The sequence below is a fragment of the Triturus cristatus genome, chromosome 1_2 (genome assembly GCF_964204655.1).
Source record: "Triturus cristatus chromosome 1_2, aTriCri1.1, whole genome shotgun sequence".
NCBI lineage: Eukaryota > Metazoa > Chordata > Amphibia > Caudata > Salamandridae > Triturus > Triturus cristatus.
The window spans coordinates 666,642,903-666,714,991 of NC_140580.1; the positions used below are offsets into that span (position 1 = coordinate 666,642,903).

At 46.3% G+C, this 72,089-nt stretch overlaps 1 protein-coding gene across 1 annotated transcript; it reads left to right on the plus strand.

Moving 5' to 3' along the window:
- The first annotated feature begins 26,780 nt into the window (after positions 1–26,780).
- Positions 26,781–54,398, plus strand: LRIT2 (leucine rich repeat, Ig-like and transmembrane domains 2). The gene is made up of 3 exons (XM_085608489.1): positions 26,781–26,899; positions 27,451–28,232; positions 48,032–54,398. Exons 1-3 carry the CDS (start codon positions 26,781–26,783, stop codon positions 48,850–48,852), a joined length of 1,722 nt encoding a protein of 573 aa, XP_085464615.1. The 3' UTR covers positions 48,853–54,398.
- The last annotated feature ends 17,691 nt before the right edge of the window (positions 54,399–72,089 follow it).

A 72,089-nucleotide genomic window follows, 5' to 3' on the forward strand; every position in this document is an offset into this window, starting at 1 on the left:
TGTGATAGAATCCACCTGGGGGTGAGAACAGCGGGGGAATGAAGCATCGGGTCGGAGCCCTGCGCGGTGGAGACGCAATGGCGTGAGATAAGCAGTGTGAAGATAATATATTTGGACTAAGCGGAGCCACGCAGAGCCTGTAATTGTTTTGGGGGCCATCAATGCGTCTCTCCAGTCAGCGTCCTCTAAAGCCCCAATACAACCCTCCTATGTAGCCCAGAGGTGAGATAGGGAATTGAGGGTATTGTTGGTATTCCTCTTCATTCCTCTGATATTCCTCTTCTCACCAGATTACCTGTCATGACCTGGGCCTCCTGTGGGCAGCATTCGGGTAAGGAGGTAGCCTCAGAAACATGGGAGCCAAGGGCATGGCATAGTTGGAGATAGCGAAAGAACTGGGATGAGTGAAGGGAGTATGGAGTCTGTAAGTCCTGGAAGGACCGTAAGTGAGTCCCACTCCAGACGTCATCCAGCAGAGAGATTCCGATGAGATCCCACGGTCGGAATCCTGAAAGACTGGCCACCTCTTCGAGACTGGTCCCGCACCACAGAGGAGTATATTGGGTCAGCTTACCTGATCAATGTGTGTGGTACAGAGAGTCCCTCCAGGTCAAGAACACCCCGTGTGTGACCTCCGGAAGAGCTTGGGGAACGATGTTCCCGTATAACATCCCTTGAATATGAGAGAGACCCAGGGCGTGTAACTCCAGACGATATGCCGGGTCAGACCAGCCGCCATTAAACCAATCATGTACGGTTAGGAGTCGAGTAGTTAGGTAATAAAGATACAGACTTGTCATTCCAAGGCCACCGTCAAAGGGTGGGATCCGGCATTGGACCAGGGCCAGCCTGGGCCTCTGCCCTCCCACAAAAACGTAATGGCCAGGCTGTCCATCTCCCAAAACAGGGTCTGGGGAAGGAGAGGGGCATATTCTGGAGCAGGTAGAGGAATATGGGTAAAATCATCATTTTAAACAAGGCTATCCTGCCAAGAGGGTTTAACGGTAGCTTTTGCCAATTGTGGAGGTCGGCTCGGACCCACCTGACCAACAGGGTGACGTTAAGTGACCAAGCAAGGTCAGGTAGAAGGGCCACCCAGATCCCCAAGGACTTGAATGACTACCGCCGGAGAGGTATCGTCGACTGCCAGTCGAAGCATTCCCACGAGAGGTGGAGGGGGACCAGAATGGACTTGGTCAGGTTCAATCGAGGGCCAGAGGTATGCTCGATGGGAGTCAAGACCCTGAGGCATCAGAGTCCCGATTGGGCAGGGTCTGCTAAAAATAACAACACGTCATCCGCGTAGATTGCGATCTTGTCTTTCGCAAAACCGGGCCAACATGACCCCGTAAGAGACCAGTCGGAGCGGACAAGGCAAGCAAAGGGTTCCATGATCAGCGCAAAGAGAAGCGGCGAGAGGGGGCACCCTTGTCTCGTGCCCCTTCTGATAGGAAAGGGACGGGACAGAGCTCCGTTTACTAGAACCTGAGCCCGAGGGCGGCAGTACAACGTCTTAACCAGGGTGCGGAAGGGGAGCCCAAAACCCATTTTCTCCAACACTGCCTCCAAGTAACCCCAGTCCACCGAATTGAATGCCTTCTCGAAGTCCACTAGAAGGAGAGATAAGTAGGGGCGTCAGGAGGTGCTGATTCGCTAAGGCAAGGTGGAGGCGTCGGAGGCAGTGCCTGGTCCCTCTGGAGGGCATAAAACCGCACTGGTCTGGGTGGACCAGCTTGGTCAGGTGTGGTCGTATACGGGTTGCCAAGACGGAGGCGAAGATTTTACGCTCTGATTTGATTGGGGCGGTGGTTGGAGCAACGATTCGAGGGGGGCTGAGACTTAGGGATCACCACGATGGTGGCCAGGTCCGTCTCTGGACGGAAGGAGCCTCAGTCCACTGCCTCTTCGTACATTTCCTGGAGAGGTGGGACTAGGGTGTCCCGGTAGGATGCATAAAACTCTTGAGGGAGCCCGTCCGGTCTGGGTGTCTTACCTGCCACCATGCATGATATGGCGACATGAATCTCCTCAGGGGAGATCAGAAGGTCAAGCGCCTCGGCCTCTGAGTCGCTAAGGCGTGGGAGGGGTACAGTTTGCTCCAGAGGAGCACCGGGAGAGTGAGACTAGGAGCCCGAGGCGAGTAGAGAGAGGTGTAGTAGGTGGCAAAGCATTGGGCCACCACCATCAGGGCGTGATGGGCTTCCCCGCTCATATCAATCACCTCTGGGATGATATGGTTGGCCATAGGGTAGGTGGCCAGGCGATGGAGTAGTTTCCCATTTTTATCTCCCCATCCGTATATTCGGGCCACAGAAGATCTCCAGAGCAGCTTGGCTGCCTCTAGGGAGGTCTGTCTGATCTCTTCCCTCAGAAATGTGAGTCTCCTGTCTTGAGACTCGGTTCTACCTTCTGGGGGCAAGGTCTCAAGCTGGATAGCCTGGGCCTCCAGGAGTGTGAGTTGGGAGTCGTGCACCATTCGGGTAAGTTTAAGTTGGCCTTTGGCAAAGGCTCGAATGGTGGCCTCGCCTGGAAATCTCCCGCCCTGTTTGAACGCCACAAAACATCTTCCATCGGCCGGTCGATAAAAACTACTGAATTGCAGACGCCCTCATCTTGGATATCGAGTGTCGCAATTCCGACTTTAAATCTGTTTTGTTGGATGTCTTCAATGGCTTACATGCCCTTTGGACATTGCCCAGTTTTGATCCTCTTACCCCGTTGTGGATATCGGAATTGTAGATATTAGCTTCGGCCACATCGAGCGATTCTCCTTCTGCCTCATCCCTCATTTAGGCATCGGAAACCTTATTTGGCCCTCGGACCTGATATAGTACCTTCAATCAATCAATCAATCAATCGCATTTATAAAGCGCGCTACTCACCCATCAAGGGTCTCAAGGCGCTGGGAGGGGGGTCAGTGCTCGAAGAGCCAGGTCTTGAGCTGCCTTCTGAAGGAGAGGTGGTCAGGTATGGCGCGAAGGTGGCTGGGCAGAGAGTTCCAGGTCTTCGCTGCTAGAAAAGAGAAGGATCTTCCTCCGGCGGTGGCTTTGTGGATGCGGGGTATGGCTGCCAGGGCCTGTCCGGTGGAGCGCAGAGTGCGCGGGGGAGTGTAGAAGGAGACGCGGTTGTTGATGAGTTTGGGTCCGAGGTTGTGAAGGGCTTTGTGTGCGTGGGTGAGTAGTCGGAAGGTGATCCGCTTGTTGACGGGTAGCCAATGGAGTTTTTTCAGGTGTCCGGAGATGTGGTGGTGGCGAGGGATGTCCAGGATGAGTCTTGCGGCAGCGTTCTGGATCCGTTGGAGTTTCCTCTGCAGCTTGGTGGTGATGCCGGCGTACAGGGTGTTCCCGTAGTCCAAGCGGCTGGTGACGAGGGCGTGGGTGACGGTCTTCCTGGTGTCGGTGGGGATCCAGCAGAAGATCTTGCGGAGCATGCGGAGGGTGTTGAAACATGCCGAGGTCACCGAGTTCACCTGTCTGGTCATGGTGAGGGAAGAGTCCAGGATGAAGCCGAGGTTGCGCGCGTGGTCGGTGGGTTGGGGAGTGCTGCCTAGGGCGGGGAGCCACCAGGAGTCATCCCATGCGGTGGGAGTGGGGCCGAGGATCAGGACCTCCGTTTTGTCTGTGTTCAGTTTCAGACGGCTGTCTGTCATCCAGTTCGCCACTTCCTTCATTCCTTCATGTAGTCTGGTCCTAGCTGATGTGGGGTTGTTAGTGAGGTATAAGATGAGCTGGGTGTCGTCGGCGTATGATATAAGGTCGAGTCCGTGTTTGCGTGCGATGTTCGCCAGGGGGGTCATGTAGACGTTGAAGAGAGTGGGGCTGAGGGAGGATCCTTGAGGTACGCCACAGATGATCTCCGTGGCTGTGGATCTGAAGGGGGGAAGGCGGACTCTCTGAGTCCTTCCGGAGAGGAAGGAGACGATCCATTCCAGGGCCTTGCTTCTGATACCGGCGTTGCTGAGGCGGCGTATCAGGGTGTGGTGGCAGACCGTGTCGAAGGCTGCAGAGAGGTCCAGGAGTATGAGGGCCACGGTCTCTCCCTTGTTGGTCAGGGATCTGATGTCGTCCGTTGCTGCGATCAGGGCGGTTTCGGTGCTGTGGTTGGCCCTGAAACCGAACTGTGTGGGGTCGAGGGAGTCGTTGGTTTCCAGGGCGTTGGTGAGTTGAGCGTTGACGATTTTCTCAATCACTTTGGCGGGGAACGGCAGGAGAGAGATGGGCCGGAAGTTTTTGAGTTCGGTGGGGTCTGCTGTAGGTTTCTTTAAGAGGGCGTTGAGCTCTGCGTGTTTCCAGCTCTCCGGGAAGGTGGAAGCGGTGAGGGAGGCGTTGATGACGTCTCGGAGGTGCGGTGCGATGATGTCGTCGGCCTTGTTGTAGATGTGGTGCGGGCAGGGGTCCGATGGGGATCCGGAGTGTATCGAGTTCATTATGCGGGTGGTCTCCTCGGTGGTGGTAGGGTTCCAGGTGAGGATGGTGGTGGTGTCGGTGGCGGGTTCCGGAGGGGGGCTTGTGTCGGCGGTCGGGAAGCTGTTGTATATGTCGGTGATCTTGTGGTGGAAGAAGGTTGCGAGGGAGTCGCAGAGGTCCTCTGAGGGAGGGATGGAGTTGTTTTCTGCTTCCGGGTTGCAGAGCTCTTTGACGATGCCAAATAGTTCCTTGCTGTTGTGGGCGTTGTTGTCAAGTCTGTTCCGGTAGGCTGTTTTTCGTGCGGCGCGGAGGTGTTGGTGGTGTTGGCGGGTGGCGTCCTTGAGAGCTGACATGTTCTCTTCGGTCTGGTTAAGGCACCACGTCTTCTCGCGGGCGCGGCATTCTTTCTTGGAGTTCTTGAGGTCGGGGGTGAACCAGGAGTTTTTCTTGTGGTTGTTGGTGCTGGCTTGAGTCTTCAGGGGGCCAGGAGGTTGGCGCAGTCGGAGATCCAGTTTGTGAGGTTGTTGGCGGCTACGTTGGGGTCGGTGGTGCTGGTGGGTTGGTTCTGGGAGAGGGTTGATGCGATCTGTTCCGTGGTGATACGATTCCAGTGTCTTCTTGGTGGTTGCTGGGTGTGGTGGGGCACGGTGGTCTTCTTGAAGATGAAGTGGACGCAGCTGTAGTCCGACCAGGTGAGTTCGGTGGTGTGGCTGAAGGTGATGTGTTTGCTGGAGGAGAAGATGGGGTCGAGCGTGTGTCTGGCGTCGTGGGTGGGGGTGTTGACTAGCTGATTCAGTCCCAGGTTGGCGAGGTTGTCCAGTAAGGCGGTGGTGTTGTTGTCGGTGAGGTTCTCCAGGTGAAAGTTGAGGTCTCCTAGGAGAATGTAGTCGGTGAATGAGAGTGCGTGAGGGTTGACGAAGTCTGCGATGTCTTCGCTGAACTTGGTGCGAGGTCCTGGTGGTCTGTACATGAGGGTGCCTCTGAGGGTGGTTTTGGGGTCGCTGTGGATCATGAAGTGGAGGTGTTCGGCGTCGGGGAGTGAGTTGTCGGTCGAGATGCGGATGGAGTTTTTGTGTGCGATGGCGATGCATCCTCCGATGCGGTTGGTGCGGTCTTTCCGGATGATTTTGTAGCCGTCGGGGATGGCTATGGCGATGTCGGGTGCCGAGGAGGGGTTCATCCAGGTCTCGGTGAGGAAGGCGATGTCCGGGTTCGTAGAGTTGATGAGGTTCCACAGTTCGATGGCGTGCCTGTGGATGGATCGGGTGTTGACCAGGATGCAGTGGAGGTTGTTTCCGGGGGAGTAGTTCTTGGCGGGAGTGGAGTGGGTTCGGAGGCAGGTGAAGCGGCAGTTGCTGCAGGTGAAGGGTCCGTGGGTGCGTTTCGGGGTGGCGCAATAGCAGCCCGGCGTGCGGCCGGGGTTGAGGTTGGCAAGGAAGGCGGAGTCGTAGGTCAGGCGGGGGGCGCGGGGGCCAGAGGTTCGGGTGCTGGGTGCGGTCCAGGCGCGGACGGGCGCAGACGGGCTTGCCTTAGGCGCGCCTTTGGCGCGCCAGCGGCGCGCCCGCTGCGCGCGTCTGCTGCGCGGCCTCGCAGCGGCTGCCATATAAGGGGTAGCCGGGGAGGCGGGGACAGCAGGGAGGCGGGAGGAGGGCGGGTAGGGGGGAAAAAGAGTGGGAAAAGCGGCGAAGGGCCTCAGGGAGGCGAGGAGGCCCGAAAAAGCGGAAAAGTACCTAGAAGGGGTACAAAAGCCGGAAAAGCGAGAAAAAACGACAAAAAGCGGCAGAAGGACAGGGGGGGACGGCGGGGGCACGAGGGGCAGCAGGCACTCAGGGATACAAAAAGCAAGGGGAGCGCGATCACAATGGGGAAAGCAGGCACTCAGGGATACAGAAGGCAAGGGGAGCGCGATCACACGGGGAAAGCAGGCACTCTGGGATACAAAAAAGCAAAAGGGGACGCGATCATACACAGGGGAAAAAGGCAGACACTCTGGGGGACAGTCGGCACAACAACAGAGCAGAAGGCAGGCACAGAGGATCTGGTGGCGCCGCGAGGGCAGGGGAGCGACCTACCCTGGGGTCAAAGGTCGCTACCACTGCCTCGCAGCGGCCGCCATATAAAGGGTAGCCGGGGAGGCGGGGACAGCAGGGAGGCGGGAGAAGGGTGGGTAGGGGGGAAAAAGAGCAGGAAAAGCGGCGAAGGGCCTCGGGGAGGCGAGGAGGCCCGAAAAAGCGGAAAAGTACCTAGAAGGGGTACAAAAGCCGGAAAAGCGAGAAAAAACGACAAAAAGCGGCGGAAGGACGGGGGGGACGGCGGGGGCACGAGGGGCAGCAGGCACTCAGGGATACAAAAAGCAAGGGGAGCGCGATCACAACGGGGAAAGCAGGCACTCAGGGATACAGAAGGCAAGGGGAGCGCGATCACACGGGGAAAGCAGGCACTCTGGGATACTAAAAAGCAAAAGGGGACGCGATCATACACAGGGGAAAAAGGCAGACACTCTGGGGGACAGTCGGCACAACAACAGAGCAGAAGGCAGGCACAGAGGATCTGGTGGCGCCGCGAGGGCAGGGGAGCGACCTACCCTGGGGTCAAAGGTAAAACTGAGGACTTTGGATCTTGCAATTGCGAGGATGCATTCCTGACTTAACCTAGAGAACCCCAGTGAATATTTTTATCTATCAGGTGTGTCAGTGTCCCCCACATTATCTACCTAGCTTCGCCCTGATGAAGGTGTGGCCCTGTTCTGGGCCCTACACCGAAACGCACGTAGGCGTTTGAACCTATTTCGTGTTCCCTTGATGTTACTCCTATATACCACCAGGATGACCCACGAGAAAGCCTCCATCTTAACATCAGTTGGCAGTTTCACCACCTTGATTAATGTGTGATATTTTGTTTTTGTTGAATGAATGTATGTTAGTATAAATGAATGATAGTATGAATGAAGTTATGTGTGGGACACTAAAGAGTATTATTGATGTTCTTTATTTATGTAATGATGCATTTCCCAAACCTGCAAAGTTTGTTGTGATCTTATGTTAATAAAAAGAAATATATTTTTTGCTAATCAAATTCGTGGTTATATGGCCTGAATATTTGTATGGGTCAGCTCCAGTTAGTGATACATAATTAAAGGACCCTTGTTTTGGGCCGTTAATATTTCTTAATATAGGCAGGTGCTTCCTTTCTATTGGTTGCTCGATTTACTTTCCCCTGCCATACCTGCCTTTTATAGTTTTCAGGGGTCCCCCTTTCTCATTGGTCGAATGGTGGCCTTCCCAGCTTCCCATAGGGTACGAAAGGAGGACACCGATCCGTGGTTGTTGGTGAAATAGAGAAGAAGTTCAGCTCCCATCTGCTCCCTGAATCCCTCGTCTTGGAAGAACCAGGCGTTGAGGCGCCAGATCGGACACGAGGACGGAGGGAGCATGCCTAATTGGAGCTCCACCGGGGAGTGGTCCGATAAGCCCCTGGGGAGAATGGTGATGGCCTGGATCGCCCAACAGTTTTGGGCCGGCAAGAAGGCATAGTCTATTCATGCATGAGTGTGATGGAAGGCCGAGGTATGGGTGTAATGGCAGGTCGCTGGGTGCCAGAGTCTCCAGGCATCCCCGAGACCTAAGTTGGTAGCCCAGGTCGATAGGAGGCCCGATTGGGCAATCCTACTAGCAGAAGGAGGCGAGGCAGTGTCGAGGCTGGGGTCCATGACTGCGTTAAAGTACTCCCCAATAACAGTCGTACCCAGGGGCAGGGGAGCAACGAGGGAGTTGAGTTGTGTAAGTGTAGAGGCCAGCAGGGAGGGGGGAGAATAAACAGCAAGCAGGTTCAAAGGCTGATCTCCGAGAGTCCCCTACAAGAAAACGAAGCAGCCCTGAGAGTCATGCGTCACTTTACGTGTCACCAGTGGAAGACTGCGGCACACCAGGATGGCCACCTCCCCGTGACCCCCTATCGAAGCCAAAGTGCCAGACTCCTCCATAGTCGTGACGCGCCAGGAAGGGGCAGTGGTTGCCCATCAAGTGGGTCTCTTGAAGCAGAAGTATGTCTGTGGTGTGACACTGGGCATATCGCAGGACCGCTGTGCATTTGACATTACTTAAGAGGCCGTTAACATTCCAGGACATTATATGGAGCGGGACTGCGCCGGAATGGCCGTCAGGCAGGGGGAAGGTGGACAAGGGACCGAGCAGCCGGCAGGGGTGGAAGAGGCGGCCAAAGGAAGGCCATGACAGTAGACAATGGACATGTTGCTGTTGTGTTGGGTGATGTGTGGTTGACTCGATGTGGAAGAAAAATGGTGGCGCCATAAACAATAAAAATAAACAATACAAACCGGCCGCAGCCCCTACCCCACCAACCTCCCCTCCCTCCTCCCCATACTTCAGGAACGGAAGCATCTGTCACCCAAACAGTATATAGCTAAGAAAGAACCAAACTAAAACGCTTGGGAACAGGGAATCGTTGAGGACCCCTCCAATGGTAGGATGTTCATAGTTGTGTCCATCGGGATATAACAGTGATAACTAGTCAAAGTATACGCTCTGGAATGGATTCAGTAGCCATCCTGGGGATCTGGGGGCCTCAAGCAAGGCCTGGCAGAAGCGTCAGGCTGCGGGAAAGGTCCATGTCGGGGAGATTCAGCAGCAATGGAGGAGGCGATGCAGTTCCTGGACCAGAGCGGCTTGGAGAGCCAGAACGCCGCCGAGCGGAGGAGGCCCCGGTGTGCGATCCGGAGGTAAGCTGCCGAGAAGGGCCCAACGGAGACTCTGAACGGGCACGTCTCTGGCCCCTGCGCCTGTTTGAGCTTGTCCGTTTTGGTCGGAGAGCTGGCATGTCACGCCGGGCGCCTCCGGCGTTGTTTGAGGTGGACGGAGGCAGAGCGCTGAGTCGCTGGGGACGTTCCTCCATCGCCCATGCCTAGGCCGCAGCTGGGTCGTCGAAGAAGAGAGGTTTGTCCTGAAACACCACTCTCAGACGGGCGGGAGAGAGGAGTCTGTATTGTATGTGAAGGGAACGCAGCTTCTGTTTATCTTCTCCGAATGAACGGCGCTGGCCCGGGACCTCGCAGGTATAGTCAGGAAAAATCATAATTGTACAATTCTCATACTGAAGATGCTGTTGCTTACGGGCTTCGGCCAGTATAGAGTCCCGTTGTTTGAAATTGAGGATGCGCATGATGATTGGCCTGGAGGGCGCTCCTGGTTAGGGTGTAGGCGCAAGCGAGCGATGAGCCTGCTCGATCGTGATCCATGGGGAGAGGGAGCCCTCAGGCATCCACGAGCACAGCCAGCGCACCACGAAGTCCACTGTCCGGCCCTGCTCCACGCCCTCTGCAAATCCAACCAGATGAAGGTTGTTACGATGGGACCTGTTTACGGCATCTTCAGCCTGCTGGTGCAGCCCCCGGGTGTGAGACTGGAGTCGGGTGACCTGTGCCTTGAGCTGCTGAACATCGTCCTCTACAGTAGAGATGCGAGATTCAGTTTCTTTAATCCGGGTGGTGGCGTTTGCGGAGATCCTGCTGGATAAGGGTCACATCTACCGTGACTTCCACAATCTTGCTTTTGACCGAGGACTGCGATGCATGAATGGCTTGGAGAATCGTGGATAGGTCTGCCGCAATGCGGGCCTCTTTATCAACAGTTCCTTCAGTCGCCCCGGTGTCCATGGTGGTAAACCAATCAATTTTTGTTTGGGTGGCGAGAGTCTTGGGTGCCTTTTCCCGACCCATGGTCACTCTCCAGCAGAGAGAAGGGGCGTAGCGCAGCCCCCGGGTGTCCAGCGGGAAAATGGGGGAATGAAGAGGCGGGGTCGGCCACACCACACCACACCACCCGATCCACCACTGGCATCCCCGGGCAGCGGCCCACAGGTGTCCGTGGGAGGGGGTCGTAAGCGCGCAGGGCAGCAGCGGAATTCTGGATCAGCGGTGGGCTAGGGGCCAAAGGGCCGGCGTGGGTAGAGGAGGTCAACGTATCCCCAGGGCTCAGGACCAAGGGAGGTGGGCCAGGGAAGACTAGAGGACCACTCCAAGTTGTGGTCAAAACCTCAGGGGTCATCAGTTGTGACATTGTCCTTTAGAGGGTCACCTCCGCCCGAAATGGTGGCCAAGGCATTCCTGGCACTCCACTAGGTCTCGGGGAGGGAAGTAAAGCAGGCCGGACCATCGCACCCCACCCACCAGGACCAGCTGAGTGGAGCATGAGAAATGAGGCCTCCCCAGCTGCAGGGTCTCACTAGAAGCCTGGGGAGTGGGGAAGGGGGAGGAGGGGGGAAAGAGGAGCTGTGCCAGCCGGCGGCCCCCCTTGCCGCCTGATCGACGGTCGAATCCTCACCCCAGACCCAGGCCCAGCAGCACCCCCACTCCTCACCATCAAGCAGGCCTTCCGTGCATCCTTAGGTGTCACTGCTCACAGCAGGGCTCTCGCTGGATGGCGGGCCATGGTGTCTGCAGCATCAGTCCAGACCTCGGGCAGCAGGAAGGTCCAGTCACCTCCAGGCCTCACTCTCGAGCCCCTCAGGATCACCGCTTGCAGCACCATCCCAGCAGGGCAGGAGAGCAGGCCCAGCCACCCCTCAGAACAGCAGGTGAGCCCTGGGGAAGGGCGCAATGGAGCACTAGGGGGAGAGGTATCGCTGCACCCCTGTTCCGCCGCCCGTCCGATGGTCGACGCTGTCGCAGGCACTCCGGAGCACACGATCCCCAGGGGAGCGCGTTGGCAGGCAGCTCCTCCAGCCGCCCAAGACGCAGGAGACCAGAGCAGTCGGTGTCACCAGAGGGAACCGGCACCCACAAGCAGCTGGTAGTGTGGCAGTCGTACCAGGAGCTTACACTCCGCAGCCAAGGCCAGTCAGGGTTACAGGGCCGGTGAGGGTTCGGGGATCTCTCTGGCGGTGGCCACCATCTTAAGGATATCGCGAGGTGGGCTTGGAGGACCAGAGCAGCCCGGACCACCCGGAGCCGCATCACGTCATCGCAGAAGAAGCCCCAGGGGCCCCAGGGAGCAAGGTACCAGATGTGGGGTTCAAAGGGGTCCCGATGGCGGCGGATAGCAGAGCGGATGACGGAAGGCTCCGGAGCACACCTAAGGTGCGACCGCCATCTTGGCGCTCCTGGTCGGATCCACCCAGTTTTATTTATTAAAGAAGTTTCTATTCTTATAACTTGGTACGGGATTCTTTTTGTGAGGTGTTTTGACTTTATTACTGTTTGAAATGTTGCACAAATACTTTACACAAGGCCTCTAACTTAAGCCTTACTGCTCTGTGCCAAGCTACCAGATGGTTTGGCACAGGATAATTTGAGGTTGGCTTGTGTTATTGACTTATTGTGTCTTGCCTTGACAAGGATTGCGGTGGCTGCTTGGCCAGGGTTCTCACCTCAGTTAACCAGCAGCAACATACTGTTTAATGAACAATTCATACCATTAACAAGCTGTTCAAGTAAAAAAGTTGGGTTTTTCAGAACGATGCTGGTGTTATCTTTGAAAAGAATATATTATTTTTAATCCTATGTCGCATAATGCAATGGACAAGCCTACAGCTAAATGAGAAAGATCGCCAACACTTACAAACAGCTGCTAAATCCTGAAGAAAAAAAATAAAATGTTGGTCAGTACATTTAAAACTTAATTTCATAATTTTAGACTTCGAGATTTTATGGTCCTTCTCTTCAAGGTGACCACCTCACATTTGAGATGGAACTCTTAACTGGACTAAATTCTCAGAGAGACCAGAAATACCTCCACTCTTTCTTCTGTTCTACAAAAGATGATGAAAACCTTTGTAAATTGATGTGAGTTTCTCTAAAGATTAAGAAAACTCAAGTTATTCAAATATTACTTGATTATATCACGGTCCGTTCCTTTTGGACTGAAGTGTGATATAGAATTAAAATTAGTTGTTATTCATATTTTCAAACACTTTTGAGATGGTTTTATTAGTCTATTCATCTTTATTAAATATTTTTTTTTAAACAACAGGCTGTGCATTCTAGTAAAATACAAAGTTAAACACAGTTAAAAACAATCTTCATAATTCATTTATTAGGAAACACAGGGAGGCATTTATTTACACTAGATAAAACAAGCAACAAAACCAACAAAAAAATAACTACTGAGGATCGCATAAAATATATAAAGTCTTAGCTACACATAGCCTACACTAAAGCGAGCGAAAGGGCGGTATATCAGCTCTCCATCGATTTCCTACATCTGCCCGCCACTTCTATGTAACACATATCATGACTACCTAAAAGCCTAAGATAAAATAATACATCTCTGCACCCCCGAATTTCGAGATGCTTTAAAACTGGTTTCAGAGAAGGTAGGAAGAAAGATCTGTAAACTGTACAAAAAAACATAAAGTGCAGCAAGGATTTAGCAGACTTTCCGTCACAAGGAGAGGCTGAGAAACAAATTCTCAGATAGTTAGAGCTTTCCAAACAAGCATTAGCATAGACAATAGGTCTCGCTTTTGGGAACGTATAAGTATTTAGTTATGCAGCACAATATCCTTGGTGCAACAACATTAACTGTTGCATGGTTAAACACTTATAAGGCCCCAAAGGGGAGACCTATTGGCTAAGCCAATGCTTTATTCTTTTTTTTTTTTTAAAAGACAAGCAGTGCTATTAGGCTCCAACTGCTACTTAGAGGTAGAGAGAGAGAGAGAGAGAGGTGTGTAGAGAGAGAGAGAGAGAGGTGTGTCTTGCATAAAAAAAACAAAAAAACGGGCAACCATTGGATGTCAATCAAACCCTCATGGTGGAAACATCCATTATTCACGGTGAACCGTCTTTAATTCTAAGTACCATGTGTTTTTCCTTTTGTGATGTGGACACTGGCTAGCCAAACATTCACCCCTCTAGGGATACTCACGAGCTATGTCCAATAAAGAACAGCTTTCAACTCATGATAGGTGCAATGCTTACACTGTTAGAGTGCTGCTGCTTTCTCAGATTTGGAGCAAATCAGTGCTCTTCCAGCTCAGTGACAAATACTTGTGAACAGCCTGCCAATGGTGCAGGCAGAGTTCATGGAGTTAGGAAGTGGGCGGGGCTTCGTGATGAAATACAGTGATATTAGATAGAGTGACCAATGACAGGTCAGTGACAAGTGCTTCTGTGGCGCAGTAGGTGGGGGCGTCTACATGCTGCCAGTGACACTGCGTCCAGCACTGCTGTAGTAGTGTTTAGTGAAGCGTAGTATTGGAGCAGGCACAGCACAACAGGGAGAGGTGAAGGTGCTATGTGACGTCCAGTGGTACAAACACGTGATTAGAGACTCAGTGGCATGGCGAGAAGTAAGTACTGTGTGATGAGGAGAGAGAGATGTGCAGTGTGAAGGAAAGTCGATTTTGGAGGTGAGGTGAAGTCACATTGAGGTGGCACGGGCAGAGTAATAAATAGATACTGTCAGTGGCACAGGAAGAGGAACGCTGTGATGGTTGATAGGTGTATTGGCATTGGGGAGGTAAAGTGGAAAGATGAGCGGTAGTGTAAGAGACAAGTGTTACAGTGTGAAAGGGAGGGGTACAGTGTGAAAGGAAGGGGCACAGTGTGAAGCTGAGCAGTGCAGAGTTAAAGCGAGGCTTTCTATGATAAGGAAAGTAGACTGTGCAGGTGATGTGTAGTGACAGAGGTAGCATGGGGACAGGAATGGCGTGAAGGAGAGAACTATAGGTACATGAAGGAGGCACAGAGGCTGATCATATAAGGAAAAGACATGAGAAGCACAGGTGAGTGAAATTACGCTTGCATGAGAGTAGAGGGAAAGGCACTGGCTAAGAGGAGAAGCAGACGGGCAAGAGAAGAAGATTGTCCAGGGGAGAGGTGCAGTGAAATTCAGGAGGTAGAAGTGCAGAGTCTGAAATGAAGCGGCACATGTCAAGGGAGCTGTAGTGACAGGAGGGCAGTGTAGAGGTGCAGTGACAATCAGGAGGTAGAATAGCAGTAAGTGCAGTGCATGGACCGTTAGAAGGGCACCTTGTTCAAGTACAAACAGTGCTTTGAAGAAACGCTAAAGGCATGCATCGCTTTATAAAAACGTTAAATACCCTGCAAAGTCCCGTGATGCACTGCAGTTCTCGCAAGCCTTTGGGTTAGCATTCCCCACCCATTCAAGCGTGTTATGTAGGATGTGAGGGAACTGCAGAAACTATCTTTCTGTGTCACAAGTGGTCTGGACAAGGAGGCCTCAAAAGAGATGAACAAACTTTCCCTTCCCAAACTGAATAAACACACAGATTTACTAACAAGACAGGTGGACAGAAGACACGGAGAAAGAAAAACACACAATGCGACTTAGGTCCGATCAATTTTAGTGGAAGGCTTGGTTTTTCAATTAAGTGAAAATTAAACCCAGCCAGTGTCGCGGGAGAATCTTGCACCAAATCTCTTAACAGTCCTGTGCTGGATCTAAGCAACTCCAAAGCTCCCTTGTTCGGCTGAGTCAATCGTGTCGCCTCCCCGACGGAGCACCTCTAGAATATTTGAAGGTGCCAACAGCCAAATTTCACACTGAATATAGTCCGCAATTATAACACTGGCCCAATGCGCTGCTGATTATTACTTGAACATGGACATTTATCACAGACATCAGGGGTACATGTGCCCTAATCTCACAAGAGGGCAGTGTTATCACACGAATGAGGTCGCTTTGTCGAGCGGTCAGTGCGGCTCCAAATAGCAGGTTTGTGCAACAGTTTAAAAGCAACATATTGTACCCCTATGCAACATTCTACTCGGACACTTAATTGGTTTCCCGGATTTTCACACGGATTCGCCAGTGCGGGTCATCTACATAAATTATATTCTTCTAGAGATTCTCCGAGTTTAAAGACAGGCTAAAACGGTGGATGCAGTTGAGGCCCACCGGGCTCCGGCAAATATTTTTCCTCACCAGGCTTTCACTGAAAGCAATAGAGAGAAGAACAAAACAAGCATTGACCGCCCGGCTCACTGCGAACATCAAAGTGGCCGAAAGTGGGCAAAAGGGGAGAAAGGAGGGGTGAGTGCAAGCCGAGGTGACAAGAAGGGCTGGGCGGGAAGGGGGGGAGGAATGCCAGCAGCAGAGGAGCCTGATTAAAGCTGACGAAAAGGGAGGGGGAGAAGGGGGGAGGGAGTGCGAGCAGCAGCTGTGCACGTGCATGCCATTGTGCACTCAAGCTTTAGGTCTGCCAAGTCATGTGGGTAGCACTTTCACAAAACCCATATACTAAATGCTCTCCGTGCAGCGCATGCACGCTGGCTCAGCGAGACCTAAAATGTAAAAAGAACTATTGATGGACAGAATGCAGAACAATGTCATACATTCACCCCAGTACAGAGATCAGGGCCTAAATCCATCGTTTTTTTGCTCACCATGCCATTCAAGTTTTGACCGAGCCATATGCAAATCAGTCTTGACCCTGTGCCCAATGGGAACAGTCCAGCCTGAACTGCCAGGCCAAGTCCTCCCTGGACTGGAAACAAGCATCCTAGGACCGGTTTCGGGGTTTCACCCCTCTTCAGCCAGGATAGCTTGATTCCAGTGGCATGGAGAGCACGGGACTCACGTCTGAGCATACCCGTCCCACTCGGGGTGACAAATGTAAAAAGAACTATTGATGGACAGAATGCAGAACAATGTCATACATTCACCCCAGTACAGAGATCTGGGCCTAAATCCATTGTTTTTTTGCTCACCATGTGTTAGACCTGTCAGCCCTAGGGTGGTCTCCCCCTCTATTTTTGATCGTGCCTCATTTTTTCCACCCTCATTTTTATGTTGGACTTAGGTCTCCGGGCGCCTTGTCATTGCCAATCAATGTTAAGGTGCAGGTGCTCCCTTCTCCCAAGATGGCTGCCACAGGCCCCTGCTACTGCAGAGTGGCCTTTCTAGTAGCACCCTAGCTTCCAGGAGCTGGCTGGAACCCCACAACAATGTTGCGACACCAGCCCGCCTTTTTTGTCCCAGAGGTAGAATGGGGAAGCTCCTGGAATGTGCTGGAACCTTCTAGAAGGGAGGTGTGGTTTACTTTTTGCCGCCTTGGATAGTGGTCACCTGACCTAGGGCTACTTAACAGAGGGAGGGAACATTTTCTAGTCAGTTGGCCAGGTGGGGTAAAGCAGACCTGGGGAATCCACGCAGGAGTTTTAGGCGGTAGGGCCTAGCCAGGGACTTATGCCTCTGAAAGTGACAGGGCTTAGGTACTGCCTTTTAAGTGAGTGAGGGACCCTGTACAGCCCACTGATCTAGCCCGGCGGTAGGAGAAGCCAGGGGCCATCTGCCAAACCTGACTAGGAGGGAACTAGTCACCAACTCAATCCCTACCCCCAAGAAACAGAACCCCGAAGGGCGCCAGAGACATCTGCACCATTAAGACCGCGGAAACTGAGTGCGGAAACTGAATGCTGGAACTTCATGCTGAAACTGAATGCTGAAACTGACTGCTGGAACTTCATGCTGAAACTGAATGCTGAAATCTAATGCTGAAGCTCCCTACTGAAACCCAAGCTGAACTCACTGCTGGACTGCTGGAGGATCAACCAGGTACTAGCGCCGTGACCCCTGCGCTCCCCGACCTTGCCTGGGATCCCCCGAGTCAGTCCCACACCGGGCGCTGAGCGCTGAGCTCACCGTCGCCCCCGCTTAACTTGTACCCCCCCCTGGTGCGGAGACCCGAGGTGCACTCACTGCGCGGCCCAGGGCCCAGAAGCCTGCCCCCGTCGAGCCGGTGCCTGCAGAGAAGCCCGGGGCCCCGCCGCTGCCATCGCAGCGTATACAGGAGTCGTGGAAGGCCTGGGAAGGCCGTGAAGCCGTCTTCTGCACCCACGTGATGGAGGCGGACTGCGCGTCGCCGCCCCCGCCGCTGAGCGCTCTGACTGCGGGGCCGCAACAGTGAAGACCCCCAGAGGGTCTGCCCGCAACCGAGGACGCCGAGATCAAGGTAACCCCCAGGGGCTGGGAGGTAGCATGGCCGTGCTGAGGCCTGGGACTCACCCCCCTGCTCCCCGGGAGGCTGGTGGAGGACCCGGTGCGCCCCCTGTCGATCGGGAGCGGCACCGCACTCCGAGACTCTGGTTCCCCTCCGTGGGATTCCCCCCTTGCCTCGGAGACTCTGATTCCCCTCCGTGGGATTGTCCCCCCCTTGCCTTGAGACTGCCGCATATAAGGGGACCGCTTGCTGAGGGCCTGTTGATTACGAGTAGCGCTGTATTCTCAAGTCCTGCTCTACAGTGCTTAATGCCTGTTGATTACGAGTAGCGCTGTATTCTCAAGTCCTGCTCTAACGTGCTTAATGCCTGTTGATTACGAGTAGCGCTGTATTCTCAAGGCCTGCTCTAAAGTGCTCAATGCCTGTTTATTACAAGTAGCGCTGTGTTCTCAAGTCCTGCTCTGAAGTGCTTAATGCCTGTTTATTACGAATAGCGCTGTGATCTCAAGTTCTGCTCTGAAGCGCTAGTGGTGTCATGAGTAGCGGTATGCCCGCAAGTCCTGCCCTGAAACGCTAATAGTTTCCCAGGTGCGGCGCTACATTTTCCAGTCCTAATTCGAAGCGCGAATAATTGCTAGATACCGCGCAAGGTGCCCACAGCAGATTGTGAAACGCTAGTGGTGGGAGGGGCGCAGCGCTCTGGTTAACCGCTGTGTTTACCGCTCCCCCAGGTTCGCCAGGTATTGCCAATAGAGCTATGATGAAGTGCTCTTGAAACTGACGCTAAGGTATTCAGGTATTGCCTATGCCATCCTAATGAATTGCTGGTGAATCTGACGCTAATGTATTCAAGTACTGCCTATGGCATCATAATGATTTGCTGGTAAATCTGACGCTAATGTACTCAAGTAATGCCCATTGCAATCTAATGACCTGCATTTGCATCTAACTTGCTTAGATAAACTTGATTGATTTTCAGTGAACCTACTGTGTGGTGTCCCTTATTGTGTACGTTTCCTGCTTCAGGGGATGTGTGTGTTGTATGGTCGCTTTACACTTAAGCCTTCGGGTGCCCACCCGCTCGAGTCACGTTACCCCCTTAGGGCCCGGTGACCCCAGGTCTTACACCATGCCATTCCAGTTTGGACCCAGCCATATGCAAATCAGTCTTGACTCTGTGCCCAATGGGAACAGTCCAGCCGAACTACCAGGCCAAGTCCTCCCTGGACTGGAAACAAGCATCCTAGGACTGGTTTCGGGGTTTCACCCCTCTTCAGCCAGGATAGCTTGATTCCAGTGGCATGGAGAGCACGGGACTCACGTCTGAGCATGCCCGTCCCACTCGGGGTGACAAATGTAAAAAGAACTATTGATTGACAGAATGCAGAACAATGTCATACATTCACCCCAGTACAGAGATCTGGGCCTAAATCCATCGTTTTTTTGCTCACCATGCCATTCCAGTTTAGACCCAGCCATATGCAAATCAGTCTTGGCTCTGTGCCCAATGGGAACAGTCCAGCCGAACTACCAGGCCAAGTCCTCCCTGGACTGGAAACAAGCATCCTAGGACTGGTTTCGGGGTTTCACCCCTCTTCAGCCAGGATAGCTTGATTCCAGTGGCATGGAGAGCACGGGACTCACGTCTGAGCATACCTGTCCCACTCGGGGTGACAAATGTAAAAAGAACTATTGATGGACAGACTATTGTGTCTTTTGCTTTCGAGGCCTAAAAATCAAGAACTCGCCAAACCGCACCAGCCCTGAAACGGAAAAAGAGCGATCACTCCCACCACGAGAGGGATAGGAATAGATAAATCGCCGGCATACTAAGCATGATATACCTCTTAACTGAACTTTTGTTGGACTCAGAACACAATCCATTCAAATGGTAAAATCTGTTAAAACAAGACTTAACAACTAACTTATCGTACTTGAGTAAAGTGCCTGGTGCATAAAAAATGTGGGATAAACCTAGGCTACAAAACTTTTCCGAGACATATCTCAACCAGGGCATGTAACAGCCTCTATATAATTTGAGACAGTCCAAAATACCGTCCCTGCATAGGATAGCAATATCTGTACCCCAAACAGTGACCTAGAGTAAAAGTGGGCCCAGCTTAATTATATCTGATATCAATGATAAATATAGTTCTGAGTGGATAATGAAAAAAGGGAACTAATGGGGTAAAGATGGAGGAGACGCCTACAGGTGGGATTCTTCTCTAACTGTAGCGAGGAAGAATTAAAATAGCCCCAGACCCTTGCCCTGTACAAAGTAACAGAAACACACTGCACAGTATATATTTTTAAATATGGTGAAATTGTTATCTTACCTACATCCTGTGAAAGATTTAAAAGAGCCCCAGCTGACCTACTCAGTTTCAAACACCAGTGGAAGAGTATCCTGACGAATTGACAACAACACCAAGGTAACAGAAACTATTCACACTGTGCAGGTACTGACTATTAAGCTGTTAAGAAGAAGCCCCTTTCTTTGCCAGACCACACGCCACGGCATGGGAAATTCCCAACTTGGTGATTAGATCAAGGCAGCTCCTAAAGGTTACAATGTCTCCGCCACATAACGCAAAGCTCTAGGAGTTTGGGCGAAAACAACCACGTCATCTGAGTTAAGTAATGCAAGCAGATCCTTTCTTCTTGGGACAACAGTGGTTACATTGGACAAATGCAAACTCAAATTGTTTAATTTAATAATAAACAACAGAGGGTGCCATAAAGAATCCTTTGTGAACCCCTTTAGTCAGTGGGAAGGTGTCTGAGATTTCACTGGCAGGACCATATCTCACCTTGGCGGTTAAGTTAAAAGTTCACCATTATGAGCTCCAGGCCCAGATCAAACAGCATCGCTACAATATGGTTCTGTTGACACAGTGGAATGCTGCGGATAGGTCCATAAAGGCCAGGTACAGTGGGCAGGGTCTGGCGATAGTATACTTGCCAACAAACAAGTGCAAATTCAAGCACTGTTACGATATGGTTATTTAATTAACTCAAGATGAAACGTCAAGATGACACAATACATTAGCTTTGAACATCAGGCAGTAGGCTTTTTCAGATAATGTTCAAAACACATTTTCAAGGAACCTTTTCTTCCCGACAGAGATAAAAAAAATACATTCACATAATTAAACACAACTATGTAGTTCGGCATTTTGTTAGTTATGGCTCCAAAGTCAAATACTGCATACTGATGGGTGGTATTCCAACATAATAGTAATTTTGTGAGGAATAAATGTGTTTTGTCACTTGGTGTGCCAGACCAGAGTACCCAGAATAGGGAAGCAGATTTTTTATGCGCGACATAATTTTGTACATCTTACTTTATATAAAAAGGATAATATGCTTCCACGACCTGATTATGAAAATAAATTGTCCTTGATATCCTTTTACTTTAATGAAAGAGTCATTGTATAGTAGATTCATTAGGAAACTTTTTTATATTAAAATCATTTTTCACTGCAAAATAAACTCAAATCAGTTGATAACGGTAGATCCCTTATTATCTGTTGCCTTTTCCTTTCTTCACTTGTGTATCTCCGAATGTATTGCTACAATGATTTTTGTATCAATTCCTGGTAATATATATTTCTGTATGTCTAATATTTTTTTGCCTACAATAGAATTAACACATTTGAGCTAGAAGAGTAGCAACAAAGCCGAAGCAAGTGGGTATGCCTACTGACTATTTAGTTAAACAGATATTTAATGAGTGATCAAAAGGCATCTAAATTCAGTGTTTGCTGGTTGTCAAATAACATAAAACTCACAGAGCCAATAACTGAGATGTAGCTTATAATGATTTTTCATTGTGTACCGGCGAAGCTTCAAGTCATATGGTAAATTCAATTCATATGGTAAAATCTACTTCTTGAAGAATTGGAACCAAGGAATTCAAATGGTAAAATCTAATCAATGAAGAATGGTTGTAAAGGAAACCTAAGCATTTTTTAAATGTGCCCAAAATACTAAGGGGGTCATTACGATGGCGGGCAGACCTGAGTCTGCCTACTATTGTGGTGGTGCCTGGGACCGCCGACCTGTATGGCGGTGGTCCCAGTCCTGCACGTAGAATCATGATGTGACCGCCACACCTGCCGCAATGTTAAAAATGTATGTAAGGCATTTCCCTGCACTACGTGGCAGGCACCATGCGGTGCCTGCCACTTAGTGCATGGAAATGTACCCCCCAGTGCACCGCCACCTCCCTCCAACACAAGGGGAGGCCCGCAGCCATTTTAGCGATTCCCCACGCCATCATAATATGGCAGGGGGAAAATTACTTTCCGATGGCGGAGCACCCGCCACCGCACTGCTGGCCAAGGTGGGCCTTCTGCCATGGTAATGGCCCCCTGAGTTTTAAAACAGTGGTGATTTGTACAGCTCTGAATTTGCTCTGAATTTGGGGTTACCCATGCTATTGTGTGATTCAGATGTCATTTTGGAAAATGTATTCTTTCTTGATTTCCAAATGACATTTGGAAACCAAATATCTAGAGAAATTCTATTGATAAGAACAAATGTTCCACTTTTCTGTGTTCTCACTCTTCTTTCGATGAAAAAGTACCACACTTGCATGAGTGGGCCTATGGTGTGGGATACAAAGGACTGCAAAACGTGAAGACATCAACTTTTCAACATCAAAGTTGACCAATTTGGGCAATGTGCGTATCAGCAGTATTTGGGCCCGAACTCGACTGCCATTCTGGGTAGCCTACTAAACCCAGACATTTCTTAATACTAGAAGCCGAAGATGGTGTTATTTGTGACAACGACTATGTTCCCTTGCATTATTTTAGCCAAAGTTACAGGGCATTCTGGATAACAAATGTATCATGATTCATGCTAGCTACACCACCTTGTAATTAATTGGTTCTCTAAGGCTCAGAAATGGCCAGGGTTTGTAGAATTATCGGGTTGTTAGCTAATCCACATGGTGCCATAGGGGTCAATCAGAATATGGTAGCTGTTAATCCTTCCATCCTTGGGGTGGTCTTCCTCCAAACATTTTGCTTTCACCGCTGCTGTTTTCCGAACATTGTTTTTTTGCCATTAGGACTATGTGCACTTTACCACTGCTAATCAGTGCTTGCACACTCTACTTAAAAACATGGTATTATTGGTTTACACCTGATTGGCATATTTAATTTACTTATAAGTCCTTAGTATATGGTAATACATGTACCTAGGGCCTCTAAATTAAATGCTACCAGTAGGCCACCCGCATAAGTAGCACTTTGAAACATGTCTCATGCCTGCCATTTTGGCGTGTGTCGCAATTTAAAAACTGCCAATTCAACTTGAAGAAACAAACCTTTTTGCCAGGCCTAAATCTTCGTTTTTTAAACATATAAATCAAATCTAAGGTAGGCTCTTAACAGCCCATAGGGCAGGGTGCATTGTATTTGAAAAGTTGGAAAACGTATTTGTATGTTTTACATGTTCTGGTAGTGAAAAACTCCTAAATTCATTTATCACTATTGTAAGGCCTATCTCTCCCATTAGATAACATTGGGTTACCTTATTACATTTAATAAGTGCTAACATTTGATTGGGAACAGATAGGGATGTCAAGTTTGGACTTAAATTACTTGTACTTTAAAACCCTTTTTAATGGTAAAATTGGATTGCAAGTCACAGTTTTGAAAATGCTACTTTTAGAATGTTTGCTTTTTCTTGTTCTATCCATTCAGTGCCTGCTGTCTGTGTATTGGGTCACATGACTATGAATAGCTTGGCAGTTGGCCTTAGTGTATTCCTCTCAGACAGTGAGACAAAGGAGGGCTAGGTGTTGGCAAGATGGGCCATCATGCCAGGATGGGTGGGATGGAGCTGTTACCTGTCCCTCCTACATTTTAAAAGGCTGCCTCCAGCACACACACAAAAAAACTTGACAACAAGTCTTTTATCATCCCAGACTTCTTGGAGCCTTGGAGGTCTAAGGGAAGAACTTCTCAGAACTAGATATGGGGATAGCTAGGATGTCACTACCACTTTAAAGGCTGGTACCATTTATAAATATCAGATCTCCTAAACCACCTCTTCAGTACACTCATGGACCTGTGGAATACTTCAGAAGGACTGCCTTATACTCCAGATGAATACCCTGATGATTGAAGCCTGTCATGTACCTCAGATGACTGCCCTGCTGCTTGAGGCCTGTCTTGCTTTTCAAAGGACTGCCCTGCTGCTTCAGGCTTGCCTTGCTGCTTGAAGGCGAGAGGACCATCTCCTTAAACACAGGACTACTATTGTGACTTCAAGGACTAGTTGGCTGGCCTGCTATGAGAGCTACAGGGGCATAACAAGCTTCAGAGACCTTGAACCCTGCACCTGGCCTCTGCTTAAGTGAGTTCTAACCCCCTAAGTGGTGCCTCCATTCCTGGCACCATGGGAGTGGCATTATAGGTACTGCACCTGCCCAGCCCTAAAAGATTTTCACCAAAAAGTGCCTGAAAAACCGACAGAAGACTAGGACCAATCTGCCAGCTGATCCACACAAGATGAACCGCTGGTCAGCTTGACTTTGTGGTAGCTCCCACTGTGTTCTTCTCAGCAGAAGCAAATTCTGTTCAGTGTAACCTCTGAGCGACCATTTCCAGTCTTGCGAAGCCCTCTATAGCTATGGCTTGCAGCTTCGTCCCGCTGAAGGTTTTCAACTTCCAAAACGTTTTTCAAGTCCAACGGTAAAACTCTTCACCAGGCTTGATAGCAACAGGCGCCCATCGACAAGGATGACCTCCTCATCCTTGAAATCTAGTTTCTCCCATTTGAGCTGTTTCCTGCCATTGTCAACTGCTTCAATGAGACCTTGTACAGCGCTCCCCAGTGCAACTTCTTCTGTGGCACAGCCTGCTGCCTTGTCTTGCTGAACTCTACTTTTCAGGAACTTTTCTTCAAAATTTCTTCTACGTCTCAAGGTAAGCCAAGACCAGGCTTATTCCACCTTGTATGTCCTGCTGTCCCGCTTGAGCTCCATCATGGTTAGCCTTAACGTTTGACTTAGTCTCACGCCTCCAGAAACCCATAGTTGGCTCTTTGGTCTTGTAGGCGCTTTTCTGCACTAAACACTTTAGAAATAATAACTCTGGTTCAACGGCAGGGATTTAATTTGTCTTGGTGCCATTTTATTCAATTGAATTAACTCTATTTTTCTAAGTTGGTTAGGGATTTGTTTTTTGTGTTGTGTTTTCCCTTTATTACTGTTTGTATGCTTGAAAAATACTTTACACATTGCCTCCAAGTTAAGTCCGACTGCTTTTGTGCCAGACAACCAGAGGGTTAAGCACCAGTTAATGTAATCATTTTTGTGATTGCCCCTCAAGAACAGTGGTTGTTGTTTGAGTAGGGGTTTAGCCCCCTCAATCAATATCCCAATTTCTGACAGTAGTCGATCTGATTACATGTAAGCAAACAGAAGACCAGCAGAAAAGGCTTTCTCCAAAGGAGTTGGTGGTGGTTTTGAAGTGTGAAATGATGTGTCCCAGAGATGCATTCAGAATATCTTGATATTTTATCCACCTTGCACTGTAAGTTAAAAGGAGGGAGGGTTTCCCTCAATAGTATTATTCTTCCAAAATAATACACCTTGAATAAGTCATAAAAAGTTGAATTAGACCAGGGAAGAGGTACTAACAAGCATATTCAGTGTTTTTGAAAGGTATAGATCTAATTGAAGCACATGCTATTGCAGAAGGTCTTTCTTTCACATACAACAGCTCAGCAAAAAGTAAACGTAATTACTTCTCGCTCTAAGCACAGATGTACTGTGTGGAGCGTATTTAGTATGCTGTACTCATAACAGTAGAAGCCCACCATTATTGGCTATTGTTTCCAGAACAGGGATGAGTAGTATATTTCTGCTATAGAACTAGTAACAGGAAGACCTCTCTCCTTTGTAGTCATGATTGAACATTATCAGCATTCCTTCTAGGATATCACAATGAACTAGAAGCTGTGGAGGGTTTAACTAATCTTCCTTCAGAACTAATGAGTTGATTAAGAGTGTGGCAGACAGGGTACTCGGTTGTAAATGCAAAGGAGTAAGTACACGGTCCGTCAAACTGACAGTCAGTCAGCCTCACTTAGAGAAGGGTACACTGTCAGCATTATGCAGGCTGAGCCATTGTTGCTATGGGAACATAAATCTACCTCCAATGGCCTAACAGAGGAGTTGGGGCAATTGGAGTAAATCACACCGTCTTCTCTATTTAGAAAGGACAGTCTGAGGTATTTCTGTGACAAAAGGGGGAAAATATGGCCCATACACCCTGAAAGAAAACTCCCAGGGTGTGGGTGTCATTAGATTTTCGTTTTCATTAACAAACTCCCATGCTGGGAGTTTATTTTTGCAAAACAAAATTTTAAAATTTTAGTGGCGGGTGCCCACCAAACTTTTCATACCTTGAAAGGACACCGAAAATGACAGTGGTTCCTTTCAACATGCAGTCATTGCTAAATAGGACGGAGTACTGTAAGTCACAGTGGTGGACGTTAAGTCCTCATCGCCCAAACAGGAGGTAGACCATCCTCCTGTGTCTAGATCAGGCCCTCAATTGCAATACTGAGATCATTGCTAGGACTCTGCTATGATAAGCAACCTGCTCCAACTACAGTCTCTTTCATACACCTTAGTGCACCGTTGCATGCATGCCTGGACTCTTGCATCAGTGCCCAACCTATCAGACCAGCCTTTAGCGCCAAGAACTCTAGGTTCTCCCAAGAACTCAATTCTGCACAGCTGTCTCCCTCTTTAGCCCTCATGGAGAAAGTCTTAAGGCCACTTGGGAAATCCCACACAGGGGACAAACTCCCTGCTTTCCCTTCAGTCTGCAGTTTGCATGAAAGCAAGAGCCAGCTATTGGCCTCCACATCTTCCTATATATCATCTGTGGTGGCTTGCAGCCACCCACCGTCCAGATGAAAGAACTAGAAGCTCCCTCTCAAGAACTACACGCACCTTTTATCAGGTACACAAACACTTCTCACGGGGTATTCTCCTCCTAGAACCACGCACAAAACACACACTAACATGCACACTAAGGGGCAGATTTATGAGCCCCTTGCGCCACTTTTGCGTCACTTTTCCCATGTTAAAAGTGTCGCAAAAGTGGCGCAAGGGGCTCATAAATCTGCCCCTAAATATTCTTCCCCCGGGCAAGGAATCTCATTTTTTCCCGCCATATTTTCTGTCATGGTTTTGGGAAAAGTTGAGTCCATTTTGGTGAATCAGGTAATGTGTGTTTCGAGTTTGTATTCAAGACACAGACGACTTCTACTCTGGATGCTGATTCATTAGCCAGCTGCCTGCCCTGTTGTTGACTTGTCTCCTGCGCTCATCCCGCACGACGTCAAGGAAGATTACAGCTAATAGGATTTAAGATTTAGAAGCGGTGGGCATGTCGTGTGTGAAACCGACGCTACTTCTTCCAAATGAGGAATATGGATCTTATTCATGATATTTTCTTCCTGAGTCTTGTTTTATTCAAAGCCAACCCCGCGCTTTCCTCCTGTGTGACCGGCTGCTCCTGTTCAAGTGATACTTTTGGGAGGTAAGATTCGCGTATATCGTATTGAAGTAGCGCCCTTACTGCCAGGGATTAGAGGCATCAGCAGAAACTAATAGTTTCACAGAGCACGCCATCAGTATGCTCGGTTTCCAAATATATTTATTTTTATTTTGTTTGGGAATTTTTGTAAAGTGCTTCAAACCACCAGGAGGTCGCATCAGAGCGCCTATATTATCAAGTTATTTTATATGTTATAAGGTAAATGCATTATTTGACTTTAGCAGAGCCACGTAACCAGGTTTTGTCCAAATAAAATTAGTAAGTCAATTAACAAAGAAATATGAGATAAATACATATGCGTAAATGTTTTTCATCAAAATGAAGTAGATTTTCTTTCCTCTATTTGCCTTTTTGTATTGTCTTCATTGGTACCGTTATTGACTTTTCCAAAAAATAAATAGCTGTTCGTTGTGTAGGAACTCAATATAGCAACCCATATTCATGGCTGAAGGGTGCATGGGGGCATTTACAAAGCTTGGAGAGATTTCTCTTGACTTGCTTATAAATACTGTCAAAAAATATTCATATTACAGGAGTCTGATGTGTATGGCGACTCCTATGAGCAGGATCCCAGAAAACATTCCTGCGGACATTCGAAAGATCCGCATTGAAAAATGTCACCTAACAGAGCTGCCACGCGGTTCGTTCTCCACTGTCAGTGCCTTGGAGTATCTGTGGTTGAACTTCAACAACATCACAGTCATCCACCTGAAAAGCCTGGAGAACCTGAAGGATCTGGCCGAGTTGAGATTGCAAGGGAATAAATTGCGCTCCATGCCCTGGACTGCTTTTCAGGACACCCCAGTGTTGAAGATTTTGGATCTGAAGCACAACAGACTTGACGTTCTCCCTGAGCATGCGCTGAGGTATCTAGGCAACCTGACCTACTTAGACTTATCGTTCAACCAGCTTACTGTCATCTCCAAAGATGTCTTCCTCCATTGGCCGCTCCACCAGAAAATTCAGGCGGGAGTAAAGAGACCAGAATCGATGTCCAACGCAGTGCTGGCCTTGCACGACAACCCGTGGATGTGTGACTGCCGCCTGAGGGGCTTCGTCCACTTTGTTCAGACCGTCAGTCCTCCCATCATCCTCATGAACTCCTATTTAACTTGTGCCAGTCCAAACTTCCGCGCAGGCAAGTTCTTCCATGAGGTGGACCTGAACACCTGCACAAAGCCAGAGACCTCTGCCCTCCTTTCGAACCTCACTGTGCAGGTGGGGTCAAATGCCACTCTGACTTGTTTGGTGCAGGCAAGCCCTACTCCCACAATTTTGTGGTCCTATCCCCTGAAATCTCTCAGAGCATTTAATGGTAAGTTGTGCATTATTGATTCTCTTTTTAGGGGTTTTGGTGCACCTGGTCTAAGCGGAATTCACTGTACCACATTATCTAGGTTCAGACCCCAATGCGTATTAATAATGGGAACTAGCAGGGTGTACGAAATTTACATGACAATGCTATCATTTGCGTTTTTTGTGAATTTCACATTGCGTCTGCTATGTGGAAATCTAGAAAAAAAAGCTACCTTGCGTAAATATGCAGTATTTACAACAAAATTATAGCGCATGCAAAACGAGAATGACCAGAACGCGAGCAACAGTTGCTCATAGCATTTGTGTTTTTGGTGCTATTTGTTAGTGCAAAATGTGTCATTTGGTCGAAAATGGTCAGGATGATACATTTTGCCATAAAACATAGCATTGAGTCCAGAGTTGCATTTTGCTTATTTTTGCAACATTTCCTGAAGTTTTCCTGAAGTTTCGCATAACTATGCAAAAGCATATTATGCAAATTTCGCACAACCCCAAAATTTGGAAACCTCAACATTATTCTATTGGTCACTGTGTATACAGTGAAACAGATTGAAGAGTCCTATGTTGACCGAATTTCAGCCTTAGCCAATGAGTAAAAGCTCTTTTGAGCGCAGAGTTATCACAGTGGTGCTTAGTTACCAGTATATACTCAGTGAACACCGTACCTATATTATCGTTAAGTTGGATGCTGCAGAAGTTCAAAGAGCCAGTTTTAGAAAGACCGAGTGCACAATAAGGACGCTGTTCATGGAATGATTGATATATGCATAGGTTTAGCCGGTATTTGAGTATGTGCTCAGTCACTAAATTGCACAACCAAATGAAAAAAGTTTCAGACTTTCAAAGTTTATTTGCGGACCCCACTGCCTTTGCTGCAAAATGGCGAGATTACGGAAAAAGAAGGATTCTATCTGTTATTTATTGTCATGCTTCTCTCTTCCAAGGGCCGTCACTTCCTGTCTCTTGATCGCGATCATGTCTAATCTTTTTTGCATGTGTTTTCCTTTTTAGTCACTGTTTTGCTATCTTTCTCTCCAACCTTCTTTCTATGGTGATAGAGTAAGAAAAATTTGTGGATACCCCGGGTTTCTAGTTTCTAGTTTTCAGATATGTCTGGGTTTGGTAGATTTCCCTACATGTTCACCGAGCCTGGTGACCCCCTTGCAAAATCAGGTTGTTTTGTGATTGATAGTTTTTGATACCTCCGCAATATGTTTTGGGCCCTTCCCTTGGCTGGTACTTGGCCCACCCACACAAGCAAGGTACCATTTTAACAGGGAGACCTGGGAGAATTGTAGGTGGTAAGAAATTTGTGTCAGCCCGGTGATCCCACAACCTTCTCACACAGAAATATGAGGAAAATGTGCTTTGTCTTTTAGCAAAATCTGAGGTTTGGAGGGGATTCTGAATAAGAAAACTTTGGGGGATCTATGCAAGCCACACCTCCCTGGACTCCCCCGGTTGTCTAGTTTTCAGAAAAGTCTGGGTTTGGTAGGTTTCCCTACGTGGACCAAAAACACAGGTGAACCCCTTGCAAAACTAGGTCGTTTTGTGATTGATAATTTTTTATGCCTCCACAATACATTTTGGGCCCTTCCCTGTGGCAGGCACTTGGCCAACCCACACAAGTGAGGTAGCATTTTAATGCGAAACTGGGGAACATGGGGTGATAGGAAATGTGCGGCTTCTTTCTGCTTCTGGAAGAATATGGGAAGAATATGGCAGAGTAATGCAAAGAAACTAGTCACATTTTGAGGTTTGCAGGGCATTTTGGGTAAGAAAACGTGATGGAATCCATCAGAGTGACACCACCCTGTACTCCCCTGGGTTTCTAGTTTACGAAAATATCTAGAATTGGTAGATTTTCCCAACTAGATACAATGTACACCTTGGCAAAGAAAGACAGAAAAGGCAAATATTGCCTCACAGCTAACTGTTCCTCAAGTACACACACATACTGGTTGGATTTGGCATGAGAAAACATTCTTTTTGTCTGTGGGAGGAATGTGATCAGGAAAATGGCAATCTTTCAAACTAGCCTCATCCTCCACCACTGCTTCTCTAGGAACTCTTCCCTGTTCCACTAAAGCAAGGCTTCCTATCAGAGACTGCTGAAACTGAACAAATGTCATCTTTGACTCTGGAGAACACTCCTTAAATACAACAAAGGCATTGTAGCTTGCAAAATGGAAAAATTGGATAGACAACTTCTCATACCAAACGTATGCCTTACGAACAATAGTGTAATGTTCCAACCTCTGATCTACTTGATCTACTATACACATGTGCTTATTGTACTTTAAAATGCACACAAGATTGCGCACTTCAGCAACCTGAGCCCAACCAGTCACAGCTGAAGTATTTTCATCATGGATGGTAGTCAGCATATAGACATCTCTCCTGCCAGAAAATTTCAGAGCTAGAAGTTCATCACTAGGCAAGGCACTGCACTGTCCCTTTCCAACTTTTTACAAACCAGCTTTTTTTGAGTAACCTTTACGGTTAGAGTAGATTGTCCGACAAGCAACAGTGTCCACTTTGAACAATTCCCCGAACAATGGGACACCACAGTAAAAGTTATCTAGGCATAAATGCTGACCTTTGTTAAAACATTCCTCTACCAAGTTCCCACCCAATATTCTCTGTAACTCCAAAAGTGGATGGACAACCAGGGGAGGTCAATACTGGAATCCCTACTAGTGTAGAACCTGAAATTATAGACATTTCCAGCACTACTCTGAGAAAGCATATACAGCTTAATTCCATAACAAGCCCACTAGCTAGGAATGTACTGACTAAACACCAATTGGCCCTTTAACAGGACCAAAGACTCATTCACAGCTATTTCTTTACCTGGCACACAGATCTCTGAAAATCGATCTAAAAACATCTGAAGAAGAAGTAAGTATCATTTACGGCTCATGGTTGCAGGAAATATAGCCGTTGCCATCAAGGGATTAGTAGACCACTATTGGAAGACAGTGTTAGGCCCATCAAAAAAGTTAAACCCAAGAACTTCTTCAGCCCATCCACATTTGTGGGAGACCACCGGGTAGCTCTAGACTGGGGCTTAAGTCTGGCACTGTTGTCACTCAAATGCTTTCAGCATACAAATTAGTCTGCTCAACAATTTCATCCAAAAATACATCGTCAAAAAACAACTGAAAAAAATGTAGAGGCAAAAACTTTTCCCTTACGAGGGACCCAGAAGACAATTTTTAAACAATTAGGGGTTCATTAGGATGGCGGAAGAATCACCACCGCCAGGCTGGCGGTGGGGGTCCTTCCGCCATCACACAGGATACTCCCACCGCCGAATTAGGATGGCGGTGGAATCCCACAATGTCCACTTTTTATATTGAAGAGGAGCACTCCGTTGTAATCTGGTTAAACTGTTTAAACTTGAATAATCGTTTTAACTTAGCATGCCACAGTGGTAGACATGCTCTCCTTTCATGCCTTCATTCAACTCTTCAATATTCAAGTACTACTAACTCTGTGCACTATATGTGATGTGCCTTTGCTTACATATATTCACAGTAAACTCAATTTCAAAACTCGCTTTGTCAATATAACACCCTTACTTGTACAATGTTCAAACTATTTATTAACACAAAAACATTGCTTTGAACAACATAATTTAATATGTTGTAATCACAAAAATCACATTCTTAATATATGCAACATCTAGCAGAAATTTCAATTAGTGCTTGAGACATATTCATGCTTGTGCCCAATGCATTTCGGGCCCTTCTGTCCCTTCTTCGAAGGCTGAGTCTATCAACAACATAAATGTTTCTTCATTACAATTTCATCCAATGCGCAGGGAAAACGTTATTGTAAACTGAGATTTATAACCAATGCAACCGCTGAAATGTTCACAAAGGACAAGTTTCTTCACATTTTATGTGATGAAGAATGAGGCCTCAAAACCTCAGTTACCAGCTCAACAGCAAAGCGTTCTGAGAGATAGTATCTATTCAGAAGCAAAAAGAATACTGTCACATAACCAATCCAGAGGAAAAGCAACAAAATGGTAATCCAAATGTATATCCAAAGAGGAACAAAGTATGTATTTTTCAGCCAACTGATAAATGCATAGGTTCCATGTGGAGGTGTGTCTGTCAAATCCGAGGAAAAGTCATCAATGTCGGCAAAAAAGCCTTAGGAAGTTTGTGCAAATATAGGCAGCTCATTAAACTGTGTAGAACTGGTATTTACCTCCAATTGTATGGTGTAATAAACACCTTTGTTTTCAAATCTGTGCATTTGCACATGGTGATTGTATGGTGTTGGTAGAGGTGACTGGAAGTAGATAAACTTCAGTGTCAGATGTCTCCAGTCAGGGAGAAGAAAATTCAATGTTGGTTAATAATAGATTTCCTGTAAGGTGGTGAAAGAAGGCAGGTAACTACCCAGGAGCGCTCCTGGCCTACTATGTAGAACAAGCCACATGGCGTGGTTTGATGAGCTCAATAGACACATATCTCTTGTGTTTACTACCAACAGGGGGTGGTAAAAGTACAATTCTGGTACCTTCAACAGCCAGGACATGTACTTGTGCTCTATAGGAAGGCCCACATTCTTTCTTGCCCACAATCTTCCCCCACACTAGATCACCGATCTGTAGAATCCAGCCAGGAGTTGCTGGTACTGCCTGCAGTTCTGCCTGCACCTAGCTAGTGGCAGAACGCTTTTGTAGCTCATCATGGAACTCACTCAGTTCCTGTAAGACAGGCAAACGTTCACTGATATCAAAATGCGTTTCTGCCGCCACTGTACTAGGATTGTCAAAGTCTGGAACCAACAACTTAACCCCAAACAGGACTCCATCGGGAGTCCAACTCCTCAAGGATCTTTTTGGCAGATAGTTTAAGGCTCTCTGAACCCAATACAGCTGGTGGACCCAACTGCGACCTGAACCTATTTTTCCAGCTATTAAAGACTGCTGTCATGGTTTTTTCTTTCCACAACCTAATTTCTCTCGGAATGGTAGGGCAACAAATATGCATAGTCACACCCACTGTTCCCATGGTATCCCGGTAAGCCTTAGAAGCAAACGCCTTGCCCTGGTCCATATGGAATGAGGCTACTGCATATGTACTGATGAAGAGTTGCAAATCTCTTATAACAGAGCATCAGCCGATATCTGTGGCCGTAACCATAGGTGTTTAGAGCAGGAATCCACAGCTAACATTATGCATTCATAAGAGCTGTCAGAGTGTAGGGGCCAAAATTGGTCCAAATAAACCAAGCAAGAAACTTTTATTTGCTGTAAAATATCAAATTTTAGGACATACTCTTTAGTCTGTATAGACCTGGCCACCAGTAGTGATGCTGCAATAGTGAAATTGTAGTTGCCACCCCTGCGTGAGCAGATGCTAGACCCTCATGTACTGCTAGTATCAATTCTAGCCTGCGATCTGAATTAGGGATCATTCTATTCCTCACTCTAGGAAGGTGAGCAAACTGAATAGTTTGTGCACTTACCTGGCAGTGTTATTTTTTTGGGAAAACCTTTCAGTAAGGGGGTGCCACAGCGTGTAGCTATGACAGCCTTCAAAATGTCTACATCTATCCTCGTGTTAGAATGAGTCACTGCTGCTACGGCAGCAGTTTGCACTGTTGCCTATGCGGCTTCTTCAGCCAGTGGATTCCCTGCAACTTATATTCCACACATTGGTGACTCCATGTGTGAATAACATAGGCTTGTGGTACACTTGCTTTAAGTTTTGGCACCTGTCCCCAAAGCGTTTTATGCTCGATAATGTTCCCTTTAGAATCTCTGAATCCATTCTGGCTCTAATAGTGTAGCTACTCATCATAAGACTGGACACAATAATAAGAATCACGTTCAAAAAGTGGGGGGAATTCAGAGTCAGTTATCTCAAGTACCAGAATTAGAGCCTGTGTGAATGTTTTAAGAGGCTGGAATTCTCCATTTCTCATTATACCCTTTACCCCTGTGCAAGCCGCAGAGTTGTATTGGTTTGTTCCAACTTCAGGCTGGGCAAAACCATTCGTATAAATTATGAAGTCATACTGATCGAGAGGCCTCACTGGGTAGAGGATATTCTTTTTCATATTGTAGGCATGCTTGTGTTTGTAGTGCACAGTCAAAAACATCATCTATATCTGTTGCTGTAAGTGAGTTAGCCCACTTTATTCATCTATGATGTAGAGCTTTTGAGTTAGGAACGCTGGCCTGTGACAACCAACAAGGCTGGAATCAGAGTTACCACAAAGATGTGTTTTCCTTGAGCCAATGATCTGTCTTTCACTACAGTTGTCTGTACTTCAGTCAGTATTATTTCTTTTGGTGAAAAACACATTTTTGCATTGGAATATACAAGCGATTTAAATGCAATTGGTAAAGTGTCACCCTTGTTGAATGTGACATTGTGTATTATGTGGTCCCTGTATCTAAGCAAATTACCAAGTTTGTCGTGTTCAAACGTGTGTCTAAGTATTTTGCAGCTACAGTGTCAGCTTGAACTGAAGGCGAGATCTGTGTGTGTTCTGGTGTCCAATATGTGTTTGAAAAGTCTGGACAAATTGGATCATAAAAGTGGTTTAGTTCATTGTGCATAATCTGGTATACATATTGTACCAAAATTCAGAACACCTAAAAGCGATTGAAGCCCTTTTTTTTGGTTTGTGGTTGTAAAACCATTTGCTTCTCTAGGAAATGTGTCACTAAACGTTTGCCTTCATTTGACAACTCGTTTGCCAGGAACAGGACACTGAGATAGGTAATTTCTTATTTTTTTTAAGTTAAATTCGTAGCCTAAGAGAGCATTTACCACAATCATGTGATCTAGTCTGGAGAAGTGTGTTGCTAAGTCATCTTCCGTTAAGTATATGTAATCAACATAGGACAATGCTTTGTCATCAACAGTTTGTAATAGGTCTGTTACATGGTCTGAGATCAACCCAGGGCTATTTTCATACCCTTATGGCAATTGATAAAATAGTTTTTTAGAACCAAGGGCGGTAAATGAAGTCAGATATCTGCTTTCAGGCCCTATGTTCTGGCAGAAAAAGCCGTTTGATATGTCTAATGTTGTTTTATATTTTTTGCACACTATGTTGCTCATTAGTGCCACGCCATGTGCATTTTGAACTGCAAATGTGCATGTAGCACCATTCAATTGTCTATAGTCTAAGACTAAATGATATGAATCATGTAGTATCATCACAGGAAATAAACTATTGTTCATTGGTGAGGTGCAACTTTCTTTTGCACCCTGATATTCAAGTTGTTTGAGTATATCTATAACCTGTTGTTTGGCTTCACCTTTAATGGGGTATTGTGGTTGCACTTGTGGGCTGGAACTTTTGGGTATTATGTGGTAAGCTAAATTTTCATTCCATCCCACGTGGTTGCAGTATAATGCTGGGGATTGTGCAAGAGCCGACTCCTTGGTGTATGTATGTTTAATTGATTCTGGAATGAAGTCAGAAAAGTCTAGTAATATTACACACTCTCCCCGTGGGGCGTGTCTAACAAACTCAGGTGGCCAATCTTTTTCAGCCAAGAGAAAGTCATAACCAAATGATAAGTTCTCCCAAAAGAGAACATTAATAGTGCATGGTATATCACCCTCCATCTGGAGTTATGATTCATACAACTGACTTGGGGCACTTAATCTCTAGGCTGGTGTTTCTACCTAAACATGGTCACTCATGGCTACTGCCAGCAGACACTCTATAAGATTCTGGCAAACTATTGTGACTTCTGCTGTGCTTTCCAGCAGAGTCAGAGCCCACTCATCGTTCAGAAGCAGAGTCCTCGATATGCGTGGCATGTTTAACTATTATCCTAGCCACTGTCTTCTTTTTAATTGAGGCTTTTGCTGTGGAAGTTTTTCTTCCTTTTTTATTATGAAGTCAGAAGAGCATTGTGAGTTCTTCAGTTTCACATACTCCTCCAACCTGCACTCTGATTGATCATCTTCCTCTCTCTGAGTGTTTTTCGGATGATTCCTGAAAGGAATGAGAAGGACGTGTATTGGTATCCTGATACCTATCAGGCTGTTTAATTGTTTCATCATTATTTAAATTGCAGTGCCTCTCACAGGATTCCTGTTGAGGAAATCCTCCCCATGGTTTAGTCTTTTTTTATTTTTCTTAGTATGCCAGCACTTTTTAAAAGACTCTGGTGCCTGTTTCGAGTTATCATTATCTGAATTTTGAATCAATAATGGCAGCTGGCGAAACTGGTGCCGCACCACCTAAAATTATCACTATTTTCCAAGCACAAGTTGATCACCTCCAATGACCAGCTGCTCATTGGTCATACATTAGAGATAGTAAATACATAAGCGAGAGGCAACATAAAATAAAGCATACACAAAGGAAAATTATACAAGAAACAGCAACAATCAGCCTAGTGGGTCCTTTTAATTTGCATCTTTAATAGTGTTCTTCTCCAAAAAGCACCAATGCAGGCAACGTGTTTCACCTCAACAGAGGCTTCCTCAGGGCTTCATGCATGCAGCAAACATGAATGTTAGAATATGCATGCTCAACAAAAGGCACAAACTATCAATGCATTTTTAAATTCACATCAATTTAATAGATGTTAAAGTATACATACTCAGCAAAAGACACAAGCTATTCAATGCATTATTTAGTTCACATCAATACCATGGAAACTCACACCACATAAACCAATCATTAAAGCACAAAAAAATCGGAAAGAGACTCTTTCACCTAAACACAATAAAGTCAGTACATAAAACATAACTTGTCTTACATGGGACAGTTGGACTAGGGATCTACAATGTACTAAATGTTGTAATATTTTAGACCCATCACATAAGTTTTATATTTAAAAAGACGTGAAAATATAAAAACACATCTATAGTGTCAACCTACATTAATATATACCAATGATAAATTAAATAATACAATATACATACACAAAACAAATCACAGTACATCAACTTAAAAGAGACATATGATGTACATGAAATTAATAGAGGGGACAGGGAAAGACAGAAGAAGACTATCAATACATTACAAGAGAAACATGTGGTGCAAGACTTAGAGGTTAACACAGTATCAAAAATATAGTTCAAAAAGAGGCCCAGAAAACCCCCAAAAGCCATAGGAAAGAAAGATTAGTGTAAAGCAGTGCATAGCACGTCACGCTACACTATAGTGCAAATGTGCTCCAAGAACACCATCGTAGGTAACACATGTAAAATCTTACCACTTTTACATGTCAAGCTAACATCATCCAAGCTGCATAAACAGAGTCACAAGGGACAACTAATTGTCCAATGTGCAATATGGCAACAAACACGGTCATAAATAAACGAGGACCTTAATGACTGAGAAGAATTCCAACTAGACTTCCATGAAAGGCAGAAGGGGAAGGACAGGGGCTAAAGGGTAAACAATACCAGAGACACCAGTGCACGAAAGAGAAAGCATTCTCACCATTCTATCCAAGTGTTTCCAAACAACTTAATTTTTCATAAAGCAAAAATCCATACCTTTGTTTAAAAACTAGTTTTTGTACACCAAAGTCTTTGAGCAGTAAATGTCCTATTATAAGGATAGAGGTTACGTATGCAAGATGTGGGAGTCCATCATAGAGCTAGTGAAAAACACTAATTGGGGAAGCATGTTCAAGAATAGACCGAGTCCTATTAACAACACCCTATTTTGCCAATGTCAAGCCAAAGAAGTGTATTATTACAGCCACATAATCTAGCTATATAAAAATCAATGCTCCAAACAATACTTGGTACAAGCAGAAAAATCTCCATTATATAAAGTGCATGACACACTACGGAATCATAAGTGAAGTGCCCTTGAGCCATTGAGAAAATGTGTTGAACACACTTTATGGTATAACATGCATATGCATTACCATGTAGACCAACAATGGCACAAAAAACTAGTCTATTCAAAAGCAGACTTGATGTCGACATTCATATACTATTTATCACCCAAATCAATGATGCAAAATTGCATCCATATATCATGCACCATAGCTATGTATGGAGGGGGATATTCTCAAGAACGTGTGACAACCACCGCAAAAGTTACTTAACTCAACCCTCAACATCGCAGTCCATTGCGGGAAATTTACGCCGTGGTAACCAGGTATTCACAACACGGCGGTACCATGCGATAGTCACCAGATAATGCATCAACTGACTGCGTTAAAATCAACGCCACGCCGCCAAACTGCGAAACACAACGCCCAAAAAGCTGCGATGAGGCCTATCGTTATACAAAAAGCAGCGAAAACCAGTGGCAGGCCTGCAAATCCCACGCGTCTGGCGGGAAAATGCACTATAAAAGCAACAAAAACAACACATCAGAAAGAAGCCAATGTGCATAGCAACATGGATGCACCCTGACCGAGCGCAGAGGCCAACCAGAACCCCGCAAGCCCCACAGACCACCAGCAAGGAACAACGGGGTCGGGGAAGGCCAAGGAGAAGAGGGAGAGGAAGACGGGATACAGGCTGCAGGAAAACAAGAACAGCGTCACGGAGGTGACAGAACACAACCAGCAACTGACCCACAATCAGACTACCGTGAATGCAGCCGGATTGTCGATGAGGCCAATGGAGGAGGCCAAGAGGCGCTGGCATGACATGAAAATCGAAACCAGGCACAAAGACGCTGCCAACAGGAACGCAGCAACGGCGACAGATGGTGGGAGTCGTGCGCCACAGGAGGAGCTGGAGGAAACGGCGGCCATAGTCAACAGTGCGGAGACGGTGCAAGGAGTCGGGAGTGCGGACACAGCTCGGGAGGACCTGACACAACATCAACAGGGTGAGTAAAGACTAGGGACTGGGGGGACAGGTGGAGATGGGCACAATGGCACACATGCACAAATAAGCAGAGCACACTGCACACCCACAATCTCCCTCATCCCTGTGGCACAATGCAGCACACACACATAGCAATAACAGCACATCCAGATTGACAACAATGTGTTACAATGTGCAACCCCGACACTGCAGAACAGAGGACACAACTGGCTCCGCACACGCGCAGAAACAGGCCCACTAAAACTGACAGAGCTGGAAACTGTGAAATGGAAATGTACGCATAATCCCTCACACCCGTCATGTAGTCCAAATGTACACTGTCCCGCATCTAAATCCTGCACCTCCAAAACAGTCACAATGTACATTGTCATACAGTCTGCATGTAAACAAGAACAAAGCGCCAACACACATGTCAACACAATGTCAACATGCATCTCTCATCCACATTGCATAGGGACACAAAAACCTCTAGCAGAGCACAGAAGACCACAGATCAGTGCTGCTGGAGAGGACCACCACACCTTCGACACTGACGCCCTACAACAGGCCATGGACATCCCATGCAACCCACCACCAGAACCAGGGCAGCCAAGCTACTTAGAGGAGAGCCCAGCCCCTGCAACAGACCACACAGCATGAAGCACCTGCAAACACAGCAGGCTCACAACACTTCACCGACCCACACATGGCACCCCAATGCCAGGTGTCAGAACACCAAAAGGAGGTGGCCCAACAGGTGCGGGTGTGTACCGAACCCATGGAAGGCGAACTAGATCACATACATTGGTGTCCATTACCCTTCAAGGTCCACCTACACCCCACAAAAGAGACCCGCACTGCCATAGAGACACATGCAGATGCACATTCTTAGTACAGAACCACGCCCAGGGGCACGCACATATCAGTCACACACCCATGTTGACTGCATACAATGGCACAGTCCACTGCTCTTACGAATTGTGTGGGTGATACTAAAGCTACATGTCCAAGCTCTAACCCGCTGCCTGCGTGATATTTCTGCATCTGCTGTACACAGCACAAAGTAATGTCCTAGGGCCCAGGGCCCTCATGCATACAACAAGACGACAGGGACCGATGCAGATATCATGTTGAACTGGCTACAGGCACGTGCACCCGGCCCCTTTATTGGCAGGGCCACATGTACAGTGACGCCTGTGCTGGATGTGTGTGGGGTGAGTATAGGGCAGCCCACACGGAGTGCTTGGTGCTGGCAACAACTTGAACAGTGGACACCAGTGCAATGGCAATAGAAAACACCTGCATAACAGAGTCAACTGCTGAGCAACATGGAGGGAGCCGGAGCAAGTACAGAGGTCACCCAACATACAAACAGAAGTGTCTGTGAGTTTCAGTGCACTGCGGTTAGGTCCCCAGTTCTGAGCGTGCTCATGTGAAGAAACTGTCTAGGATTGTGTCCCTTCTGGACATTCCTGATGCAGCTGCAATGGCGGGGTGTCACACATGCATCATCTTCATCATCACCGTCCCAGGTTTCCCACACTGCCTGAGGTGACATTGCTGCGTGAGCTCTCCACAGCACATAACCAAAACAGTAATGGTTCATGGTGCACAGAGCTAGTGGCACCTGGAGTGCTGAGCAGGGGATCAGGCAGAAGATGGCATCCACGACAGGTGCGGGCAACTCCATCAGTCTGCCAGTACGACCGTTTTGACACTGGCAGTTGGCGGTTGGAGTTGGTCCTGGCGTTGGTGGCTTGTGCCTCCTGCGGTGATGCGACGTCCGGGCAGGTCAGGACTTGATTTGATGTGTAAGCCCTGGTGGGCCGCATTGGAGGCCGGAGACAGCGGACAGCGCAGGGCCACAGACACATGGCATTGATGAACCCAAGGCCATCACCTCAGATTCCATCCAACATCTCAGAAGAAGGGGTCCCGGACCTGACCAGCACAGAGTTAGTGGCCCCAGATGCACTGCGGCCGGCACAGGCACCCCGCCACGGGATGGTGACTTGCGGTGTAGTCAGATGGGCCACAGGAGCTGAGCGGGTCCTCATCAATGTCCAAGGTGTATGTGGCAGAGGGTTGCGGGGGACAGTGGAAGGTGTCCTCCAGGGAATGATGCAGAGGGTGGAAGCTGTCCGGAAGCAGCAAATGGAGGAGTGGAATGCCACGGCATTGTTTTAGCCACAAAGTCAGTATCACCGACAAGATGGGGATGACAACCCCAAGTCCATGGACTCAGTTGCCTCCAAAGTTCAACCACAAAGTGTCCATGGGTCTCGGGGAACAGACTTAGTGGCACTGGGCCTGAAAGGGGATGCAGTCTGTGTTGAGGCCTGTACAATGACATCAAGTCAGCCATAAATAAATAAAGATTGAATTTGAATAGTGTGACCTACTCGACCGCAGTGTAGGCCGATGGCGTAGTCATCAAGGGCCCACAGGCAAGTGTGGTTGGGATGCCAGGCACATACTTGGTGTCACCACATCGAAGGGAGTAAAGTGATGTAAACTCTGCATTAATGTGCGTACTGATCAAGACTCAGTCCCAAATGTGTGACCTACTCACCCGCAGCGTAGGCCGTAGGCAGCGGTCAGCAAGGGCCCACAGCCACGTGTCATTGTCTTGCGATGCACAGAGTTAGTGACACCAGGGTAGATGTTGGTAGTGTTCGATCACCTCCGTAACAATTATTCTTTTACCCTTCCAACTGAAATGCATCATCCTCATACATCTCTCCTTGCGTGCAATGATATGTACTCTGCCATTGACAAATCAAGACTCAGTCCCACATGTGCGAATGACTCAAACGCAACGTGGCTCGAGCGCAGTAGTCCACGTGGGCCCACGGACACCTGTGGATAGAATGCTATGCACAGACTTGGTGTCACCACATCGAAGGGAGTATAGTGAGTTAAATCTGCAATACTTGAAGTTCTCGGCCATAGTGTAATCAAGACTCAGTTCCAAATGTGCGACCTACCTTTCCGCTGTGCATGCAGGTGGAGTAAGTCAATGAGAAAGGAGTACAGCGGGCCAGTGTCGCGGATGGCCATGATGGTCTGAGGAGGCTGCACTTTCCCTCAGTTTAGTTGGTTTGTTGCCCTATTGGGGCTCCGGGCTGCATGTTCAGTTGCCCGGGTGCATATGTTGTTCTTCATGTTTGGCTCTGGGCTGTGCTCCCTTGTCTGTTGACGGTTGTTGGACGACTTTGCACCAGGTCAGAGCAGGTGTTAATTTCCTGCTGCTAAAGCGCCTTATCGCAAGTTTTGTGATCTTATCGCCCATCTGGCTGGTCATTGAGAATGTTGTGGAGTGGTGTTGTCGCAGCTTTTTGCACGGGAACGCCTACTCTGCATCTCATTAGCGATAGTTGCTGGGGTCATCTGTGGCGATGTTTTTTGCGGCTGTTATCGCAGGTAAACTGGTGCTATGAGCTGTTAGTACCAGTTTGTTAATGGGGTGATAACTTTGTTGCGGCTTTGGCTGCGCTAAAGTGCCATTAACTTGGCGATAGCTCCTTGAGAATATGCCCCGGTATGTCATACACAGAAAGGCACTGCTTGTGAAAAATGCAATGCGGTGTTGACGATGACATGTATGCGGCAATAATAACATTTCATTTGGGATTACCCTTACGTTGTGATTTATTAAGTCTGGCTCCCAAATTATCTTGACCTATTGATGTATAGGTTTCTGCAATAATTTTAGGTAGTTTGCACACTTGGTGTGCTATAGCAACCTGTGCGAGTCGTTGGTGTACTGCCAATGCTGCTGCTTCCCTTTTTATATTACTTAATATCATTGCAGATACTGTAGCAAAACTGCTCATTAATTTCATCCCCAATTCCAGGGCCATGGCAGCCCCGTATTCATTTTGAATCTGTTTAATCACCTCTGGCAACACAGTCAATGAGGGTGTGCCATTCCTTATGGTATAGATCGCAGCAACTGCTGTATCCCATGTGGCACAGTCCTCTAATGGGAGAACTATCCCCAAAGGAAGGTACACTGTGAGAATTCTATTTTTTTTTTGTGGTCCTGTATGGGAAAACACTGCTTCAAGGTGGTTTGTTTTTTGTCCAATCCAGAATAGAACATTGTAATGTTTGACGGGAACCTTACCCATATTTGCATAATTTGTCACTGGACCAATTCTGGGCATCACTAATTGTGGTTGTGCAGCTTAAACAGCCCTTGCTGGGCTTGCTGTTATGGTTCGCATAACAAATTGTATTAGTTGTCTGTATAGTGTAACTATCTGTGTAGGGTATACCAAGTTCTGCTGCTGTGTGCACTCTTATCTGAGATTATGCTGTATATCCGGCTAGGACTGGCCATGTTGGTCCCTCATTAGTGAAGGACCCAGTCTGAAATTTTCTAATGTATGTGGTAGAGCACCTAGGAACCAGTTTATGTGTTCCTGATCTATTCATGGAAATTCTAAATCCTCATATGCTCTATAGCTGTTTGGTACTGATGCTTCAATGTATGTGTGAAGATTCCCTGTGTTGGCATTTACTGACGGGAGTGTGACCCATGAATAGAATGCTTCTATTCTATACGCTTCGTGAGCCTCTACCATGAAGATAACACCCCCTCCCACTTGAGGGAGCCAATGTTGTATTAACATTTGTGCAAAAGTATGTCTGCAGTTGAGTGGTAAATTCAGCTGTCCTCAATAGGTAATTTTAAGTTGTGGGACTCAGAGAAGGTAACTATTATGGGGTAATCCTTTTTTTTTTTAAAGGTTCAAGCTTGAATTACCTATAGTTAGAATTAGGGGTTCCCTATTTTGTTGAGGAGGATTTACCCCTAACACCACAGACATCTCCAGTTATTGATGAGTAGTACTTTGGGTACATGAAAGAAAAACTACTGAGGAGACCCATTAGGTAAGTACCCGAGCTAGAATGTTGGTGGTGCCATGTCCTACGGTTCAGACTATTTCAGTAAGACCGTGCATTAGGACAACGTACACATCAAATCTAAGTGGGACTGATTCCATGCACATCATCAGTATATGTTGACCTTAGTACTGGCCTTAGTACTGGCTAACTCACATTGCACTATCTGGACCCATAAACCCTGAGAGGTACCGCATGGAATGTGCAACCTCAGAACATGACAACCCTGACTCCCCAAGAAAATCATGGAAACAGATCTAACCCTTTCATTAGTAACTCAGGCATGCTTAAAGGGAAACATAAGAAATACTCAAAATTGAATTTCAAACATTTATTGAAGCAATAAAATTCTTGTGTAAATATACATGCACTGCATTGATTAATAGAAGGAAACAAAACATAGTAATCAGCATTACGAGAATAGTAACAAAAATAAACAGTTCAACTATTGTGCTGTTACATTGAATATAGAAATACATACAATTATATCTATACTCCTACCGGAGGCTTCCTATCCTAATGTGCATAAAGTGTATGGATCTGCCAGAACGCCCTAGAGTGGTCTAACTCCCAATTTACCTGAGGGTATGTGGCAGCTGGAGCCCATCTATGGTGTAGAGCAGCCCACCGCCCATCTCAGGATGGTAATAGGATTCAGCTTGGCTAGAATTCTGGCATGGGGTGCCCAGCAGTGCCAGTGAAATGTTCCTCTCCTCAAACAAAGGGCATGGAGAGTTTTTATAATAAACTTCACCCATACTCTCTATGCCGGAGTTCTAGTCTGGCTGTTATTGTTTATTGTACTCTTGCAGAGCTGTCGCCGAAGAGAAAACAACAAACAACAACATTTTGTGCAGTGAACTTAGTCCTTGTACAGAACGTTCAGGGGTCTGATAATATGCCTATGAAGAAGTGAAAGTGTGAGCAAACCTATTTCTGAGAACATTTTCCCAAACGGGTGCGCAAGCAAATACATGTTAAATGTCATCATCCAAAAATATGTTAACTTTAATCATGTGCATGTAAAATGGCTGTGTTCTGGGCCCAGGGCCTATATAACCACCTGACAGCTGGAGTTGTAGTTTGTGCCAGCTAAAGTGGAATCCTATGAAATATCTTGGGCCCTGAACGTATGTTTTATGACTGCTCAGAATCCAACACCCTACCTATGAGGCTTTTAAATCCTACTCTTCAGTACATAAGACTAGCTTGCGCCACTTTGTCTTTTCATTCCCTATTTTGGTTATTTTCACATCCTCTTGCCTATTGAAGTTCTTTCAATATTTCAAGTATACACCCTTTCTCCTCCCATTTACCACATCCTCCTTTTTGCAGCATTTAGGCACAAATTTACTTTCATTTTACATTGTGGTTGTGCCACTTTTCTGACACAGCAAGATGCTAAATGTTGGTTGGTGTTTACTAAGCCACACAAGGGCCGACTTACATTGCCTTGAGTGGCTTGGTTAAGAAAATGTGGTGCAACACAGTCCCCCTATGGTATGTTACCTTGCACTGCACCCGGGAGCTGTTCCATGGGTGGAACATGGTTGTTGCCATGAATCTACCCTTGGATTTTGGTGCATTCCCAGATTTACTAAGGTAGAAAATGCATCAAAATGCTATCCTTCCCCAAGTAAGGAGTTAAGTGGAGGAACAAACATATTTGTGGATATTTGTGGATGTTTACTTCTCTTTGTTACTTCCTTTTTCTATGTGTGATTAATTCTGCCAGAGGAAATTGACAAACAAGATTGCCTTCCTGTTTAAAAGCAATCCTGCCTGTAATACGGGCACGCTTGCACTATGGTGCAAGGTTTCCTGCATTGGCGCTAGGCAGCTACAAGTAAGCCAGAGAAGGGTTGGTGCTGAACCATGTCTTAGTAGATATGGTACTTCTCAGCACTTTTCCAATCATGCAATGCAGCACAACAATTTTGCTTGCTGCGTTGCATGAACTTTTCCCAAAATTTGGAGTGGTGCACCACTTGATAATAAAGGTAGTTTGTCAATAAGTCATATAGTCTTGATTTAGTTTTCGTAATGAATCCTTTATTTTCAAAAGTATCCAAATACAGACAATTGCCAGCCAATGCGTTTTGTTCATATACAATGAACTTCTTCAGGGCTGTAATTTTCAATATAAAACACATAAATATATGTACACAAAAACATATTCATATATACATGACACAAGACTTTGGTGACAAAGCAGTGGGCAAGGGAAAGGAACAGTTATGTGGAAGGGGAAACGTGAATAGGGATGAAAAAGAATCAGAAATGCAAGGAAGCAGGGGAAAAAGGGGGAAAAGAGGGAAAAAGGGGGGAGCAGGGGGGTAGACATGAGGTACATGTGGTAAGTTCAAACAGGAACCAGAAGGAATAGAATCATCATTACAGTATCAGAACAATGGGTATATCATGATACCAAGAATTCTAAGACACCCGGTTGACAAGACTACATAAACGGGTTACATAGCAACAGGGTGACACGGCAACATGTGGGACGTGTATGGAATGTATATACATGATGGACATGTAGTGGATTGTTGTATTAAAAGAAAATCTGCCTGTGCACTGGTGAGTACAGAGAGCATATAGCCCCAGCTATGGTATGATATATGTGACACGGTAAGGATGTTATCCAAAGACAGTGACCTTACTTATGGTCAGTATAAGATGTCAGAAAGTTCTAAAAGTGAAAACATAGTGGGAATCATGTCCCTGTGGGTGTGTGGCATGTGGAATATAATGTATATACCAGCCTCTCCCCACCGTCTAATAACTATCGTCAGTGAGGGCACAGAGGAGGAGAAGGGGCCCTCTGCCATTTGGGCGGAAGCTACAGTGGAGAGCGGGCGGTTCCGAAAACACAAAGATCAGAAGCAAGCACAAAGAGCAACACGTAACAAGGGTATGTACATACCATAGATTGAAGTACGGTCCTGGGATAGAACATGCACATGTACAGTGTGGCTGCGTGGGCCTCCTTGATAAGGGGCAGCATGCAATGAATCTGGTTGGAGAAAGGGAACGTGTGAGTACAGGTCCTCCGTGACACAAGACGAAGAGAGCATTGGGGCACGAGATGGGGGTGTTCGAAAGGAGAAAAGTGTGTGATGGCCAAGTGACATAACGGGAAGGGGGGTAATGAAGACAATGCATGTATGAGAGGCACGGGGTGGGGAAAGGAGCTTCCGTGATTATAGTCGGTGTGAGTGGCCAAGTGTGAAGGCTCACACACTGGGGGGATACAAGACCGTGGGTAGATGATATAAAAAGTGGACGACATAAAAAGTGGTTGTGCGCCGAGCAAGGTCAAGGTGAGGGTAAAGAGCAAGAGGTCGGCACAGGATGGAGCCTGTTCACTCAAATAGTGAAATGCGTAACCACAAATGCTAAATGAAATACTATTCAGAAAGTATTGAACTTTTTATAAACATGCTCCTTAATTTCTACAACATGCATTCTCTTTGTACATTCGCTTTATCTTCCTTTCAATGTAATTTTCTGCTTTTTTGGCCCACTCTTTGCTTTTTTACTGATCCTTTAACTTTTTTTCCATTTCTAATTGTTTAAATGTATATCTTCATTACAATTTCAAATTTCTCTTTCCATTTTCATTTCCATTCCAATCAATACTCTATTGTTCGATGCTCATTTTCTCGATAACCGTCCTCCTACACTACCGTTGATATTTTCTTTTCACTATTTTCTTCCTTTCTTTCCAGCATTTCAATTTAGCATTTCACGTTGCTAACCTAATTACTCTACATTATTTCTCTTCCAACTTCAGTTTATCTTCCATTTCTATTCCATCATCACTTTCACCGTTGAAAAGGAATACCCTATTTTCTTTACTTCCTTCTTCTGTTTTTTGCAATTTCCTGTCCCAATAAATCCTCTTAATGTTCATATTTATATTATGTTTCTCTCACTGAATTGTCCTTCTCTTTTCCTTTTCATATTCTTATCTCCTGTTGCAGTCGTTTGAAACCTACACTGAGAGCAGAGGCCAGAGTGTGAAATGTGATATGTTTGAGCCTCATTCTGATGTGAACTTGTTTCTCTAACTGCCCTATTTTGGTTTTGTTTTATTTTATAGTATCTACATCTCACATAAGTGAAGACAAAATGATATCAGAACTGGTCATCCCTTCCACACAAATTCCGGATCAGGGCACATATAAATGCACAGCAACAAACTTTATTGGAAGCTCCTCTACTGAAATCTCCCTCAATATTCAGTTTCCCGAGACGTTCATCCCAGCACCCTCTTCCCTCTTCTCATCATTCCCTCCTTCAGTCTCAGATGAAAATGTGTTCATAGACATCCGCATTTCCAAGCAGACTGTGTATGGTATTATCCTGGAGTGGTATGCAGCAACCGAGAACCCATCAGAGACCTGGTTCACTATCTACTTCGGCACATATGAGACTGCCAAGAAGGAGATGATATACATTGGTCCTGGAATCAACACCTATGCAGTGGACAACCTGCTTCCAGCGACAAAGTATGAGGTGTGCATCACGCTGAAGAACCAGCCACCCAAACGAGGTCAGTGTGTCATATTTGTCACTGGTAGTGACCTTAGTCAACTTGAGCAGCGAGAGAAACTGATCCACATTATTGTCATTGTGTGTGCTATGGTGCTGGCGGTGCCAGCAGGCATGTACGCGTGCACAACAGAGACCAGGCTCAACTGCCTGGAGCGGTGCTCAGGGATGTGTCGCAGGAAGCGCAGCACAACGAAGACCCTGAAGAGGGAGCATACCAAAGAGAGCACCTTCGACAGTTTGCAGACCAACAGCGATGTGGAGCTCTGCCAGGGTGAGGCCAAGGAGGACAACCGGCGGCGTAGGCTTTCAGAAGACAAGATCAAGAAGCCCAAATCAGAGAAAAGAAACAATGCTGAATTATATTAGTGGGCATTATGCTCTTATTTACTTTGCTTTTTCTCAGACTCACAGATGTACAGTATCAAACAAACAAACTACCACCTAGTAGTACATACGTTAAGTATGGTAAGCAGATATTTTCTCTTCAGGCTCCAGTTCTCGGAAACTAAGACCATTTCTCATTGGCGTCCTACAGCAGGAGGATAGGGTATATTATGATTTGATACAAGTGGGTAAGACTTTCCAGAACTGGGTAACTTAGGCTACAAAAAAAATCTTTTTTTCGTAGCAAATTTTATTTTGCTTTATGGGGCACTGAGCAGAGTCCAGTTGATGTTTATTCATTCAGAAACAGATACAGCCTACATGTACACTAGAAAAGGCTGTTGACGACCATTCTCGGTTCCTAACAGTACTACAACATAGCTCACCTACTATCAAAAAAGCACAATTTTCAGCAGTTTGTTTTCATTTAATGGGATTTGACAGCTGGAAAAGAAGCTGGCACAAGTTGGTGCTAGAAGCTGGTACAAATGGGTGCTAAAAGCAGGTAGTAGCAGATGCTAGAAGCAAATCATTACTTCCCAGAATGCACACAAAAGGGTGATCTTTCTATATGTCAGGCTTGGGAAATATGCCTGACTGGATCCACGTTCAGCCACTCTTGCAAAGCATGGAGAGTGTCTTTTATGAACTCTTGCAAGAGTATATGTTGTCAGTGGTGTTCCTAGGCAAGAACCACACCAAGGTCTGCCCAGTTCTTTTCTGTGACATTGTTAGCAACTAGAGTGAAACTGCTATGGGCATGGAATCCAGGTTTCCTTGCAGTCTTAATTTTTTAGACATGCCCTTTGATGTATTAAGATATTAGCTCCTGATCTGCAGGCTAGAATGTAGACTAAACATTAGAAGGAAGAAAATGGAAAGAATTGTGTTTTTTTGCAAATGCATACACATGTATGCTAAAGTGGGTCTGTTCATGTCTGAAATCATTTCCTTGAGCAGTGTAGTGTGTCAAGGGCCTGTTTTTTCCCAACTCCTGCTCAATATGTACATGAGACCAAATTCTAGGATCCGTATGGTACATGAACTTCAATTTTTAGGTCTTACCCACAGACAGCTTTTAGGTGTTTGTTGCCGAATACCTACTCTGTGCTACACCAATATTTAGAGTAGGCTTTGGGTCAGCCATTTGCTTAACATTGATTTGCTTTTTTGTATGTGATATTTTCTCGGTTCACGTTCAGCATCTTTCCTACATCTTCTTGCATTTGTCCCTTCCCTGTAGCATGACTTCATTACAATAATGTAATCCTTTTGACCGATTGGATTACATGCATCCTTACACAGCTCCTCATTAGGGATCTACATGTTTCTTTTTCTTTCAACACTCCATGGAAGTGCATTAGTTTTCTTGTTCTCTCCCCTGGGGGTTGCTTCTCTCCTCAATTCCCCACCTCACGCCATCTAGTTTAGCCTTTTTAAAGCTGTTTTGTAAATCTCCATCCAGCAGCTCCTTCCTTGCTCCTCACTCTTCTCTGTACCCATTGCTCCTGTCTAGGACAGGATTGTGGAATCAAAACTGGTCTTTACAAAAATACTCAAACCAGCCCCACACGCTTCCTCTCCTTACTTCTCATTTTCCATCCATCAATTTCTTTCATCTTCTTTCTTCTCTCTCTTTTTCCTTTCTGATCACTCGCTCTCTCTATCCCTCTCTCTACTTCTTTCCCTTTCTCTCTCTTAAAGACCTGTGCCTGTTGCAATTAACTTTGGGGAGCTGGGAAAAGTGACAGAGCCTCAAGCAGTGGCCCTTTCATTTCAAAACCAGCCTCCAAAAGTTCCAGTACACCAGGAAAATGCCAGATAGAACATAAAAAACAACCCTACCCTGCTCCTGCAACATTTATGTGCACCCCTCAATGCCTCATCTAGTCCATTGTTGCTTGCCTCCCCCTCACCTTTGCAATTTATTTTTCATTTTAATTTAATTTAATTTTAATTTTCCCAAGATTTTATTGATTTTTCTTCAGGGAAAAAGGGTAAAAATATGTATACAAGACGTATACATGCAATTGTTTGTTTAAAGCTTATTACCCTCATTTCTTGCTGAAGATATTCAGCAACATTTACAAAACAAGATATATTCAGAACAGGTGAAAGTCCAATACATCCATTAAGGTACTCAGAGATCATGTGGAAGAGTATTTTATGTTTTTATTTCTTCTAATGGCCAGGGGCTGCAATTTGCTGCCAGGGTCCTCCATTCTAAAATAAGGAACATTAACACATTTTCTATAACTTTGTAATTTACATCTCCAAAATGGGTGAATGGACGTCCACCATCTTGGAATGGTAAAGTAAAGAAGAAAAAAAGTGGCTATTGCACGACCCATATGTGCAACTGTGTGATGACACATACATGCATATACATCATTACACTAGAAGTTTTATTTTGTTAATGCTAATAACCATTTAATTTTTCTGCATTGGCAAAGCCAAAGGATGAGATCTATTGACTTTGCCAATGATTTTTTAAACTCAGTCTATGGACTTCCATATATTATTACAACTGGGGGAGGTGATTTCTGATTGTCTTAGGGATAACCACAAGGGGATGTGTCATGGACAGCTGACCATCAATGGGTCCAAACCACAGATCCTGCAACTATAAGTCAATGCAACAGCTGTCCAATCACTATGGAACTCTCACCTCCCCAGTATTTAAATATCCCAGAAAGTGACTTAAACTTGATGTAACCTGATGAAAGCCTGCAACCTACACTTGCAAATTGTCAAGGATAATTCTCAATTTTTTTACAGCACTTAATTTGATAACACCGATCATACCGTTGACACTCTTGAGATGCAATTATATCATTGCTTTGCATGTAGTTATTGATGTATACCAGGGCAAGAATACAAACCTAGAAGGCACCTGTAAGAGTAATTTTAAGGCTCTTCAGCTTCATGAAACACATCACCATGAGCAGATTAATAGGCTCTGCCTTCCTTTCAAGAACTCCGCCGCAGAGTTGACAGGGAATTTTAGATTGCTATAGGTCTAACCGGCTAATTTGGACAAAAAGAGTCCAAGCTGATCAGTGACCCTAAAGTTAGGAAAGTGAAATCAGGAGGGTGAATACTATAAACATGGGGCTCCCAGTTATAAAACTGCATTCTGACATGAAAAACAAGCATAGGCAAACCCAATACTTTTGACTGTTGAAAAATCCAATAAAAATATCTGCTGCTGTGTTAAACAACACCAACAAAATTACTTTATGTATACTATGTATGAGTAAAAAAGATAATTAAATATGTGATGACCATATGCACTTCGTGGATGTACAATAACCCCTGAAATAATCCAGGAGAGGTAGAAGGCTACACCTAAGGAGCCAATAGAAAGAGAGAGACACTGAAATACTCCAGAAGGCCGATCCAGGATTCTATTGGCATTGTATCGAAACCAGTGATTGATGGTTCATGAGTCAAAAGAAGCCACAAGCTGAAAAAGACTGAAACAAAGCCTGTTTAATAATATATGTAATAAAATGTGTTTGCCCTGAATTGTGCAAGCGCCATTTCACATCAATTTTTTAAAAAAAACTGTCTGTTCAGAAAATTCCCCAAAACCAACTCACTTAATTAGCATTAGAAGACCCGTGTACCTCTATCTGTTTTAAGTTACATGGATAACATCTTGCTAGAGAATTTGTCCAGTGCTCTGAAGTAGCTGTAAGGTTATAAGTGGACCAGTGTTAAAAACCGCCAAAAATCCCTGTATACTTTGCTCATGTGCATGATATTTCAACGTCTACTGGGCTTATGATCTTCAGTGAATGCTGCAGGAACAGTGCTCGAACCAGACACCAATATGTTGTTCAAAAATCCTTTCAGTCGGTGTATTAAACCGTTGCCAAATAAAAACAATGAACAAGCCAAAGAATGCATATTATTGGCCATACCACAATGGCCACGCCACACTGCCTTTAATGGTTTTAATGCGCAGTACTATTGTAACCCAGTTCAATGGAATGTTATCCTCGTCAAGAGGATGAAATACTGAGGTCCCGATTCACAAAGGCCTCTGCACAGTGACGGAGGCCCAGCAGTCATGGTGGGACCTTCGTACTGCAGTTACCCATTGTGGCCAGTAGCGTAACACAGGCACTCACAGCCCCCACGGTGTGGGGGCCCAAGCTCCACAGGGCCCCCTCTGCACAGTACTCTGCCCCAAGAGTTCCTTAATGAGTCTGGAGTGGGCCCCTCCACGTACCTTGCAGGGGGGCACCCTCAAGTTTCTTTATGCCAGTGATTGCGGACACCCCGGCCACGAGTGTGGAGACGCTTTGTGAATCAGCTCCCGGGTTATGAGCTGACTCAGACCCCCGAGCCTCAATGCTTCTAACAGCTCTCTGTATCAGGGAAATTTGCTTTATAGACTATCTTAAAAAACGACACTAACAGAAAATTAAAAAACATAAGAGGTATGCAATTTTTTATAAAACAACCCAAAACGTGAATTGTTTTTGCCACTTTCAGTTTTATCATTGCTCAGTTTATTGGCATCATTTTATCCACCTTAGAATGGTAAAAGACTGAGGCCATCTTAACCAACACCTCATAAATATAGTGATCTTGCAAAAACACCGCACGTGATCTCGGTATTCCGAAATCTGCAAAATAGCTGCTCATCCCAGATTTTTCCCAGTACATATTCCGCAAAGTAGTATCTGGAAAAGTTTGAATAGGGAAAAGAGGTCGCTCAGATGGACATTGTGCAGTAATCCGATGTGCAGACTTCGATTTCATGGATGAAATCACATTCCGACCTCTAAAATACAGAATTGGCTGGTAATTTCCCCTGACTACATTATAAGGTGCAGAATTTCTTTTTTCCACTGGGCGAAATTACAAGAGGTACAAGTCCCAGTTACTTGTAAAAACGGCCTAAATCAACATTTCAGCAGGCGTGTTAATCACAGATAAATTTGTGTTGGTCAAAGATTACATATAGCCCTTTATCACCTTTACTATCCTCTGCAAATATTTTGAATAAAATGCTTTTAATAATATTTAGCATTTAATCACAATGTATCTTAAAATGTGTTGTATTTTTAAATGAAAATATATTTTTTGTTAAAATGCTTTAAAAAGCCATGGTAATATTTGGAAAAACAGACCAGTTTTTTAAATTAAAGATAGTTTATAACATTTCCCATCACTTCCTACAGGAATAATGTATTAATTTCTTACTTCAGTCAGCCAATGACGGAAAGGCAAAAGCATAGTCGTTTTGGCATTGGAAATTTTGCTCAGCGTATTTCAATATACCTATGGTAGAACATGGTCAGCCACGTTCCTATAGGTAAAGTACCTTATATTTTCCATGTGTATGTTTTCTACTATCAAGAAGCATGTACCAAATATTACACTAGGTTTTATATCGTATGTTTTATCTATAGCTCATGCTTTTATCTTTTCCTTTACTTTAGAATTCCCCAGTTACAAAAGCTGAATGTGTAGATTCTTGAAGCATTTTTAGAGAAAGCCACTTTCTTTTGATGTTAAAATAAATAAAAAAATAAAAAACATAGGTATGGGTCTGTTTATTTCTAGCATCTCCTGTTAACTTGGAACAGGTGGGGTATGCTTCTGGCAAAAGTAGCACTTCAGGGTGCTCCATTTTGGAGTGGACGAGGATATGAGGTTGGAGGAAATTGTTTGGTGGACTCTGGTCGGGTCTTTCCTCAGAAACAAAAGTTATTTTTGTGATGTAAGTGAGCTTATTCTGATTTTACTTTATTTTGTAATGTATTCGTGTCCAACAAACCAACTTGTGGGGCCATTTTAAAAGACTAAACAATTTACAGGTGTAAGTTATTCTGACTAAAGGCATAAGTAGCAGTGGAACTATGCAAAAGTGATGTGTGCTTTCAATCAAATATGGAATGGGTACGTAATGACGCTGTATGTGTGCATAGCATACATAGAAAATGTGTAAAATGGTTAAGAAAAAGTGAGTGTACCCAGGAAATGGAAATCAAAATTAGTCTTTTGCTCATGAATAATGAGTGCGTCAAGGGGATGCCCCAGGCTAGACCAGGGGTAGGCAACAAAACCCATGTTACATATATGGAAAGTAGCATGTCCAACGGGAAGTGTACTCATTCACTTAACAAGAAGCACTGAGCTAATCTAACATCTCCGATTCTTCATCTAAGGAGTGAATAGGTCATCCATGACTGCGAGTACTCGAGCAGGCTTGGATGAATTACTCATGCAGGACATGGGTCAACATGAGAGATCTGTTAATACATTTTAGCTACGTGTGACATATAAAATTTGTTGCAACAGAAGAGGGAATGTTGGCGATAAGGCACTTTCAGCACGTTAGTCTGTCAATCATACTCCCGTGCACTAGAGGTAAAGGGGAAGGATATTTTGTTCAAGTGCTACCAGTGCATTAAATGTAAATACAGAAGTGCTGGTACTCACTAACAACCGTACATATATGCTCTTTAGAAGTGTTGGTACTCTCCTATTAAATGTATGTCACCTATGCTGAGAATTGATAAAGAAGTGCTGGTACTCAGTACCAGACAGTACCTGCCCATTTGAAGCACTGAGTGCTACTCTATCGCTTGAGGGACAAAAGAGGTGTGTGGGAGAAATCTGCTTGAGGCTCGGATACAGACTGACTCCTGCGTGTGGCGATGTTCTGAGGTCACCTGTAGGGGGCACGGGTGCCGGGTGTAGGGGTCCACGAGTGAAGACCTGCTGCCGTGAGTACTGCAGGGTGGTTGTAGCCTATGCCTCCCGCCTCCATAGTTGGGAACAGTTAACGTGAGCGCCAGAGGTGGGGTGAGGGTGACCTGCTGCAACGCTTCTGACGAAGAGGCGGTGGGGGGCCCTTGTTGTTGGTTCACGGCAGGCTACGGAGGCGCTATCCTCATAATGGGTAAACAGGATTCTAAGCAGCCGAAGCTGAACTTTGACCATAAGCGCTCCACAAGGCAGGTGGAATCGGAGCCGGAGTCCCAGGCGGTGGAAAGGCGCGACCTGGCCGCCGAGGACCATGGTGAGGATTTACGCACTCTTATGCTTGAGATGCGTTCTTGCCTACGGAATATTGACACTAAACTAGACAATCTCACCAGTCAATTAGACTCTGTGAAGACGCAGGTGGCGACACATGAGACGCGGTTGGACACGCTTGAAGCTCGTCAATCGGAGTTTCATGAGTTTCAGGTTGAAACGAAGGACCAGTTCAGGCATATGGACAAATTGTTGGGCATAATCCGTGCTAAGAACGAGGATTTAGAAGCGCGGTCCCGGCGCAATAATCTACGCGTCACGGGTATTCCGGAGACCACTGCCATATCTAAAATGGAAACCTACATAACTGAACTCCTACACGAACTGTTTGACCCTAGCCTATCCGCGGTTTTTGTGGTGGAGAGGGCGAACAGGTCACTGGGTCAGAGGCCCCCTGTTGGAGCGCCGCCCCGGCCTATAATTGCGAGACTCTTGAACTACCAGGATCGTGATCTAATCCTGAAACTGGCCAGGGAAAGAGGAAACATCACGCATAAAGGCAATAATATCTCCTTTTTCCCTGACTTCACCCCGGCTGTCCAGGCTGCCCGCCGGGAATTTCTGCCGGCAAAGCGGGTGCGATGAAATTCGCCAAACATGTGGGAAGTAAATCCACAAAACGACCCTGTGGTGCGGCGGAGGCGGTTGATGGCAGGCTGAGTGACAATGATTAAACGTGGGTCCCGAATAGTGCATCTAGAGGGAAACGACTCCTGATTGACTGAGGGCTCCTGTCAGATCTAGAGGGTTGTGCAACTGTGTGACCCTGTCATTCAATCATTGCTATCTGTTATAATGTGGAGCTCCCAATTATTAGGACTTGGGCGGCTCGTATCCCCTGCCGATCTTCTGGCCACCCTGTTCCACACAGGGTAGTAGCCGGCATAGCTACACCCCCTCGGGAATGTTCCCTTGTTTACTCAATGTCTATTTGGGGATAGTATGGGGGATGGATATTCTACGACCCGGTTGGGGGGTTGGAGTGGGTGGGGGTTGGATGGTTGGGTTTTTTGTTTTGTTGTTACATGCCAGAATTTTTATTGTATGCCATCTATGTTGTGTCCTCTGCGTATGAAATGGTCATTGTCAAAATGCTTCACTGTACTTTAATATAATGTTCGTGGGAAATGCCTAGGGTAGATAAAACATTGAACTGTCTTACCTGGAATGTTCGGGGGCTAAATGATCATAGGAAGGCAAGGTTGGTGCATGCAGACTTGGTGCGGCATTGTGTGGATGTCTGCCTATTGCAGGAAACGCACTTGAACACCGCCCATGCCCAAAGACTGCGACACACTAGATGGGGGCACGTTTATTCAGCTATCTATTCCAACTATGCCCGGGGGGTGGCGATACTGATCCGTCGTGGGCTGGACTGGAGGGAGGGCTCTGTTCAGTGTGACCCGGAGGGCAGATATGTTTTGGTTCAGGGCATTATGTGTGGCATTTCGGTGGTATTTGTGGCTGTATAGGGTCCCAACGCTGACTCCCCCGCATTTTTCCATAGGATTTGGGGGCAGGTGAAAGCCACAGGCTGCAGAACAATTATATGGGGGGGTGATTTCAATGCGATACTCGATGACAAAGCAGACAGAAAGGGGGTGGCTCGTACACTGAACCCGTTGGCAAGTTCCGCGTTGAGGGAAATACTGTCGGACGGTGCGTTGGTTGATGTGTGGCGTGGCAGACATGAGAATCTGAGAGAGGGCACCTGTATATCGGCTCACGGCAGCGCCTGGTCCCGCCTGGACTTCTGGCTGGTGTCACGGGACGTCGCCCTGTGGACTGTGCAGGTGGAGCATATACCCGCTCCTTGTCAGAACACGCCGCATGTATGTTGAAATTGCTAATCCCTGGTGGGCCGTTCCCGGCGTTCTCGTGGCGGCTCCCGCCTCACGCCTTACTTGATGATGCCTTTAAAGAGGAGATAAGGACGGATATCACTGACTATTTCGAGCGCAATGTGGGATCGGTCGATACTGAGAGATCACTGTGGGAAGCCTTTAAGGTCGTCATTAGAGGTCAGTGCATTGCCCGGCAAGCGGGTGTGCTGAAGGCGATACGGAGCCAAGCTATCCTGGCTGATGACGGCTGATAGCCAGAAACCGGTCCTAGGATGCTTGATTCCGGTCCAGGGAAGACATGGCTTGGCAGTTCGGGCTAGACTGTTCCCATGAGGCACAGGGTCAAGACTGATTTGCATATGGCCATGTCTGAACTGGGGTGGCGTAGTGGGCAAAAGAACGATGGATTTAACCCAGATCTCTTGACTGGGGGAGAATGTCTGCATTGTCAGCATTCCGTCCATCATTTGTTTGTTGTAACGCTTTTCGCCCTAAGTGGGATGGGTATTCCCAGACGTGGGACCCGTGCTCACTACGCCACTGGAGTCAAGCTATCCTGGCTGATGACGGCTGATAGCCAGAAACCGGTCCTAGGATGCTTGATTCCGGTCCAGGGAAGACATGGCTTGGCAGTTCGGGCTGGACTGTTCCCATGAGGCACAGGGTCAAGACTGATTTGCATATGGCCATGTCTGAACTGGGGTGGCGTAGTGGGCAAAAGAATGATGGATTTAACCCAGATCTCTTGACTGGGGGAGAATGTCTGCATTGTCAGCATTCCGTGCATCATTTGTTTGTTGTAACGGAGCACCCTGGCAGCGCTTGAAACTGATATAAAAAAGCTCGAACAAACCTTCTTTGATACTGGTGGATCGGTGGTGGCGGGACTGATGAAAACTAAATTATTGGCGTACGAAGAGGAGGCGATGCGGGAGGTTAAATTTCTAGGGAAATATGCGGAGGCGAGGCGTTATGGCGAGGGTGGAAGACCGGGGAAGGCCTTGGCCAGTATGATAAGACCGCCGCGTCCCGCGACATATATTCATGAACTGCGCACGACGGCTGGTGAGCTGATTCATGACAGAGGGGAAATTGTAGGGGCATTCTCTGAGTTTTACTCCAAATTATATACCAACACCCAGGATACGTGTCCGGAGGGACTTGAATCCTTTCTGGATTCCATTGCATTGGTGTGGTTTAATAATAAACACAGAGAGTATATGGACCTTCCGATAGTCGCTGGAGACGTGGCGCAGGTCATTAAGAGTCTACCGCCTGACAAGGCGCCGGGGCCTGATGGTCTGACAACGGCGTTCTATAAGACATACATGGATGAGCTGTCGCCCAGGTTGCTGGCAGTGTATGAGGAAGCTTTAGAAAAGGGGGTGTTGCCTGCGACCATGCGTGAGGCACTTATCATCACCTTGCTGAAGCCGGATAAACCGGCTGACGATCTGTACTCCTATCGGCCCCTATCTCTGATTAATGTAGATGTGAAGATCCTGGCTAAACTGCTCACGAACCGGGTGCAGCCCATGTTGCCAATGATTGCACTCCCCGACCAATCAGGATTTATCCCGGGAAGAGCAACCTCCCATGACCTGCGCACGATCTTCGCCGCGCTGCATTACCTACACCCCGAGGTCAGGGCTGCGGTGGTGTTTTTAGATGCCACTAAGGCCTTCGATACACTTGAGTGGCCCTATTTATTCAATATATTAGGAAGGATGGGTTTCAGCACACTGCTACTTAGGAAAATCTGCTTGCTCTACACTTTACCCAAAGCCAGGGTGCGAGTGAATGGCCTGGTGTCTGAACCGTTCTCCATCTCGCGGGGCACTAGGCAAGGGTGTCCTCTTTCCCTGCTGCTGTTCGCTATAGCTATGGAACCGTTAGCGGCCAGAATTAGACAACATCACACAGCAAGGGGTATAGGCTTCAGTTCTAGAAATCTTCTAATATCGCTATACGCGGACGATGTGACCCTTTATCTTATTGATCCTGCAGACAACTTGGATCCTATATTGCGGGAATTTGTCCACTTTGAAGGCCTCACGGGCATTTCCATCAATTGGTCTAAGTTGGTAATCTTCCCCCTGACGGATACCCCCTGCGCTGGGAGGCGGAAGAGGTCAAGTACTTGGGGATTTGGATCAGTCGGAGCCTTCAGGAGATCTGGAATCTTAATTATGGCAGGGCGATGATGTGGCTGGGTGGGAAAGTGAAGCTATGGGCTTCCCTGCCCCTGTCTCTTACAGGGTGGATTGCGTTGACTAAAATGATCATACTACCCAAATTCCTCTATCTATTTGTCAATATACCTATACCGCTTACGTCGCATTTCTTTGCCACGCTGAGATCCCACCTGGTAATGCTGGTATGGGCAGGCGGACAGGCTAGGGTAGCTTGGAACATACTAATGCTGCCATTGCGACAGGGAGGACTGGGAGCCCCTGGATATGAAGCTATATGCCCTCTGTGCTCAGGCTCAGTTTCTACATTTTTGGACCCACCCGACTCCTTTTCAGCCTCATGTGGCAGTGGAGCGAGATGCTGTTGCGCCCCTTCCACTGAGCGTGGCGATATGTGCCGCGGCGAAACACTCTAGAGTGGATGTAGACACGGCTGGGACGCTACAATGGGCATGGGAGGAGTTGCGTAAAAGAGCGAAAGTTCCACTACTGTATGCCCCCTCGCTCCCTCTGTTGCATAATCCGATGCTGCCATGTGTTGCTGATGGGGTGGCTGGACACCTAGTTGAGAGGCTGCATCTTCGCACCTTTGCAGACCTCTTCCCCAATGGCAGGTTCATGTCTCCCCCGGCGCCGGAGGAGGGAGGTATTGTGCCCTTTTCCGAATTATTCTTGTATCATAAATTACGAGCGGCATGCTGAGCACTCAAAGGAGACTTCCCTGAAGCACCGCCGGTCTTTACAGCTTTGGAGGCGGTGGTGAGCTCCCCGTCCCCCCGTAAGCTGGTAACTCATATATATCGACATATGCAAATCATGGCACCGGTGGTGGCGCCTAAATCCTTGCTGTATTGGAGTGAGGAGCTCCAACCTGCGCTATCTGAAGAACAATGGGAATTCTGTTGTGGGCAGCTTACTGAGCTTTCGCCAAACTACAAGTTACGACTAATACATTTTAAATACTTGCATAGGTTTTATAGAACCCCCATCAGCCTGAAAAGAATGGGGCTTCGAGAGACAGATGAGTGTTGGAGATGTGGGACTGCCTCAGCTTCTTTTCTACATATAGCATGGTCCTGTCCGAAATTGGAAAGTTATTGGACTCAGGTTTTTAATTTGATAAACCAGATTATGGGTCGCTTGGACGTCCCGTCCCCTTTGCTTGGGATACTAGGGTATGTCCGAGACACTCCGCCAACATCGCGCAAGCTGCATGCGCTGCTTTTATTGTTTGCTAAGCGACAAGTGGCGATCCATTGGGGTAGACGGAGGGTGCCCACAGTGAAAGGCTGGCTGGCGGATATAACGTATTGGTACACGCAGCTAAACACGTTCTGGGAGTTGCTGCCGTCTGCATCCCGGCCTCGCGACATCTGGGATCCATTTGTGAGTTGGGCTCGGGAACAACAGAGCAGGGAATCAGAGGGTGATATCGTGAGTGAATGATCCCTATGAGGTGGGTTGTGGTAGGGGGACGTCACATACGGCAAGGTGGCGCATTCTTTAATCTCGCTACCGGGGCAATACCTGTAACACTGTAACAGCTTTGAATATTACCTATGTCTTCCTCTATAATTGTTCTTTTTAGGCACTGATGCCGCGTGATGTGGCCCCCGGATCTCCTGTATCCAATCTAATTGCTTGCATTCCCTATTTTGCTATGGACATGATGACTATTGCAATATGTTCTTTTATGTATGACACCTAGAGGCATACTGTATGTGGCGCTATTATAATGTAGACTGGCAAAAAAAAAAGAAAAAAAAAGAAGACAGGTTTGTGAATGGGAATGCAATTTGCGATGCAACTTTAGTTTAATAGGCTGCAATGCAAATTGTTGATTTGCAGAGGATTTGATAATGACCTGCCTACTGAATATTAATTAGGTAGCCCCCTCCGATTGGTTTTGAATGTAGGGAAGGAGGCTTGTAAGGGCTGGCATACCTCCGTCCCTGCATTTGCATCCCCAACAGGAAACATTTCATTTGAAAGCAGCCCAGGTCCATTAAAGGAACATGTGCTCATTTAAATAAAAATGTTTCTAATTTGGGAATACTTTATGGGAGCAGGCAATGGTCCGAAGGTGCACTGCCTGCCTCCCTTGAGACCAAAGACGCAATTCCCAAAATGGAAGCTCTAAAACAGGGACAGCTTCCCTTTTGCGAATCAGTTATCATCTTATCTCTGGGATAGGAAATTGACCAAAGATTTGCATACGCAGTTGCCCTCACAAACCATTGAGGATGGAAGTCCTCTATCCAGTCCACTCCTGCCTATCTGTTTTTCTAACAATCCCACTTAAATGAGAACCTTTTCTACAATAGCTGTCCTGGTTTTCTATAATTTAGTGAGCCAATCTCTTTTGCTTCCTTCAGGGTTGCTTTTATTTTTATTTTGTTATACTTTCTCCTCTTTGTGAATTCATAGCTCCTCAGTCATGACAGATGAAGGCTCTGGCTCCAAGTCACACTCCCACCTGTGTTGCACGGGTATGACCACGGAAATCTTTTCCTGATTAGGAGGTGGCAGCACTGATATTAACTGAATTTGAATAAGTATTTATAGAGCGCAACTGTCACTCTGAAAGGAGCATCCTAGCGCTATGCGGGCATGAGTTAGATGGCCAAGAGCGCCCCTATATGAGGGATGAGCAAAGATCAGCTGAGGATCCAAATATCCAGGTAATAAAAGCCTTTCTGAAATGTGTTTATGTTTTTGTCAGCCTTAAGTGCATGGGCATGAGGTTTCAGGCTTTGGTTCCTAATGCAGCTATGGTTTTTACTCATTTAGGGGCATATTATTAAGCACGGCATTAAAATTATCGCCGCTTTAGCGGCAGAAAACTGCCGCTTACGCGGCGATAATGGGCTTGATAATATGCCCTTGAGAATTCCAATAGAAGCCCATGTTGACACCAGAACATGGGCTTCTATCGGAATTCTCAAGGGCATATTATCAAGCCCATTATCGCTGCTTTAGTGGAAGTTTTCTGCCGCTAAAGCGGCGACAATTTTAACGCAATTTCTTGATAATATGCCCCTTAGTTTTACACCAAAAGCAGGGGGGCTTGAGAAAGTTTTCAGATGAGGATCTAAGTGTTCTGGCAGTGGTATAGGGAGTGAATCTGGCCAAGAGATATATAGGTCCTAGATTCCTGGATGCTCTGAAAGTGATTAAGAGTACCTTTAATAGGATTCTCTTATGCAAGGGTTGCCAATGAAGGGTCTTTAGGGCAGCTGAGGCGGAAGACCTACGTGGTATTTTTAGCACTAAACGTGCAGCCGCTTGCTGCACCATTTGCAATTTTTTGAGAGTTTGTTTATTCACTCCTGCAAGTAGGCTGTTGCAGTAGTCTAGGCGTGATAGGATGAGTGCCACAGCAACCGTCTTTCCCTCATGAAGGGGAATAATATCAAATAATAATTTTTTAAGTGTTTTAATTCTGTTAAAACATGTCTCTGCCACCGTCAGGGCATGTGGTCGAAAGGAGAGTGAAGTATCGAATTTCACTCCCAGGTTTTTTGCCACTTCAACCATGTTTGGGGGTGCTGGTGCGTCTTACGGCCACCTTACACCTCGGCTAAAAGGGATTGTCATTTCCTATCAATAGGATCTATATCAATCAATCAGTCGTTTGTTAAGCGCGACTACTCACACGGTGCTGGGGGAGTTAGCAGGCTCCAGTCCATCAAGAGGGGGACTATCGAAGAGCCAGGTTTTGAGGTTTCTTGCGAAGATGGGGAGCGATGTTGTCTGTCTGAGGTGGAGCGGAAGGGCGTTCCAGGCTCGGGCCACGAGGAAGGAGAAGGAGCAGCCTCCTGATCTAGTCTTCCTGGTGTGGGGAACCATGGCGTAGGAGAGCTGGGCTGATCGTAGGGTCCTCTGGGGTGCGTGGAATTTGAGTCGGCTGTTCAGGTATGCTGGTCCGGTGTCGTGGAGGGCCTTGTGGGTGTGGGTGAGCATCTTGAAGGTGACTCTAGCTTCAATGGGGAGCCCGTGGAGTGTGCGCAGGTGCTGGGAGATGTGGCTGTGTCTTGGCAGGTCAAGGACCAGTCTTGCGGCAGCGTTCTGGATGTTCTGTAGCTTGCGGGTGAGGTTTTTGTTTATTCCAGTGTAGAGTGTGTTGCTGTAGTCAAGTCTGCTGGTGACCAGGGCGTGAGCGATGGTCTTTTCGTGTTCGAGGGGGATCCATTTGAAGGTCTTACGTAGGAGGCTGAAGGGTGTGGAAGCAGGAGGACGAGACGGAGTTGATCTGGCGGTCCATTTTGAGCTCGGATTCCAGGATGATTCCCAGGTTGCGTGCATGGTCCATTGGGGTTGGCGGGCTTCCGAGGGTGTGGGGCCACCAGGTGTTGTTCCAGGCATTGGGGTTTGGGCCCATGGTGAGTACTTCTGTTTTGTTGGTGTTTGGTTGTAGGCAGCTGTTTTTCATCCGTTTGGCGACGGCTTCCATGCCTTCTTGAAAATTGTGTCTGTCGGTATTGGGTTCGTTGGATATGGAGAGGATGAGTTGGGTGTCGTCTGCGTATGACACAATGTTGAGTCTGTAGGTTCTGATGATGGGGGCGAGCGGAACCATGTAGACGTTGAAGAGTGTAGGGCTGTGGGAGGAGCCCTCGGGGACTCCGCAGGTGGTAGGTGTAGGGTCTGAGAGGAAAGAGGGAAGTATGACCCGCTGCGCTCTGCCGGAGAGGAAGGAGTTGTCTAGGGCTGCTGTTTCTCCTTTGTCCAGTAGGATGCGGATGTCGTCTGTTGCAGCGAGGAGGGCAGTTTCCGTACTGTGGTTTTTTCAGATGCCGGATTGGGAGGAGTCAAGGATGTTGTGCTCTTCGATGAATGTGGCGAATTGGCTGTTGATGGCTCTCTCAATGACTTTCGCTGAGACCGGGAGCAGGGAGATGGGTCTGTAGTTTTTGAGGTCAGTGGGGTCCGCCGAGGGTTTCATTAGGGTTTCTCTGTTTTATCTGTAATGCATCTAAGATGATTAAGCTTCATCCACTGGATGATCTCTGTTAGGCATAATTTGAAATTGAGTTCTGCCTTGGTGGACTCTTTGTTCAAGGTTAAGATCAACTGTGTGTCATCAGCGTATGACGTTATCTCGACCTCAATCGAGGAAATCAAGGAGATAAGAGGGACCATGTATATATGAAATAAGAGTGGGCTAAGGGAAGAGCCCTGTGGGACACCAGATGTGATTGGACATCCGGAAGAGAGAAACGTTCCTAGGGCCACTTCTTGTTTGCGGTTAATAAGGAAGGATCAGATCCAATCCAATGCTGTATTTGAGATGCTGCTGTTCTTTAACCGTGTGAGGAGGATGTCATGTGAAATGGTGTCAAAGGGGGCTGACAGATCAAGTAAAATCAAAACTGCCTTCCTACCTTTATCTAAAGTAGATTTTAGGGTGTCAACTATTTCTAGTAGCGCAGATTCCGTGGAGTGCTTGGGGCGGAAGCCTGATTGACAGGGATGTGAAATTTTATTGGTTTCGGGAAAGTTGGATAATTCTCTGTTGACCAGTCTTTCTGTAATTTTACCCAATATGGGTAGCAACGATATTGTTAGGAGATTTGAGAGAGTTAGTGAGTCAATATTCTGTTTTTTTCAGGGGTTTAACTTTGGCCAGCTTCCATTCATCTGGAACTATGCCTGTGTTTAATGAGGAGTTGACTATCTGGTTGATCACAGGGTTGAAATGTCTATGATTTGGTGCAAAACCATAGGTGGGCAGGAGGGGAGCCCGATTTGCAGGCAGTTATTGCTTCATGTGTCTGCTCAAGTGACGCTGTTCCAAAGGCCTGGAATGAAGGGCCAGAATGGGCAGGGTCCATCTCTAGGGCCAGATTCTGTGTAGGGATTATAGTAAATTCCTTTTGTATATTATGGATTTTTGCTTCGAAAAAACCCGCAATCTGGTCGCATAAGGTCTGTGATGGGGGGATTTATATACTCAGTGTTTTAGGGTCTGTAAAGAATTTTATGCTCAAGAAGATAGTTTTTTGATCATGATGTGCTTCCAAAATTTACTTTGAGTAGTATTCTTTTTTTGCTAGTTTAATGTGTGTGTGATATTGTTTTCTAATTAGCTTAAAAGAGTTGTGATCTACTCGTTCTAGTTGTTTAAAACGGAGATGTAGTTGAGCTAGAGTGGGCGCTTGGTGGGTTTTTACTTTACGCATCTTATTAAATTGTTTCAGTAGAGCTAATTCATCACCTATTAATTTCATCCACTTATGGAAAAGTTGTGTATCTTCCAAATTGTCTCCAGTTAGGGTGGGTATGGATGCAAGGGCAAGGGTAGTCAGTTTAGGGTTGGTAACCAATTTAGCCATTGCGCCTAGGCTGTGCTAAGGGTATTTGATTCTGGGAATAGTTAGCAACTGGGGTCCTAATACTGAGGGGGATGAGTTTGTGGTCGGACCATATTTGAGAGATGGGGATGTCGACCATTAGTGAGGAAAAGTTAGAACAAACTCCATCTAATATATGGCCAGTCTGGTGAGTAGGAGTTGTGACCACTTGGTGCATTGCAAGTGATTCTGCAATTTCAAGAAAATGATTCACTCCTGGCTCGTTTCTACATTTTAATGGAGATTAAAGTCTCCAAAGAGAGTGAAATTAGAGTATCTGAGCATAAGGTGGCTTAGAGTGTCTCCTAGCGATTCTGAAAAATTAAAACTGGGGCCAGTAGGACAATAAATTAAGCTTCCTGAAAAAGAGAATGAGGCATTGATTTTGCAGCATAAGCCTTGGCTTTCTGCTCCCTTCAAGGAGTGGAGGTCAAAATTCGTACATTGTTGGGAGTCCTGAAAGATGATGGCCAGCCCCCCTCCTCTCGTTTCATCTCTGTCTTTCCTACGAATGGTGTAATGGGGGGTAGAGCTTCAATAATGTCTGGGTTACACCATTCCTTAAGCCAGGATTCAGTGATGAAGAGGAAGTCTAGCTGTAGGTTGATAATCAGCTCTCTAATGTCTTGAGAGTCTTTACAAAGTGACCTTGCATTGATCAGACCCCCTTTAAGCAGCGAACTGCTAGATGTTAATACTTTAGTATCCATGTATTTGGGGCAGGTGTCAGGGATTATGAACCCCGTTGTGCTATCCTGGCATGAAAGGGGTCCTTTGACGTTATCCGGTAAAAATCGGCAGTTACATTTTTTTGCTAGTGTTAAAACATTTTAATAAGTTTGGCGATATCACAACACCTGGGCATATTTGAGCAGCATGGCTGGCACTGGTCTCGTTCCAGACGCTGACGGGTGCAGACGGGCTTGCCTGTGTGTCCTGTGCATGTCATGAAAGCCATTGCTTTAAGTAGATTTCAGCAGCTAGGCTACTGACGGTGCACTCCGCCCCCTGCCTCCTACCTGGAAATGAGCTCCTAAATGCCACCTGCTCCCTCCACGCAATCGGGACAACTTGTGGTCGACCGTGAATCGGGGCAGTAGGAAGCTGCTGGATGGAGGCTGACGCTATGGCAGGTAAGGGCAAAGTGCAAGTGCTCAGAGTAACAGTGTCAATGAAACTAAAATGAAATTACAGATTAGAATTCTTGCTAAAGTTCCTGCTAAAATACGCTTCTGAAGGAAGTTGACAAAAACATCTGTGTCGTGTTATTTCCCCTTCATGTTAGTGGCCAGGGTTATAGCCGTATATAGTGCCAAAATGTGTCTGACTAAGAAATGGCTATCTATTTTTTGAATATCTAATGGCAGGGAAATCCTGGGGTTGGTTATCAAAAACAAGAAGGATCTGCCTCCAAGTCTAATATCCCTGATCCTAGGAATCACAACCTCCAGCATGAGGCCTGATCTTAGATTGTTTGTGACAACATGTCAGGCAAATATAAAGATAAAGCCTGGTCCCAAATTGTGAAGACTTTTATGAGCTAGGCATAAGGTCTTAAACATCATGAGTTTATACATGGGGAGCCAGGGTAGACATGTCAAGGGAATCAGAAACCAGCCTATGCTTTGGTCTAGCCAAGATCATATGAGCAGCAGGATTTCATACCACCGGTAATCTCTGACATAGCCATTGATGGACTCCTAGGTATAAAGAGCTGCAACAGCCTAGGGAAAAAGAGATAGGTCGGTGAACAACACGTGAGGTAATCTTGATGAGGGTAACGTTTTTTTAAAGAGGCATCTGATTGATTTGCGTGGAAAAAAAGACTTTTGTAAACCATCATGCCGAGATTTCTGGTTGTGCTGACAGGAGGATGAAAAGCACATTGTTCTTGCTGCCATCTAGAAGTAGAACATACTGAGGACTGCTTCCCAAATAAAAGTACCTCAGTTGTTTTCCCGTTCAATTTGAGACAGTTCATCCAAAGGGCAAACTCCCTCATACACTGTTGGAAGTTTGTTGATACTCTTTGGATGTCTTTAGTAATGGAAACCATAATCTGGGTTTCATCTACATAAGAAAGAACAGTGAACCCAAATGATCTTACGACCATGGCCATTAGGGACACATTAAGATTAGACAGTGTTAGACGAAGAGAGGGGGCCTGTGGAACCCAACACTAGGGGGAGAATGGTTTAGAAATATAAGGATAGCAAGATACCATTTATATATCACAACATTTGGATTGTTCTAAAAAAAACGATATTTCTTGATTAATCACCTTTTTCTAGCTTTTTGGAGGAAAAGGCAGTAAAGATATAGGTCAATAGTTTTTAAGTCCTTTAAGATTCACTAAGGGATTCCAACATTTACTTCTTCCAAGTTAAGGAAATTGTGGCAGAATCAATCAGAAGATAACATAAGTTAGTAAGATGTAGCACCACAAGATCAGAGACAAGATGAATCTAGCTGATTTCACTAAGATTGCGAAGGGACGATGCAGTAACGTAACATAGAGTAAAATGATGAGAATCTTGCAGAATGTGAAGAGAGGATCCTTGGTCTTTCATATCTCACAAATATTTATTGGCCTTTGGCAGAGTAGGGCCGCTCTGAAGGGTTTGGGAGGCCCCTTTGCATCCAAGGGTCTGTAGGGATCTATGTTACCCCCCTGGGACGATGGTAGAATTAGTCAGAGCAAAGGCAGACAGTTTCTCTACAATCATAAGGATCTCCCTTGCAGAAATTTTAGATTTTTTTATTTTGTAAGTGTAATAGGAAGTTTAGGCAACCGTAATAACACTTTTATAATGTGACGGAGCACACTGTGCCATATCCACCATCAGCACAAGAAGAAGCATTAGCACAGCCAGTCAAGACTAATAGATTTGCAAAGGCTAATTATATGTTTACTACTTAGCAAGAGTCTTTGCATCACAGTTAATTGTAGGTGAGTTTATTATTTTGTGCTCCCACCATGTACTGCTAATGACCTCACATATGATATTACATAACTGTTAGACGTGTCAGTCTTAGGGTTGTCTTGCCCCAACCTTTTGCATTCACCATCCTAATTTGTTGAATTCGTTTTTGTTGGCAGTAGGGCTCTGTGCACTTTATCGCTGCAAAATTGTTTTTGCTCCCTCTCTAAAACGTAGTAAACTTGGCTTACACCGAATTTTCTCATAAGTCCCTAGTACATTAGTATTCCATATGCACCAGGCCTATAAAAGAAATGCCACTAGTGGTCCTGCAGCGCTTATTGTGCAACCCACTTAAGTAGTCCCTTAAAACGTGCCTTGGGTCTGCCGTTGCTGCCTGAATACAGTTTTAAACTGACAATTCGATTTGATGAAATAAATTCCTTGTCAAGCCTTAAACTCTTCTTTTATTACATATAAGTCATCCCTAAGGTAGGCCATAGGTAGCCCATGGGGCAGGCTGTATTGTAAAAGATTGGATATTTACTTTTAAATTTTACATGTCCTGGTAGTAAAAAACTCCTACATTAGTTTTTTACTACTGTGAGGCCTACCTCTCCTAGGACAACATTGGGTTGCAGTACTCCATCTAATAAGTGCTACGGTTTGATTTGGAACAAGTAAAGGTTTTATGTTTGGTATTTGAGAAATTGTATTTTAAAGCCCTCTTTAATTTTACGTTACACTTTTGAAAATGCCACTTTTAGAAAGTTGGCATTTTTGGCCCTAATTGGTGCCTGCAGACTGTTCCTGGGTCACATGACTGGGTGTAGGGAGCAGTTGGACTTTGTTTATTGCTACCAGACAGTCAAACAATAGAGGGAATATATGTGCCTGGATGGACCATCACTGACTGGGCACAGCTCCATTTGAAACTGATTCAGCTGTGCTCTGCATTCAAACAAACGATTTGTAACCACTGCATTGTCCATGCAGCAAGCCTGGAGCCAGAGGCAGCAGGAAACGTTAGGTATTTCAAAAGTAATTCTCTAGAAACTTCCCCTTATGCAAATAAGGCACCGACTATTAAAATAGGAGGCTCATACCCACTCTTCATTTTACTTTCTGGACCTGTGGACGGACTCTCAGAGGACTGCCTGTCTGCTATGGCTTTCTGTGTACTCCAGAAGAGGTTTTTGCTGCACCTGGATGGACTGCTTTGCTGACTAAACCTTCCTCAAACCTTCAGAGGCCTGAGCCTGCTGCTTGAGCCCTGTTCCAATTCTTGAACCTAGGCCTACCAGAGTGACTTCACGGGCTAGCTGGCTGGCCTTCTGATTAGAGCCTCAGGGAGAGAAAAGGCTCCAACCATCTTTAACTAAGACCTGGTCCCAGTCTGAGTAAATTCTAACCCCTAAGTGGTGCACTTCAAGTCCTGGATGCTTATTGGTAGTGTTAAATGATGCCTAGATAGCCAATATCCAGAACTTAGAATTTTTGGGGCTAAAAACTGTGCTGAGACCTGAGAGGAGACCAGGACCAACTTGCTCTTCTAGCCTCCAAACGTGCATTGCCAGTCAGTGTGACTTTGCGGTAGATTCAGCTACAATTTCTCTGCAGCAGCAAATCCTGCTTAGCGGTCTTTCACCGAAGAGGCATCCGGCCTTGTGAACTTTCATCTCATCTCACCTCCAGCTTCATCGAGCTGTAGATATTTGACTTCCCAAAAAATACTAAGGGCCCAATTAAGATGTTGTAACAGACCGTCACCGACAGGCTGTCGGTGGCGGTCCGCTCGACATCCAGGGCCACGATCCGACCACCGGATTACAATGCCGGCAGTCAGAGTGCTGCAGGCAGGGTGGGAAACACCTCTGCCTCCGAAAGGATCAAAGATTCCGTTGGGGCGGCGGTCAGACAGGTAATCCCTAAATTGTGGCGGTTCTTGCAAAGGCACTGCCATAAGGATTACTATGTCCCTTTCCCTCTGCGTTTTCATGGCAGTCCGACCGCCATGAAAAAGCAAACGGAAAGTAAGTTTGGGGGCCCAGGGCTACCTGTGATGCCCCCAAAACATTCATGCAACTTGTGCCAGGCACCACATGGTGACTGGCTAATGGTGCAGAGATGTATCTAAACATGCCTTTTTGCATTGAGACTTGTGCTGCAGCCCTTTTCTGGGCTGCAGCTCAAGCCTCAATGCAAAAAGGGCATGTTTCCAACTGCCTACACGACAGTCCGATTGTAATTCGGAGGCCGGTACTATCACCTACTTGTCAGACGGTCCCGATCCTGAAACGATCCAACCACCATTGTAATCAGCCCCTCAGTCAGAATGTGGATATCTTCACCATGACTTCATCCAGCGGCTCTCCAAGGATGACGCCTCATCCTCGAACACTGCCTGCAGCCTTGCCCCACTGAACTTCTACCTTCTCAGAACATTTTTCTCCAAATTTCTCCATAGATCTGGCCCAAACCACTCTTTGTATCTGACTCACACTGCATCGCGATCAGCTACATTTTTTGACTTTGGCCTAGTGTTGGGCAACCAGATGTCCACGTTTGGCACTTTGAACTTTTAGACAAGTGTTTACCTTAAAAATTAAAAAATCATAACTCTGGTTCTATTGATTGGATTTTTGTTGTTTTGGTATCAAATAATTAACTACATGTTACTCTGTTTTTCTAAATTGGTGTGGGATTTTTTTGTGTTCCGTTTTCCCTTTATTACTGTTTGTGTGCTGCATAAATACTTTGCACATTGCCTCTAAGTTAAGCCTTATTTAGGCACAGGGTAATTTATGGACTTTTGTGGTTCACCCTCACAGGGATTGTGGCTGTTGCTTG

Coding starts and splice junctions, on each gene's coding strand:
- LRIT2 (XM_085608489.1), top strand. CDS start 26,781: ATGAGGAATATGGATCTTATTCATGATATTTTCTTCCTGAGTCTTGTT. Junction 26,900..27,450: donor TCAAGTGATACTTTTGGGAG/GTAAGATTCGCG, acceptor TTCATATTACAG/GAGTCTGATGTGTATGGCGA. Junction 28,233..48,031: donor ATCTCTCAGAGCATTTAATG/GTAAGTTGTGCA, acceptor TTTATTTTATAG/TATCTACATCTCACATAAGT.